The sequence below is a fragment of the Mauremys mutica genome, chromosome 15, assembly GCF_020497125.1.
Source record: "Mauremys mutica isolate MM-2020 ecotype Southern chromosome 15, ASM2049712v1, whole genome shotgun sequence".
NCBI classification, from domain to species: Eukaryota; Metazoa; Chordata; order Testudines; family Geoemydidae; genus Mauremys; species Mauremys mutica.
The window spans coordinates 7,168,583-7,240,141 of NC_059086.1; the positions used below are offsets into that span (position 1 = coordinate 7,168,583).

At 49.3% G+C, this 71,559-nt stretch overlaps 2 protein-coding genes across 2 annotated transcripts; one reads left to right on the plus strand and one right to left on the minus strand.

Annotated features, from left to right (window-relative positions):
- The first annotated feature begins 3,723 nt into the window (after positions 1 to 3,723).
- NKPD1 (NTPase KAP family P-loop domain containing 1) lies at positions 3,724 to 41,618 on the plus strand. Its single transcript, XM_044989220.1, has 4 exons — positions 3,724 to 3,809; positions 11,576 to 11,744; positions 30,110 to 30,241; positions 39,380 to 41,618. Exons 1-4 carry the CDS (start codon positions 3,768 to 3,770, stop codon positions 41,083 to 41,085), a joined length of 2,049 nt encoding a protein of 682 aa, XP_044845155.1. The 5' UTR covers positions 3,724 to 3,767; the 3' UTR covers positions 41,086 to 41,618.
- An 11,232-nt stretch (positions 41,619 to 52,850) lies between these two features.
- On the minus strand, positions 52,851 to 53,363 carry LOC123350511 (olfactory receptor 9K2-like). The gene has a single exon (XM_044989126.1). The coding sequence runs from the start codon at positions 53,361 to 53,363 to the stop codon at positions 52,851 to 52,853; it is 513 nt and encodes a 170-aa protein (XP_044845061.1).
- Positions 53,364 to 71,559: the final 18,196 nt, after the last annotated feature.

Here is a 71,559-nt window from a genome sequence, read left to right on the forward strand (position 1 = left end):
TTCAAAATGCTCAGTGCTTCTGTCCTTGAAGCTTCGACGTTATTAGTAGATAGTACAGCATGTTAATTCAGCAGACCTCGATGTTACTCATAAGGAAAGACCACAGGCACAGGTCAGTGGCAAGGGTGCTCGACCAAGTTTATTGTAAACAGAGCATTGTCCTAGTGCCCTGGCTCCGTGCTTACAGATACAGTAACACAAATATGACCATTATAGTGGACTCAGCTCAGGGTACGTCTAGACTACCTGCCGTATCGGCGGGTAGCAATCGATTTCTCGGGGATCGATATATCGCGTCTCATCTAGACGCGATATATCGATCCCTGAAAGCACTCTCGTCGACTCCAGAATGCCACCAGCACGAACGGCAGTAGCGGAGTCGACAGGGGGAGCCACGGATGTCGATCCCGTGCCGTGAGGATGAGAGGTAAATCGATCTAAGATACTTCGACTTCAGCTACGCTATTCACAGCTGAAGTTGCGTATCTTAGATCAATCTCCCCCCACCCCCCGTCCCCCAGTGTAGACCAGCCCTCAGTCAGCAGCAGGACTTTTCGCTGCCCCCTTGGCTGGACAAAGGATTAAGGCAAAGTACCCTGCCATTTATAGCCTGAGGCAAACAACTGGAATACACAACACACACACACAACCTTACATATTTCATGACCTCTGTTTGTTACCTCCTCTTGTTCCTGATATCTTGGACAAAGCATCCCTAGTCCTTTTTTTGTCAAACCATCTCATCTTGTACTAGTTTGGGATGTAGCTGTACTAGCTGGAATATATTTACGTAAATAGCAAGTGCTTAGTACACTAACATCCAGCTTTGCCAAGTTCATGTACTGGACAGTGAACTTGTAACCATCTGCTTTCCTACATGGTCTGACGTTGGTTCATGGCCTCTGATCCTGCACTAGGCCCAGTGCTCCAGGCTCTCGCTCTCTACTACAGCTGGCAGTGAACGTAATGGTCTTGTACGCTCACAACCCATAGGACCAGTGCCAAACAGCATAGTTGTCATAAATGTCCAGCAGGTATATGATGGTGCGCACACACTCCTCGTGAGCGCCTCCTGTCAGTCGGTGCAACCTGCACTCTGCTCACAGTGCCCCCTGCTGACTGTTGCCCTGGTCAGGCGATGCCTCAGCCCTCCAGCTGAGTCACACACAGTCTAAACACATTAAGGAATCCCTTCTGGGGTAATAGGTCCAATAGGGCCTCTCTCTGTGCCCTTGTTACTCTCTTTAGCCCTGTCTCTGGGCTCCGTCCTCAGCCCCTTCTGGGCTAGCTTTAAGTTTGTGTCTGCCCTGGTGTAGAGCAGTGCCCCCAGGGCCTCCTTACTGGAGACTCTTTAAGTCCCATCCTTCACTTGGGCTTCTAAACAAGCCTTCTCCCTTTCTTGGGTCCAGTGGCCAGGGGGAGGGGGGAACTTGGGCCCACCCACTAATCCAGGGACCCTACAAATAGCAGCCAAGTGCTGCTTCCTGTAATAGCTGCTGCTGCTGCTATTCCCTGGGCCACTTCCTATGTAGCCCCTTCCTCTTCACCCTTACTCAGGGATGAAGATCTCAACTCCTCTTCTTCCTCACCCTTCTGGTCCCAGCCAGCAACTGACCTGCTCAGGCCCAGCAGCTCCTTTTAACAAAGACTGCTGTGCTCTGGCTGCTTCCCTGAAGCCTTTCTAGGCAAGTCTGGAAAACCCACCTTCACTGCTTCTTTCCTGGAGTGGGGTGTGGTAGGAACATGAGGACTCCAGCGGGGGGGGTGGCTCAAAGGGCCTAGTACACCCCATCACATAGTACCCCAGTATTATTAGCTGTACTATCATAATATATGCACAGAAGTGCAGGAAGCACAACACTGTTTCTAACAGGTTCCCAAATTGCAGCACCAGGTTGAGCACAGTAGCCACAGCACATTACTGTGGCTTGCTGTTAAAGTGCTCTTTCAAAGCCTCCCCAAGCCATATACTGTACCTCCTCGTTCAGCTCCGTCCAATAGCCCTTGTGCCCATCTGTTCAAACTCAGCAGACCGCCGCTCCACGTCCACCCCTGTGGCAAGTTCTCCCCCTTTGCCTCACAAATATTATGCAGGACACAGCAGGCAATTATAACCATTGGGATGTTTTGACATTCTTTGGTGAACCAGAATGTACATACCAGAATCAGGAGATTCCTGTAATTCCTCTGTACCCCCTTGTCAGTCGGTATTATGAGGTTCTTGGGTCCACCATCTAGTAATGGATTAATACCATTGTTAGGATGCTTTTTGTTCAAAATATACTTAAAAAAACCCTCTTTCATATGGTCCTTAAGGACTCTGCTTACCATAGATTTCTCCTTGTGTCCCTTTGCTTCCCTTATCACATTTCTACAATTCGTAGCTTCTGATTTTTATTCATTACTATCAACTTCCCCATTATTGCATTTGTTATATATTATTTTGAATTTTTTATAGCTGGTTTCACTTCCCCTCTAAACCAGGTCAAATTTTTAACCAATATGGCCTTCTCCCTCAATTGTGGCTTTTAGGGTCTCTACTTAAGTGTTCTTAAACAATTACCAATTATCATTCACATTTTTCTGGTTAAATTGTTCCTCCCAGTTGATTGGCTCATAACTGTTTTCAGCTTTGTGAAATTGGCCCTTTTAAAGCACCAAATATCTATATCACTGTTCTGGTCTTTATTCTGTTTGCACGTTCTAAATGTGATTAAGTCATGATCACTTATAAATAAATTACCATGCATTTTTAGCTTTGTAATCAGTTCTTCTTTATCTGTCAAGAGAAGATCTAACAGAATTCCCCCATGCTGGAAGCAATACTTCTTGTGTTAGGAAATAGTCATCTATAATATTTAGAAATTCCAAAGATGTCTTAGTACTGGCAGCATGAGACATCCAGCATGTGTCACTCAAATTGAAGTCCCCCATTATCACTCATCTTTTTCCCCCTACACATTACTGATAGGCATGCAAGGAGCTTGTCATCCTGTTGCCTAGTGTGATTTGGTGCTCTGTAGAAGACAGCAACTAATACCCCATCTTGCGCTTTATCTGTTAGGACATGGATCCATAAGCATTCAAGATCATTTTCTTCGGAGTTATCAGTGACTTGGAAACAAATAATGCCATTTTTGATATACAGTGCCCCCTCACTTTCCCCCCCCCCCGCCACCCATTTTATCCTTTCTAAATAGGTTGATTTTAGCATTCCAATCATGGGATTCATCTCAGAAGGTTTCAGTAATACTAGCCAGATCCAATCTATGCTAATAAACAAGCAATTCCAATTCTTCTTGTTTCTTACCCAAATTTGTTTGTGACAAATGGTCACTGTTCCCAAGTCTCACAACTCCACTTAATTCCAGACATCCCCCCTCTGGACAGAGATTGCACATAACCAGGTACCCAAATTTAGTGGTGTAGTCTCGACTGCAGTTCCCCTAATGAAGACATTTCTATCTCCTGACTCAAGTTCAGGGGAGGGCAGTTCTTTGTGTGCTCAGCACTCTATGCTGCCACTTGTACAGCCGGAATTTCTACCTAATCCCCAGCTAATTATTTCCTTTGAGAGGATTCTTTTCTTAGTGTTGTCAGGTGTTTGTCATACCATTCCCCAGAGGGAAAATAAAGAAGGTGTGACAGTAATTAAAGGAAAGAAGCCAGCTTGTGACTATGTATAAATTCAGAAGCGCAGCAGGAACATGAAAGGAACCATAAGTGTGGCCAGAAGAGAAAGACTGAAGAGAAGCAAAGATCACTGGATGTATTCAGAGGCAGAGAGACACCTGACATCAAAGTCTAAGGTAGGCGCACACAGCAGCAACTCCATCAAGGAGTCCCTGCTAATTTTATAATACATCATTTGGAGAATGGGAGAGGATTCAGTGAGAGAGACAAAACTCCACTCAATGGGTGGAAAGATTCCTTGATGTTTCCCATCCCAGAGCTTCTCCTGGGGACCTTCTGGCCACCCATAAGGATCTACTTGAGGAACCAGGCATAGGTAGTTTCTAAATTATCCCACAATTACTTTTAGTTTGTTGTAATATCTCCCTGCTGAACAGGAGAATCATGAGACTCTGTTCATTCATATTTGTGAAATGTTTTTAGAGCCTGGGATGGAAGAAGCTAAAGATATGGAGGCCTTGATACCTTAGGGTTGTGAAAATCAGGCCCTATCTCCCGGAGGCTACTGCAGACACACTGGGAGATTTGGGGTGCTAACAGCCTGCCCTCTCTCTGCATTGCTCCCGGAAGCAGCCAGCACCGTCCCTGTGGCCCCGGAGAGGGGGGTAAGGGGTCTCTGCGCACTGCCCGTGCCCTGAGTGCTAACTCCACAATTCCCATTGGTCTGCATCCAAACTCCACCTCAGAGCCCACACCCCACACTCCCTCCTGCCCCAGGCTCAGCCTGGAGCCCTCTCCCACACCCAAACTCCCTCCCAGAGTCCACATACCCTTCCGCACCCCATCCTGAACCCCAACCCCCTGTCTCAGGTTCAATCCAGAGCCACCTCCTACACTCTGAACTCCTCGGCCCTAGCCCAGAGCCCGCACCCGCTCCCACACCTCAACCCCATGCCCCAGCCCTGTGAAAGTGAGTGAAGGTGGGGGAGAGTGAGCAATGGAGGGAGGGGGGCTGGAGTGAATGGGATGGGGCCTTGGAGAAGGGGCGGGGGCTTGGGGAAGGGGTGAAGCAACGGTGTTTAGGTTTGTGCCATTAGACAATCGGCAACCCTAGATACCATTGTGAATGGTAGCCTATAAATACCAGAGAGAGACAAGAACAAATGTTATTTTAAGGAGCCAGAATCCAAACCTCAGTCAGCTGCTGGGTGGCAGCAGCACTTTGGAGAATCACAATGGAAGCATTTTCTATTCAGCTTCCTTCGTTGGCAATTTTGTGGAAGTTATTTGCTTATTTGCACTTGGAAATTTGATGTTTAATGTTTTTCTGTCATTTTACTATTGTTTTTCTGGCATTTTCTTTTCTGAAGATGCTGCTTTGTGTCTGACCTTGATAACAAGCAGGTAATGCTTTCCTGGAATGTATGCCATGGCAAACTCACCTCTGATTAGAGGAATACTGAAATACACAAGTGCTTAACAACCAGGGGAGTGGCAGGAGAAAGGGGGCTTCTTGGTAGCAGGTCAATCACAGAATTAGTTTAGCATCTCTGGTTTTCCCTATTTCAGCCCAGTGTGTGTGAACCTACTCCCAGTTCAGACTTAGACAACAGGAAACTGCTCAGAGGTTTCAGGGTGCTGATGCAATTCACACACAGCACATGGGTGGAGGCTACAAGAAGGAATGTGTCACAGCAATCTGATCAGCAAAGCACCACAGGCTATTTGGCTGGTTTTAAGATGGACAGTCTTGTTTTAGAATGGCTAGTCCCCTGACCAGTACTTATAAAACCAGATGTGGTTATTACACAGAAGGCCATTTTGTGGAGGGCACCACACGCTCCCAACAGGATGAACTTGCACACAGGGCCGGCTCCAGGCACCAGCATTCCAAGCAGGTGCTTGGGGTGGCAATCTGCAAGGGGCGGCAGTCCGTGTGTTTTTGCCCCCAAGCAGCGCACCGAATTGTCACTGCGGACGGCGGGGGCAGTCTTCTGCGGGGGCAGAAGCTGCGCCGCTGCGGACAGCTGAACATAGAAGCTGCCGCCAAATTGCCACCGCCGCGGAAACGCGTGTGCCACCCTAACAGCACACGGATTGCCCCCGCCGCCCGCGGTGGCAATTTGGCATGCTGCTCGGGGCGGCAAAAATAGTAGAGCCGGCCCTGCTTGCACACATGAACAGAGGTGGTGGGGTCATGCAGGAGGAAGAGGCAGTATAAAGGGGATGTCCTGGGGATGCATAAGTGGACACCCTAAATCCATCAGTGTGTCCCACAGCTCAGCCCCTCCACCCAGCACCACCAGCCCTGTCAGTGTGTCCCACAGGTCAGCTCCCCACCAGCATCACCAGCCCTGTCAGTGTGTCTCACAGCTCAGCCCCTCCCCCCAGCACCACCGGCCCTGTCAGTGTCCCCCACAGGTCAGCTCCCCACCAGCACCACCAGCCCTGTCAGTGTGTCTCACAGCTCAGCCCCCTCCCCCCAGCACCACCGGCCCTGTCAGTGTCCCCCACAGGTCAGCTCTCCACCAGCACCACCGGCCCTGTCAGTGTGTCTCACAGCTCAGCCCCTCCCCCCAGCACCACCGGCCCTGTCAGTGTGTCCCACAGGTCAGCTCCCCACCAGCACCACCAGCCCTGTCAGTGTGTCTCACAGCTCAGCCCCTCCCCCCAGCACCACCAGCCCTGTCAGTGTGTCTCACAGCTCAGCCCTTCCCCCCAGCACCACCGGCCCTGTCAGTGTCCCCCACAGGTCAGCTCTCCACCAGCACCACCGGCCCTGTCAGTGTGTCTCACAGCTCAGCCCTTCCCCCCAGCACCACCGGCCCTGTCAGTGTCCCCCACAGGTCAGCTCTCCACCAGCACCACCAGCCCTGTCAGTGTGTCTCACAGCTCAGCCCTTCCCCCCAGCACCACCGGCCCTGTCAGTGTGTCCCACAGGTCAGCTCCCCACCAGCACCACCAGCCCTGTCAGTGTGTCTCACAGCTCAGCCCCTCCCTCCAGCACCACCGGCCCTGTCAGTGTGTCTCACAGCTCAGCCCCTCCCCCCAGCACCACCAGCCCTGTCAGTGTGTCTCACAGCTCAGCCCTTCCCCCCAGCACCACCGGCCCTGTCAGTGTCCCCCACAGGTCAGCTCTCCACCAGCACCGCCGGCCCTGTCAGTGTGTCTCACAGCTCAGCCCTTCCCCCCAGCACCACCGGCCCTGTCAGTGTGTCCCACAGCTCAGCTTCCCTCCAGCACTGCCGGTCCTGTGAGACTGTCCCACAGCTCAACCTCCCAAAGCACTCTTGACCTGTCCATATTTCACCCCCAGAGTGCAGCACCCCCACGATCTGCCCAGTATATTCAGTGATATTCCTCCTACAGCTCCGAGCCACCGATTATCCTCCTGTTTCTATATCCCTCACACAATCACACAGGAGAAACGCCAATGTGTGGCTGGCTGTCGCCTCTATGAAACATTCAGTGTGGGGGGTTGATGAGTGGGTGTTTGTGGTGGGTATCCAGTAGATCTAGGATCTGAAGGGTGCTGAGATCCAGAGGTCAGGATTGGCAATCATCTATAGTTAAAGTTAAAGCTCAGTTTGAATATGCGGGTATTTAGAGTCAGCTCTGATTCTGGGCCCAAACTCTGTGGCTTTATGCAAAGAGCAAATGGAAACAGAAAGGCCAAAGTGCAGCACATTACAGGGCTCCTAGCTGGTGTTGCCGGCTCAAAGAGCCCGAGGCGGAGCAACAGCAGGTTCGTTGCCCGGTGTGCGTCGCACTAATAAACACACCAAGGTGGAGAAGCAAAAAAAAAGTTTATTTGAGCCCAAATAAGGTGGTGCAAGGGAGACATATCAATCTCAAATCCTGCACACCCATACAAGCGGTTTTCCTCTCTTTATACATAACTTCAGCTAAGCATTCCCATCACCCCCACACTCCTCCTCTCCCCCCACCTTTCATTCCCATGCAGCAAATACACTTTGCAATAGCAATTACCTTAAGCAATTAAGTCATACTTGGCAAAAACCACTTTAGTTCGTTAGCAACTCTTCTGTGATCAGTTATCTGTACTTTCCCACCGTGGGGGCTACGTTCTCATGCATATAACTTTAATTACAGCACCTGCTTTCCGCCTATCTTATTTAGTATTGGCTACATCTAGTATCAAGCAACCTTGCCACTGCCAGTAATTAGCACATAACACAAAAGGTTACAAAAGTTTAGTAAGGCTAACAAAAGCACTTTACATAAAGGTACTTTGGGTCACATAGGCCCAAAGCCATCCTCCCGAGTTACCTAGATTTATGCCTAGTGACACCAACACTGGGGAGTATAGGAAAAGCAGACATATGGTGCAGAAATTGAGAATGCCTAAGTGTGAAGGTAGCATTATAAGGAGGTGCAGGCCTGTGTTAATTGCCATGCAATGTATGCAATGCAGAAAGTTTGTTTAACAATATTTTTAGACCTAGTGAAGAATAATTCTAATTCCAAAACATGAGAGAACCAACATGGGGTGAGATTGACCTGATTTTTACACCACCGTGGATGTGAAGGACTTTGGGGCTGTCAGTCATGAACTCATCACATTTATGCTTCAAAGAACAGTTCCAGAATCAGTGGGCTGGGCTAGACATAGATTCATACGTTCAGTTATTATAAGGCCAGAAGGGACCATTGTGATAATCTAGTCTGACCAATGTTCCCTCTCATTTTTTACATCCATGTGCAGAATGAATTTTGTTATGCGCACTAATATGGAGGTGATGTATGGTGGGGGTGGGGTCAAGGGGTTCCGAGTGTGGGAGGGGGCTCAGGACTGTGGCAGAGGGTTGGAGTGCGCATCTGGCTGGGGGTGCAGACTCTGGGGTGGGGCTGGGGATGATGGATTCGGAATGAGTCTGCCCGGCGCTGTGGCGGGGAGAGAGCACTCCCCTCAGCCCTCTCCCCGGCCACAGCAGCTCCAGGGCTGGGGGGAAGAGGCTCCTCTCCGCTGTGCTCCTGTGCTGCCCTTGATAGCCTGCTGTGCGGTCGCGCAGCTTAGAGGGAACTTAGGCCTGACCACCTGTATAACAGAGTCCATAGGATTTCCGTGAATCAAGTTCTGTTTGAACTAGAACATATTTTGGGTCCAAGCTGTGGATTTCACAGCTAGATACCGATTTGATCTTGAATCTGTACAGATTTCCAAGATTGTTCAGGTCAAGGGTTATGAGTCAAACCCATGACAGACATGGGCCTCAGTTGTGAGGTTTGGTTCTGAATCCCAATCAGAATATAATCTTTCCCAAATTGGAAGGAGTAGCTGTGTACTGCATCCTGCCCATCTCTAATTAGAAGACTACCGCTTAAGTCGATGTAACTTATGTCACTCAGGGGTATGAAAACAACACCCCTCATAGTGATATAAATTACATCTACTTACAGCCGGGTGTCCACACCACACTATGTTCGCAGGAGATGCTCTCCCACCAACATAACTTCTGCCTCTTGCAGAGGTGGAGTAATTATGCTGACAGGAGAGCACTCTCCCATTGGCACAACACGTCCTCACCAGACGCACTCTAGCTGCACCAATGTATCATGATAGTGTAGACTTGCCCCACACCTGAACCCATACATGCACGCCATCCCCAGAGGGCAGCCAGAGGGGCTTCTCCAGAGTTGTTTACAATTCGAGGCATAATCAACTCCACTGCTTGTCATTCTTGTAGCAGCTGTAGTAACCCTCCCCCAGGGTGCAGAACACAATCATACTGAAACTATTCATAAATGTCACACAATGGTCCCCACAGACAGTGTATGGCATTGCACTGTCACTGTATTATTATTATTATTACTATATATTATTAATTCTTACAGTAGCACATAGAAGCCCCAGACATCAACCAGACCCCACAGCCCAAGGCATTGTACAAAACACCGAACCAAAAGATGATTCCTGCTCTATGAGCATCTAAGAATAAGACAAGAGACAACAGCTGGAGATAGACAGAGAGATGGGGGAGCACAAGGAAAAATGAAACAAGTCAGGAAGAGAAGCAGCAATAGCAGCTGCCTGTTAGCTGCCTCCCTGGCTTACACTGCTGTTTGCAGCTGCACTCAGTATGTGTCATTTGGAAATGTAATTCCTATGACTCTCCCAATCTATGGGCACGGCTACACTTCAAGCTAAGGGTGTAATTCCTGGCTCTAGGAGACATACCCATGGTAACTCTGATTGCATTAATGCACTAAAAATACCATGTAGCCACAGCGGTGCAAGTGCCAGGAGGGGCTAGCGACCCAAGTACATACCCATCCAAGACTCTAGCCACATACTCAGGCGCCTAGCCCCTCCTTTTTGCTCATTCTGCCACTGCTACACTCTAGTTTCAGCATGCTAGCTTGATCAGAGCAGGTATGTCTCCTCAAGCCAGAACTTACACCCACATCTCGAAGTGAAGATGTACCCGAAATACATGTTACCGGGCCCAACACTGACACTTACTAGGCCCCTCCCACCCAACTCAACACACTATTCTCAATCCCTCCAGAGATGGTTCTTTAGCCAGTTTGCAGAGTATGTGGCAGTACACATCTCTGACCCAGTCTGAATTCACATTGCTAGTAGGATTTCATGAGGAGAGGTATCAAATACTTTGTTAAAACCTAGGTACTGCCTACCTTCATGCCGTCATACTGTAGTTCAGTCACAATCTAGTTTATATGTAGGGCTCTACCAATTTCACGGCATGAAAAACATGTCACGGACCATGAGATCTGATCTCCCCTAGGGCTCCTAGTTGCTAGTCTGGACATGCTGGGGAGGGACAGGAGTTGTTTTTCCCCTGCATGGCTGCTCATGGTGAGGAAATCAGACCCACCTCCAGAGGCAGCACAGAAATGAGGGTGAAACAACCTCACTTGTGCGCTGCAGCAGGGATCTGGGCTTCCGTTCCCTCCCTCGCCCTGTGGCTCCCGCCACAGCTCCCAGCACCAAGGTCAGGGCTTCCTCCTCCAGTGGCTCCTGCCAGGCTGGGGGCTTTTGCTCCCGGTGGCTGCAGCTGGGACAGCCCAGTCTCTGGCCTTCTGCCCCCCTGCCCCACACCTTGCAACTCCTGCCATGGCTCCAGGCACGGAGCTCAGGGCTTCCTTCCCCGGAGGCTCCTGGGACTGGAGGCTTCCACTCCTGCCAGCTACAGCCAGAGCAGTCTTGGCTCAGGGCCTCCCCCCATTCAAGCCAGAGCTTGGGGCAGGCCGGGCTGGAGGCTTTCACCCCCCCAACAAAGGCAGCCCAGGCTCTGAGCTTCCGCTCCCTGTCATTCCGGCTGGGGCAGCCAGGGCTTAGGGCACCCCCGCCAGTCTAGCTGGGTCAGCCCAAGATTGGGACTTCTGCCCTCCCCCCACCCCACAGCTTCTGCCACTGCTCCGGGCTTCCTCCACCAGCATCTCCAGACGGGGCAGATTGGCTGGGGACCCCTGCCTTAATCTGTCACTGGCCTGGACTAGCACCTAGGAGCCCCCAGCTGGGGCACTCCAAGCAGTATGTGGGAGATCCTGCCCACCTCCACCTCCGGGAACCTCCTCTAACTGCAGGAAGCTCAGAGGCTGCTGCCTAGGCAGCACAGAAGTGAGAGTGGCAATCTTGGGATTCTTCCCCCCACAACAACTTTGCAAACCCCCCCCCCCCACACACACACACGATCCCATTTTGGGACCCCCATGATTACAACACCATGAAATTTCAGATGGAAACATCTGAACCTGTGAAATTGACCAATTAAAAAACCTTCTGGCTGTGAATTTGGTGAGGCCCTATTTATATGTTAACCCTGTAATGCTACTTATTGCTCCGTCAGCCCCTCCCAGCTCACAAGCTTTTCTTTTATATATGTGTTCGTTCCATTACTGATTAGGAACTAAAGGCAGCTATTAAACTAATCGCCATGATTGTTCTTTTCCCCAGTCCTCTGCCTACCTGGGAAATCTTGGGGACAGATCTCCTGATCTAACACCGATGAGTTCGAGTGACGAAGAAAGCGCCTGCTTAGAACATGTTGAGGAACCTCCTGGAGTCGGAGGTAAAGGCTCAAAGGGGCAGATCTACTTCATGGATCAGGAAACCAACAACAAAGGTACAGCCAGATACAGACATGCTGTAATGCCCTGTCTCTGTTGTGTTTGGGAAATGGGAGTCCGGGAGAAAGCTGAGTGACTTTACATGCTTTGGAAGTCACATGCAAGAGCCCATCCATTAGCATCAATTTTTCAGACTCTGTGTTACTTCTCATTACTATTTATACGTCTTACCCTCAGTGCCAGAACTGTACATACCCTTTCGTAAAACAAGCAACAGCAAAGATTGCAATTAGGAGAAGATCACAATGCAGGCAGGGGCTTGGGGACAGGACGAGGGCAAAGATGATACGAATGGGTCCTTGCCTGGGAGAATAATAGGTGTATCTAGGGAATTTTCCTTTCTTCCTTTTGTAAATGGCTCCAGTTCTGGAGGAGTGATAGCAACTTCAAAGTGCAGGTTCCACCAAGGTTTCTGTTTAAAGCTGATTTTTCAAATTGCTCTAAAATCCACATGCTTAGGTAGATTGCCTTGAAAATAGCTATGCCACCCTAGGGCCCCTGGTAGAATTTGTGGTACAGATTTGGGGTCATCTGACCAGGGAGTTCCCAAGATACAGGGCCTCCAAACTCATCATCTTCTAACCGGTTTTGCAGAGGGATTTAGAGACAACAGATGGGAAGATCCAAACGTATATCCCCGGACTGTCCTTATGGTGATCTAGTGCTGGCACCAGGCTCACTCCAAACAGTCATTATTAAAGGTTACTAGTTGTTTGGGTCACTTCTGCTGAACAAACCACTTCTGGCTTGGGCTGTGAGCTGGCTCCACGCTGAACTCCAGCTTAGCAAGCAACCTACAGAATATCCTCTTGCCTTGGGGAAAGTCCACTGGCCTTGGGGACTGAGAGTTTGAGTGTTCTTCTCCTGACATCTGTTCGCTGTGAAGTGAACAGAAAGGTTCTTTTTATCCAGTAAGATCTCGTACTCCCAAAGGAAGGCAAGCACCAGTCCCAAATTTTGCAGAGAAGAGATTTTGCAAGTTCAGTTGAGGTAGGGTTAGGATGACAGTCCCTAGACTTAGCCCACTTAGCCACACCGCCTTTTGCAATGCATGGGCCAGATCAGCGAGTCACCTGTGACGGAATATCATCAAAGTAACGCTTAAGCAGCAAAGAGTCCTGTGGCACCTTATAGACTAACAGACGTTTTGGAGCATGAGCTTTCGTGGGTGAATACCCACTTCGTCGGATGCATGTAGTGGAAATTTCCAGGGGCAGGTATATATATAAGTAAGCAAGAAGCAGGCTAGAGATAACGAGGTTAGTTCAATCAGGGAGGATGAGGCCCTCTTCTAGCAGTTGAGGTGTGAAAACCAAGGGAGGAGAAACTGCTTTTGTAGTTGGCAAGCCATTTGCAGTCTTTGTTTGATCCTGAGCTGATGGTGTCAAATTTGTACAGTGAAGAAGAGAAGGGCCGCAAATATGATTCTGTGGTGAAGGGACTGGATTGGGACACACAACACTGGAGTACTGCTGCAGATTATTTATGTGATGTTGGGCAAGTCACTCAAACCCCAATCTTTTGAGGTGGCTGACTTTCTGAGGTCTGTTTAAAGACACACCTGCACCCCCACACTGTGGAGCACACTTCAGTTCTGTGCCTGATTCCCCATTTGACCTTATCCACGCTGTTTCAACTTTCTGCGCTCAGTTTCCCAGCTGCAGTCTGTTTTGGCTGACTGTTTAGGAGACAATTTTGGCTGATTTGGTGCTAAGAAGGCCGCTGAAGCTTTGTAGAATCCATGTTCACGGTCGGTCACTCTCTACTCTGGTGGGAGGGGAGTTTGGGGAGCAGCAGGCCTGGGGGATAATGTATTTTTTAGGTTGTAGAAGGCTCCCAAGCCAGGGTAAGAAGCAACAGGAGTTCTGCTATCTCATCCCGTCCTTGGGAACCTTGCAGGCTGTAGCTGGGCATGTGGGTGTGAACACCTGAGGTTTGTGGGCATTGACAAAACAGGGAAGGCAGAGTTACAGCCCCAGAGCTGCCAAGTTCTGTGCAGCTCCATGTGTAACATGGTATGTTAATCAGTCAAGGAACTAATCTGCACATAAACTCTGGCTTTATGAAAACTGTGTGGATTTAGTGCTCATGCAGTCCTGGTGAGTGAAGCCCTCCGTTTTTCTACAGGGGAGGAGAAAGGCAAACTTCCTACACAAATGGCCCTGCCAGCGTGCCCTATCCCTGATCTGGGGGTACTTCCTGGAGGGATCACAAGGTCACTCACTCCCCATGGCCCCAGCAGTTCTTGGCCTCTCTGCTGAGTCTGCAAATTAGTATAGAGCCCAGTGGTGAGTTTGGAGGTGGAGCTGAAACCCACCAAACGCATCTCATGTAGAGGCCACTAAACATCCATTAAAGGAGAACAACTTTTTATCTGCTATGGTGTCCCCCTCTGGATTCCTGATTCTTAACCTCTGACCTCGCCTCACTCCCGTTTTTTCATTTATTGTCTCCCCTGGATTCAATTGATGCCTGGGTCCAGTGGTTCCTCCCCCTTAATTGAAGGGGAGAGCCTTTAATTTTGGGCAGGCCGACACTCACCCATCCCCAATACTTCAAATAATACAAACCCTGTAATAGAGACTCCCTGGCCTCTTCTTAAAGGGACAGCGCCCATTAACCAAAACACAAACACTACAAATGCAACAATAAAATGAACATGAACACAACATCCGAATTCCCAGCTTAATATAACACTTTGCAACATGAAGTCATTTTAAGAATTATTCCAGGGCCTTCACACTAGCTTACAGAGACTTTCATGAGTTATCATCAAGGTTCAAACCCACAAGTGCACAGCACAGAGCACCTACACTTCAGTGCTAGGGGCCCCAGCGGGTGGTACAGTCCTGTCTGCTGCAAGGAGCAGTCCAGAGAAAGTGACACCACTATCAGAGAACTAGATGTTGGGTACCAGGGTTCTTGGGCTCTGCTTGTGGCAGCAGAATATGATCTAGTGGTTAGAGACAACATAACACCACCTCTCTTTGGGCCATTTGCAAGAACGGAAACTAGGATGTCTAGATCTAAAAGCTTTTACCACAAGCTCTTCTACTGACTGCTTTTAATACTTCTATGCACTGTGCAATCCTTATTGAAAGGGCCTCATTTCCTGGCCATAAGGAATAAACTTCTTTCTCCATCTTACAGATAATTAACAGGTTGGATAGGCAGAACTGAGATTAGAACCCCATGTCTCTAAAATGAGAACCCACAATCTTTACCGTCCTGCCTTTCAGATGAAATAGGCCAAGTTATCGCCTTATGCAACCCATGCTAAAATGACATGTATCTTTGTCCCTCCCAGGTGGCTAGGGGACATATAAGGGTTTTTGAGTCTGTTTCTGCCATTCCCAATAGCAAAGAGGCAGTGAGAGACTTGTAGTTCCTGCTGTTTGTTCGTAAATTGTAGTGACACCTGATGCTGCAGAGTCTGGTCATGATGCTGTTTCTGCTGTTCCATCATCCTTTCTGGATGTCACCCATTCTCCGCCCCCTCCCCCCCCTTTGTGCAGAGACATTTTGAACACAAGCCCCACCACTGACACCTCATGTGAGCAAGAGTCTTTCTCAACTTCAGCCACCCTGGGCTTGGTTTTATTAATGAAGACATTAATAGCAAGATATCTGTCGTTCAGCTCTAACCTCCCCCGGCTCACACTCTAGATCCCCTCACTCCAGAGACCCACTTCTATCTCCCTCCAAACGGGGTAATCAGTCACCTGTTGACTCATTGAGACAGCACTCAGAATCACTCCCTGCTAACAGGATGGGAAACGTGGCCAGCCAGGACTGGGGAGCAGAGTCACCATATATTTTGCTTGACGGTGATATTGGTATGACATTCATCTAGTAGCTGCTCCTAGTCCAGTGGGTAAGGACAAAGGGATTAGCTATTCTTCGGTCCCCTGGTTCTGCAAGCAGCATTTCCGATGCTATTGCTGATTTTCCAGGGATACAGGACAGCGGCACAGTTGGTACCATGCAGGAACATGACCCTGATTGTGTTTCACTGGAGTGTGTGACACATGACCCGGGAAGAAGACATTTCTGTATTTTGCAGATTAGGTCAAAGACTCCCAAACTTAAGAATTTAGACATTAAGTTCCCAAAGAAGGAGAAAGATCTGGGATCGGGCTCATTGAGTGTCTGACGATGAGGCAGGTTTTCTAATCCTTGAATCAGTCTTATGGCTCTTCTCTGAGCTCACTCCAATTTACCAACACCCTTCTTGAAGGGATGAACCTAATTGTCCCTTCAGCCCTTAAACTTTATGAATCTAGGAACATGCAGTGATGGATTTAGAGATAGTGGGGCCCTGTGCTCAGCTTCATTTTTGGGGACCCCCTGGGGACCCAGCCAAGAAAAAGAACATTCTCTCTCATCTCTCCATCCTTGTTTTTCATTCTTTGTTTCTTCATCCTCCTCCTATATTATAAGTAATGGGAAGTAAATGAAACTAAAGTGAGATACCTTGATTGGTTTTGTAGTCTAACTTTTTTTTCACAGACCACTTGAAAATTGCTAAGGGTCTTGGCGGACCACTTAATGATCTTTCCAAACATTGTTTGTACCGTTAGCTAACTATTGTAAAGTGCTTTGGATAAGAGTGCTTTACTAAAAAAAAAAACCATAAAAGAACATTGGGGTGCAGGGTCTGGCCAGGAGTTAGGATGCGGGAGGAGGCTCAGGGTTGGGGCAGAGGGTTGGGGTGTGGAGCTCTTACCTGGGGCAGCTTCTGTTTGGTGTGAGGGGTGCAAGTGGGGATGGTGGGGGTGCAGGAACTCCCATTTGGTGCTCAGGGAGGGGATGGGGTTGGGGGCGTGCAGGAGTCAGGACAAGGGTTGTGGGTGGGGCTGGGTGTGTGTGGGGAGGGGTGCAGGAGTGAGGGCAGGGGGCTGATGGGGGTGTGGGAACGGCTCAGGGCAGGAGGCTGGGGGGGCAGGTAGGGGGCAATGCGTGGGAGGGGGCGTGGTTTGGGGCTGGGGCAGTCCCAGTCGCGGCCACTGGGTTACCTTACCTGGCTGGCTGGTCGATACATCCCTGCCCCACTGCTGCTCCTGTTCGCTGCCAAAGGGAGCTGTGGTGGCAGCAGCACTGAGAGCTGAGACCCCCCCCTTGCCTGCCGCTCCCTTCTCCGTGCCTTTTTCCAGGGGCCGCCAGCAGCAGTGCACGCCAGGGACTGCACCTGTGCTGCCCGGCCTCCAGAGAAGCCAGGCAGCAGGACAGACACGGGCAGACACCCCACCAGGGAAGCATGCTCACCTCCCCTACAGCGCGCCCCCACCCGGCCCCTCACCTGCCTGCCTCACCTGGCCGCCAGCGCCAGCCAGCAGCAGGAGCCCCGGGAGGCAGCAGGAGCCTGCTCACCGGCTGGGAGAACACACCACACGCTGCACCTCCAGCATGGCTCTTAAATGGCTCCCTCCCTGCTCTCCCCCACAGCTTCTGCCCCCCACAGTGGGTGCTGGACGGTGCAGGGCTGCCTGGCCCTGGGGCCCCCTGTAATTGTGAGGCCGCGTGTCAGGGCACTGTGTGTTTCATTGTAAATCCACTTCTGGGAACATGAATCTAAATTAGCACCTTTCTCTGGCTCTCCCACTGTATCCTGTCTATCAATGTCTTTAGACCTAAGGGTTAGATTCACAAAAAGGATTGGGACTGTGTTAAGCACCTAAATCCCAGAATGAGGTTATATTGGAAATCACAAAATCCCCGCTCAGCTGGCACTGGACTATAATGGCACCTAAACTCACTCAGCGCCTTTGGTTTTTGCAGTACTAGTTCCATAGGTACCCAAGTTTCTGCCTCTAGGTACGCGCACTGCTGCCTCCCGCTAAATGTCTGGACACCTCAGCCCCTGTGTGATGCACGAACCAGGGGAAGACAGTTATTCCTCCACCTAACTGGCCTATGAGGTCTGATCTGGTAGATGTGCTAAGAGGCCACTAACTTTCACTCATCCGCCACTGTACTGAGCCCAGTAAGTTGTGTTCAGATAAAGCCTGTCTTCCAGAAAGACATGGAGACTCCATTAATTCCCTTGGTAGTTTGTTCCAATGGTTCATCACACTCACTGTTAAAAAATTGTGCCTCGTCTAATTTGAATTTGTCTGGCTTCAGCTTTCAGCCATTGGTTCCTATTCTGTCTTTCTTTGCTAGATGAGAGTCCTTTAGTACCTGGTATTTTCTCCCCATGAAGGTACTTATACATTATAACCAAGTCACCATACAGAAGTATAAATGTATTACATCTCTGCAGTTACCTTAACAACCAAACTTGTAATCTCATTTAAGAATGAAATCATTATTGTTTGGCAAGATCTATTTTCCATAAAACCATGTTGACTTGTATTAATTACAGTCTCATCCTTTCATTCTTTATTAGTTGAATCCTGTATCAGTCTGTTATTATTTTGCCCAGAATTGATGTCAGGCCAACCAGCCTAGAGTTACCTGGGTCCTCCCACTTTTGTCCTTTTTGATCATTGGCACAGCGTTAGCTCCAGTATTACAAGATTTATTACAAATTAGCGTAAGTGGGTCAGAGATCTCCTTAACCAACTCATTTAGGATTCTTGGGTCCAAGTGGTCTGGGCCAGCTGATTTTTAAAACATTTACCTCTAGTAAATGTTGTTTAACATTCTCCTTATTTGCTAATGGACTGGAAAGTTCTTCCTCAACCTCATCAGATATGAGGACATCAGTGTGCTGTTTTCCCAATATAGAGCAGAAATATTTATTGAACACTTCCGCCTTCTCTGTGGCATTATTAACAACGTTACCATCTCCATCTAGTGAAAGGCCTGTATAACTGCAAGGGTTTCTTTTGTACCTAATATACTTAAAGAATTCCTGATTTCCTTAGCCCTACCAGCCGTGGATTTTTCCCTGATGTCTTTTGGATTGTACCTAGCTGCCTCTAGCATTGATCCAGCCTCCGTTACGGGGCCTCACAGTTCTTTAAAGCATCTAGCCTCCCTCTTCAGGCAGGGCAGTACTATCATCGGCCATCTTCAGCTGGGAAACTGAGGCACAGAGAGATTGAGGTTTGCTCAAGATCTCACAGGAAGTCTGCAGCAGAGCAGGGAGTGGAAGACAAGTCTCTGGCTAGCATCCTATCCACTGGACTACACCCCTCTCTAATAAAGTGTGTTGAAGGCAGCGGAGGATTGAGCTATATGTTAGTACTGGGCTCTTGCCAAAGAAATGTGTGTTTAAGAGGGAAGCGCATGGCTGGTGCTCTGAGCCTGGGAGGCTAGCAGCTGCCTTTTGTATGCACTGGAGAGGAGGGAGTATGGTTCAAGGTTATACAGTGACTTCTTTTTTTAAATGGAAGCGGAATGACATGAATCCAGGAGCTGGAGCTTTAAAAACCTCCAGTATTGCAAAACTCATGATAAAACCATGTGTGTTACCAACACTGAGCAATTTTCCATTCCGTTCATAGATTCTAAAACCAGACGGGACCATTATGATAATGTAATCTGACCTCCTGTATCACCCAGGCCAGAGAACTGGCCCCCGATAATCCCTAGAACAACTCCTAACACAGCTGATCACTACTCTTCTGACTGTAGCTGCATGTCAAGCAAGGGTTTTCACTGAGCTGCCCAGGTCCAACATCCAGGAGTCCACAATTGGTACCTCCCCTGATGGCTCTCTGCCCTCCAGTTCCTGAGCTCCCCCCCTCCACGCTCTAACACAGGGGTTCTCAAACTTTTGTACTGGTGACCCCTTTCAGATAGCAAGCCCCTTATAAATTAAACATTTTTTAATACATTTAACACCATTATAAATGCTGGATGCAAAGCGGGCTTTGGGATGGAGGCTGACAGCTCGCAATCCCCCGTGTAATAACCCTGTGACCCCCTGAGGGATCCTGACCCCCAATTTGAGAACCCCTGCTCTAATAGCAATATGGCTCCCCCCTCCTCCCTTTCTAAAAGCTGCAGAGAAGAGGCACTTGTAGGCTGAGTCATTAACCTCTTAGGGTATGTCTATCCTGCAATTAAAAACCTGTGGCTGGCTCATGTCAGCTGACGCAGACTCACAGGGCTTGAGCTAAGGGGGTGATTAAATGTTGTGTAGATGTTTGGGCCCGGGCTGGAGCCTGGGCTCTAGGATCCTGCGAAGTGGGAGGGTCCCAAAGCTTGCTCAACCGGGAAACTCTACACCACAATTAATCAATCAGCCTCTTAGCCAGAGTCCCCTAAACTGAGTCACCTGGTATGGGCCGGCTGCAGGTGACTAATTGCAGGGCAGACCTCAGAGGTGAAAGTAAGCGGGTACGGTCCGGTACGGCATACCGGCAAGAGCCAGTACGCCGTGCTGGACCGCACTGGCTTCTGTGGACAGGATTAAAAGGGCTCTGGGCTCCCCGCAGCAGCAGGGAGCTCCGAGCCCTTTAAATCCCACCTGCAGCTCCGGCGGCCAGGCTGGGGCCAGGATTTAAAGGGCTCGGAGTTCCCCGCAGCCACGGGTGCTCCAGCCCCTTTAAATCCCGGCCTCAGCCCGGCAAGGCTCAGGGCTCCCTGCAGCCGCGGGAGCCCAAAGCCCTTTAAATCCGAGCTGGAGCTGCGGTGGGGATTTAAAGGGCCCGGAGCTCCGTGGTGGCCAGAGCCCCAGGCCCTTTAATTTGCCCGTGAGCGCCAGGGGCTCCCAGCCACCTCTGCAGCTGGGAGTCCCGGGGTGATTTAAAGGCCCTGGGGCTCCTGGCCACAGCCGGCAGCCTACCCGTAGGGTCACACTGGCTCTCAAGCTTTGGCTGACTACAGGCCCTGCTGAGCACACAGTCTGATCTCAAACAGAGCTGGTAAGAAGCACAGCTCAGGGTGCTCCCTGCCATGACCTGCCTGCACTGACAGCATTTGAAAGGCAAGGCCCCTCTGTGCAAAAATAAATCCTTCTGGGTTAGACATTTAACACTCTGGCCAACCATGGCTCTGGCATGCCATTGTGGAAAAGAAGAGGGAGGAGAGCGAGAGGTTGGTGGCACTGGGGGCAGGGGCGGCTCTTTGTATTTTGCCGCCTCAAGCACGGCAGGCAGGTGGCTTTTGGCGGCACGCCTGCGGGAGGTCCGCCGGTCCCGCGCCTTCGGCGTACCCGCCGCCAAATTACCGCCGAAGCCGCAGGACCGGCGGACCTCCCTCAGGCATGCCGCCGAAGGCAGCCTGACTGCCGCCCTCAGGGTGACTGGCAGGCTGCCCCACCGTGGCTTGCTGCCCCAGGCACACGCTTGGCACGCTGGTGCCTGGAGCTGCCCCTGACGGGGAGAAGAGAGACTAAGAGAATGTGGAAATAATAAATATAGGAAGAAAGAGCAGAAGAAGAAGATTTAAAAGGACAAATGTCACAGTCTAGAGTGTTTTGCTTCTGTGCATAATCTGCATGCAATGTGAATGCGCCATTCACAGGAACTCTGTGTTAATATGTCCACTTAGTCCCACTGTCTAATAACTGGTCATTTGCACATGCAATTCCCTGACCATGCACACAATTGCTGTAACTGCTTGTGTAAATTAAAAGCATGCATTTTTGTGTGTGGACAGTTTACAGGTCCATACATTTTTACAAAACTAAACTTTCTTCTCTGCATCACTAATAAACCCTCCATTAAAATTGAGAAAACCTCAGACAAGTCCCTCTTCTAGTGTAAATAATCAGCTGGAGTAATATTAAAAAACGAGAGTAGTAGAAATGGGATAAAATTTAATAGTGCAAACTGCAAGGTCATGCATTTAGAGGCTAAGCTGGGGATTTATCAGTTGAAAGTTATAAAGGTGGACAAAGACCTGAGTGCATTGGTTCATCACAGGATGATTATGAGTAAGGCTACATTTTAGTCATGGGTATTTTTAGTAAAAGTCATGGACAGGTCACAGGCAGTAAACAAAAATTCACGGCCCATGACCTGTCCATGACTTCTGCTATATACCCAGGACTAAATCTTGGGGGTGGTGGGGTAGCCCGGCGGTGCCGCGGGTGCTGGGGGGAGGCTAGTGGACGGTGGTGCATAGCCAGTCGGGACCCCCGCTAGTGCTGGGGGGAGGGGTTGGTGGGGCCGGCAGGCTCCCTACCTGTCTCCGCCCCTCCCCAGAAGCAGGGACATCCCCCTTGCTCAACTCCTAGGTGGAGGCATGGCCAGGCAGCTGTGCATGCTGCCTGCGCCCAGAGTGCTGGTTTCGCAGCTCCCATTGGCCAGGAACCATGGCCAATGGGAGTTGAGGGGTGGTGCCTGCAGGCAGAGGCAGCGTGCAGAGCTGCCTGGCCACGCCTCCACCTAGGAGCTGAGTGAGGGGGATGTTGATGCTTCTGGGGAACCCCCACGGTAAGCACCGCCCAGACCCCATCTCACCCCATCCTGTGCCCCAATTCTCTGCCCCCTCTCACACCCAAACTCCTGCTGCTACTGGGGGAGGGGGGCATGGTGGCCTGAGACTGTCCCAGCAGCGGCTGGTGTGATTGCAATTCCAGTCTCTCATGTCTAAGATTCAAACTGGAACAGGTGCAGAGAAGGGCTACTAGGATGATCAGAGTGGAGAGGAGAGGAGACTCAAGGAGCTTGACTTGTTTAGCCTAACCAAATAAAGCTGAAGGGAGATAAGATTGTTTTCTATAAATACATTAGAGGGATAAACATCAGGGAGTGAGAGGAGTTAAGTTAAGCACCAGTGTTGACACAAGACAAATGGATATAAACTGGCCATCAACAAGTTAAAGCTTGAAATTAGAGCAAAGTTTCTTACCATCAGAGGGTGAAGTTCTGGAACAGCCTTCCAAGGGGAGCAGTGGGGGCAAAAAAACCTAACTAGTTTCAAGACTGAACTTGGTAAGATTATGGAGGGGATGGTATGGTGAGACGGCCTACAATGCTATGTGGCCCATCGGTGACTGCTAGTAGCAAATATCCCCCAATGGCCGGAGATGGGGCATGTGATGGGGAAGGCTCTGAGTTACTACAGAGAATTCTTTCCAAGGTGGCTGTCTCATGGGTCTTGCCAACATGCTCAGGATCCAACTGATCGCTGTATTTGGGGTTGGGAAGGAATTTTCCTCCAGGTCAGATTGGCAGAGACCCTGGAGGGTTTTCACCTTCTTCTTCAGCATGGGGCATAGGTCATTTGCAGGTTTAAACTGATGTAAATGGTGGATTCTCTGTAGCTTAAAGACTTTAAATCATGATTTGAGGACTTTAGTAACTAGAGATTATGGGTCTATTACAGGAGAGGATGGGTGAGGTTCTGTGGCCTGTGATGTGCAGGAGGTCAGACTAGATGATCGCAATGGTCCCTTCTGGCCTTAAAGTCTTTGAGCTCCTGGAGTTACGTTGGCATTTATGTTGGAATTATGTTGGTTTACATCAGAGGAAGATCTGGCCCTTTGACTCACTATTTGTCTTTATTGTTTACTTTTTTGTAGGGCTGTCAATTAATCACACTTAACTCAGGCGATTAACTCAAAAAAATTAATTGGAATTAAAAACATTAATTGCAATTAATCACAGTTTTAATTGCACTTGTTAAACAATAGAATACCAATTGAAATGCATTAAATATTTTTGGATGTTTTTCTACATTTTCAAATATATTGATTTAAATTACAACACAGAATACAAAGTATACAGTGCTCACTTTACATTATTATTTTTATTACAAATATTTGTACTGTAAAAATGATAAACAAAAGAAATAGTATTTTTCAGTTCACCTCATACAAGAACGGTGCAATCTCTTTATCGTGAAAGTGCAACTTACAAATGAAGATTTTTTTTTGTTACATAACTGCACCCAAAACAACGTAAAACTTTAGAGCCTACAAGTCCACTCAATCCTACTTCTTATCAGCCAGTTGCTAAAATAAACAAGTCTGTTTACATTTACAGGAGATAATGCTGCTGGTTTCTTATTTTCAGTGTCACCTGAAAATGAGAACAGGCATTAGCATGGCACTTTTGTAGCCGCATTGCAAGGTATTTACATGCCAGATATGCTAAACCTTCTACTACTCCCAAACAGGGAAGAATTGGTAGGGGAAGTAGATATGGGTGGCAACCTGGGCAGCAGTGACCATGAGATGGTCGAGTTCAAGATCCTGACAAAAGGAAGAAAGGAGAGCAGCAGAATACAGACCCTGGACTTCAGAAAGGCAGATTTTGACTCCCTCAAGGATCAGATGTTCAGGATCCCCTTGGAGGCTAATATGAGGGAGAAAGGAGTCCAGGAGAGCTGGCTGTATTTTAAAGAAGCCTTATTGAGGGCGCAGAAACAAACCATCCTGATGTGCAGAAAGAATAGCAAATATGGCAGGCAACCAGTTTGGCTTAACAGAGAAATCTTTCCTGAGCTTAAACACAAAAAGGAAGCTTACAAGACGTCTAAACTTGGACAGATGACTGGGGAGGAGTATAAAAATATTGCTCGAGTATGCAGGGGTGTAATCAGGAAGGCCAAAGTACAATTGGAGTTGCAGCTAGCAAGGGTCATGAAGGGTAACAAGTAGGGTTTCTACAGGTATGTTAGCAACAAGAAGGTGGTCAGGGAAAGTGTGGGACCCTTACTGAATGGGAGAGGTAACCTAGTGACAGATGATGTGGAAAAAGCTGAAGTACTCAATGCTTTTTTTTGCCTCAGTCTTCACAGACAAGGTCAGCTCCCAGAGCTGCACTGGGCAGCACAGTATGGGAGGAGGTGACCAGCCCTCAGTGGTGAAAGAACAAGTTAAAGACTATTTAGAAAAGCTGGACATACACAAGTCCATGGGTCCGGATCTAATCCATCTAAGAGTGCTGAGGGTGTTGGCTGATGTGATTGCAGAGCCATTGGCCATTATCTTTGAAAATTCATGGCAATTGTGGGAGGTTGGAAAAAGGCAATTATAGATTGAAAAAGAGAAGAAAGAGAACCCGGGGAACTACAGACCTCAGTCCCCAGAAAAATTATGGAGCGGGTCCTCAAGGAATCCATTTTGAAGCATTTGGAGAAGAGGAAAGTGATCAGGAACAGTCAACATGGATTCACCAAGTACAAGTCATGCCTAACCAACCTGATTGCCATCTATGGTGAGATAATTGGCTCTGTGATATGGGGAAAGCGGTGGATGTGATATACCTTGACTTTGGCTCCCACAGTATTCTTGCCAGCAAGTTTTAAAAAGTATGGGTTGGATGAATGGACTATAAGGTGGATAGAAAGCTAGCTAGATCATCGGGCTCAACGGGTAGTGATCAATGGCTCGATGTCCAGTTAGCAGTCGGTATCAAGCGAAGTGCCCCAGGGGTCGTTCTGGGGCCGGTTTTGTTCAACATCTTCATTAATGATCTAGATGATGGGATGGATTGCACCCTCAGCAAGTCGCGGATGACACTAAGCTGGGGGGAGAGGTAGATATGCTGGAGGGTAGGGATAGAGTCCAGAGTGACCTAGACAAATTGGAGGATTGGGCCAAAAGAAATCTGATAAGATTCAACAAGGACAAATTCAGAGTCCTGCCCTTAGGATGAAAGAATTCCATGCACCACTACAGGCTGGGGACCAATTAGCTAAGCAGCAGTTCTGCAGAAAAGGACCTGGGGATTACAGTGGACGAGAAGCTGGATATGTGGTGTGACGAAGTTCTTCCTCTACCTTGGTGGGTCTTGCGCTTATTGGAGGATTTGCTTGCCTCACAGATTCACCCTCTGGGTCGGAAAACAGCCCAGAGACCTTCCCCTCTGGTAGAAGCCACAGTCCAAGTCAATTCCTCCTGTGTTTGATCAGGAGTTGGGAGGTTTGGGGAGAACCTGGGCCCGCTCTCTACTCCTGGTTCCAGCCCAGGGCCCTGTGGACTGCAGCTGTCTAGAGCGCCTCCTGGTACAGTTGCGCGACAGCTACAAATCCCTGGGCTACTTCGCCATGGCCTCCTCCCAACACCTTCTTTTTCCTCACCACCAGACCTTCCTCCTGATGTCTGATAACGCTTATACTTCTCAGTCCTCCAGCAGTATGCCTACTCACTCTCAGCTTCTTGCACGCCTCTTGCTCCCAGTTCCTCACACACACTTCCTCTCCTCTGGTTCCCTGGCTCCCTTTGGCCTGACTGGAGTGAGCCCTTTTATAGCATCAGAAGGGCCTTAATTACAGTCAGGTGCTTAACAGCCTCATCTGACTCTTAGCAGGTTAATTGGAGTCAGGTGTTCTCATTAGCCCAGAGCAGCCTCTGCTCTGGTCACTCAGGGAACAGAAAACTGCTTATCCAGTGGCCAGTATATCTCCCTTCTACTACTCTGCTGTTCCCAACTGGCCTGGATCTATCACAGTGGATATATGGCTAATGGCATATTGGGTTGCATTAGTAGGAGCATTGGGCTGCATTAGTAGGAGCATTGCCAGCAGGTCGAGGGAAGTGATTATTCCCCTCTATTCAGCACTGGTGAGGCCAAATCTGGAGTATTGCATCCACTTTTAGGCCTCCCACTACAGAAAGGACATGGACAAATTGGAGAGAGTCCAGCGGAGGGCAACAAAAATGAGTAGGGGTCTGCGGCTTATTACTTATGAGGAGATGCTGAGGGAACTGGGCTTATTTAGTCTGGAGAAGAGAAGAGTGAGGTGAGATTTGATAGCAGCCTTCAACTACCTGAAGGGGGGTTCCAAAGAGGATGGAGCTCAGCTGTTCTCAGTGGTGGCAGATGACAGAGCAAGGAGTAATGGTCTCAAGTTGCAGTGGGGGAGGTCTAAGTTGGATATTAGGAAACACTATTTCACTAGGAGGGTGGTGAAGCACTGGAATGGGCTCCCTAGGGAGGTGGTGGAATCTCCATCCTTAGCGGTTTTTAAGGCCTGGTTTGACAACGCCCTGGCTGGGATGATTTAGTTGGTGTTGGCCCTGCTTTGAGCAGAGGGTTGGACTAGATGACCTCCTGAGGTCTCTTCCATCCCTAACCTTCTATGATTCATATGCTACTTCGTGCTTAGGCCACCATTCCAGAGGACATGCTTCTGTGCTCATGACACTCATTGAAACAATAATGTGTTAATTACATTTTGACTGAATTCCTTGGGGGAGTATCGTACGTCTCCTGCTCTGTTTTACACACATTCTGCCATGTATTTCATATTATTGAAGTCTCAGATGATGACCCAGCACATGTTGTTTTAAGAACATTTTCACTGCAGATTTGACAAAATACAAAGAAGGCACCAATGTGAGAGTTCTAAACATAGCTACAGCACTTGACCCAAAGTTTAAGAATCTGAAGTGCCTTCCAAAATCTGAGAGGGACGAGGTGTGGAGCAGGCTTTCAGAAGTCTTAGAAGAGCAACACTGTGATGCGGAAACTCCAGAACCCGAACCTCCAAAAAAGAAAATCAACCTTCTGCTGGATGATGAAAATGAGCATGTGTTGGACTGTATTGCTTTGGATTGTTATCAAGCAGAACCTGTCATCAGCATGGACGCATGTCCTCTGGAATGGTGGCTGAAGCATGAAGGGACACATGAATCTTTAGTGCATCTGGCACATAATTATCTTGTGACGCCGGCTACAACAGTACCATGTGAACACTTGTTCTAACTTTCAGGTGACATTGTAAACAAGAAGCGGGGAGCATTATCTCCTGCAAATGTAAACAAACTTCATTGTCTGAGTGACTGGCTGAACAAGAAATAGGACTAAGTGGACTTGTAAACTCTAAATTTTACATTGTTTTATTTTTGAATACAGTTATTTTTTGTACATAATTCTACATTTGTAAGTTCAACTTTCATGATAAAGAGATTGTATGAGGTGAATTGAAATATACTATTTATTTTGCATCCGAAGAAGTGGGTATTCACCCACGAAAGCTCATGCTGCAAAACGTCTGTTAGTCTATAAGGTGCCACAGGATTCTTTGCTGCTTTTACAGAACCAGACTAACACAGCTACCCCTCTGATACCATACTATTTATTTTGTTTTTACAGCATAAATATTTGTAATAAAAAATAACTATAACAGTGTGATTAATCGTGATTAATTTTTTTAATCACTTGACAGCCCTACTTTTTTGCTTTTCGCTCATGCTGAACAATCTCATTGTAGCTTTTAGTCAGTTTCACATTCTCATTTGCATGCATTTGCAAAAGGCTCTTGACTTTGGATTACAACCCTGCTAGGGAAAGTTTAATTCCACGGTAAAACCCTGTTTGCACAGGAAGTAAAGAAAGACAGTATGGAAATCATTCTACTCACTTTAAAATGTTTAAAACGTTGTTTTTATAAACCCTAATTGTGGGGCCCATAGTGACCTGTCTGAGAAGGAATTGAATTTGGCAAAGAAAAGCAGAAGGAAGGAACACAATGCATATTTAAAATAAAAACAACGTTGGAAGGGTGTAACCTGCCTTAGCAGAGGAAGCAAGTAGGGACTGGGTTTGGAACGAAAGATTTTCAGTTGACATTAATTTGCATCGTTTTAGTTATAAAATAGCCAGCTGTTAAAGTGTGGCTCTGCTTTGAATAGAGACTGTAATGATAGAGGCATTGGGCTTCACTTTTATTGTCTAAGGGCTTCTCTATATACAAAGTGATAAAGGGTATGTCTACACTACCCGCCGCATCGGCGGATAGTAATTGATCTATCAGGGATCGATGTATCGCGTCTCGTCTAGTCACGGCATATTACAACAAAACAGATCTCTTCTCCCCCATTCATGGGAGAATTCCAGCAGATACACAACAGGTACATAACTCATATATCAGAGGGGTAGCCATGTTAGTCTGGATCTGTAAAAAGCGACAGAGTCCTGTGGCACCTTATAGACCAGGGGTAGGCAACCTCTGGAATGGGTGCCGAAGGCAGCACGCGAGCTGATTTTCAGTGGCACTCACACTGCCCAGGTCCTGGCCACTGATCCGGGGGGCTCTGCATTTTAACTTAATTTTAAATTAAGCTTCTTAAACATTTTAAAAACCTTATTTACTTTACATACAACAATAGTTTAGTTATATATTATAGACTTATAAAAGGAGACCTTCTAAAAACGTTAAAATGTATGACTGGCACGCGAAACCTTAAATTAGAGTGAATAAATGAAGACTCGGCACAGCACTTCTGAAAAGGTTGCCGACTCCTGTTATAGACTAACAGACGTATTAGAGCATAAGCTTTCGTAGGTGAATACCCACTTCGTTGGATGCATGTAGTGGAAATTTCCAGAGGCAGGTATTTATATTTATACCTGCCTCTGGAAATTTCCACTACATGCAGCCAACGAAGTGGGTATTCACCCACGAAAGCTTATGCTCTAATACGTCTGTTAGTCTATAAGCAGCCACAGGACTCTGTCGCTTTTTATACCTCATAGAGTTTCTGTAGGTTGTATAAAAGAATCAAAGATCTGTTCAAAGTCCTTTCCCTGTCTGTGGTGATCAAGGGAACAGTAGTTGTTCATTACAACAGATGTTCATTTTTAGATTTAAATAACCTCAGTAAATGCTTTGCAAACAAAGATCTCTGTACCCAGGCTGTCTGCCTAGGCAGGGCCCAGGGATCAGCTCCAAAGTTCACTCTATCCCAGAAAGCAAACAAGGCTCCCAAAGAACAACACACCTGCTAAATTCATAGCTCTGAGGCCCAGGGCGTCTGGGTTTAAGCAAACTCTGCAGAGCTGCTGCACAGCCATCGCCTATGCATGGCCAGGTGTGGAGGATTCCTCCCACAGGGCCAGATTCTCTTCTGCATCCAGCTTAAGTTGGGCACAGCAGCAGTGGGAGCTGTCCAGGAGCCAGCTCCCCGATCCTCGGCCCAGGCCCATTTTAGTGCAGCCCACTGGTTGTGGCTCCCTAGAGACTATCCACCATCTGGGGATTTGTGCTCTTGCCACTCTCCCTGCCTGCCCCTCCTTGCTACTGACATGCCTTCTGCACAGGGGGCTACAGGGAGGGAGGTAGAGGAGACAGCTGTACCAGCTCTGCCTGCTGGCAACTCCTCCAGCTGGGGAGTCACTGGCGGTTTCTGCTCCCATCGCACTGCTTGGGCACTGAAAAAGAGTTCCGCAGGCCAGAGACTTTGGCCTGAAACATGTATCCTCTCAGCAATGGGCTACTTGGCTGATTAGCAGGTGCTGAGCTGAGGATCCTGAAGGATGAGCTAAAAACATTTGTTGTTCTGAAGAAAGAGTAAAATGTGTCCCTGGAAAAAGATTTGCTGCGTGGAGCTTATGCTAATAAAGAGACTGAGAACAGGGTCACAGCCACTGGCCCTGTGCAATCCCAAGAGCTCTCACACATCCTGTCCAGCCCAACCACTCCTGGCAAACAGCCAAACAGATTGGGGGGAGGGCGGGGGCAGCAAGTATGTTTATTTGCTCTGTGTTTATGGATGCCTCCTCTTCCCCAGATTTTCTGACTGAAGATGATATTTATTGCTGCTGCCTCTCCAAGACACTGCTGCACACCTCTACGCCCGTGACCATCGGCTTCTACTGTCCCGTTGGGAGCCGTTTTAATTCGCTGCTTGATAAAATAACAGGTGGGCTCAGGGATGCTTTGGGGTTTCCCCAGGCAGGAGAACTGGCACTTTCAGACAGGCTAGAATACCTAGGAGGCGCTGGGTGGAACGCGGCAGGCCGGCACGAGACAGGCTGCTGGGGGTAGCGTGACCAGACAGAAAGTGTGAAAAATCGAGACAGCAGGTGGGGGGTAATAGGAGCCTATATAAGAAAAAGACCCAAAAATCGGGACTGTCCCTATAAAATCGGGACATCTGGTCACCCTAGCTGGTGGGGGAGAGAGAGAGAGAACACCAATATTCTCCCGCCTAGCCTGGCAGTGAACAGGTCATTGCATGGTGCAGCCTGGGTCCTGTACCTGATCCACGGCAGGGGGCTGCGAGTGCTATGGGATGCCAGCTCCGAGGTGGCTGGTAGCACGCTCAGAGGCAAGCGCAGTGGGTGATCCAAGCAAGGGGTTCTACAGGCCCTAGTCGTTAGGGGGTTCCCCAGAACATGTGCATGCTGCAAGTCAGAGCGAGGACGCTGCACTGGGACTCTGGGCACAAAGGTGCTATTGCCCTAGGCACGATGGCTTTACCGTACAAATGAAACACGATAAACTTAGCACATGTCAGGCCCCAGCACAGTCCCTTGTGGCTTCCACCACAGTCATTTTCCCTGATGCCCTCCTCCTGCTCAGAGCTGGTCTCTGCATCATGCTGCAGCTACTGCTGGGCGCTGGCCCCTCTCAGCAGCAGCATGTCTCAGCCTAGCCTCCATGTCCTCCAGTCCCATCTCCCATGCTGTAGGTTACCCAGCCATTTCCTTCATGACCAGCCCCCTGTTCAGCCCAGCTCCCCCCGCCACCCCGACCCTTCCCATCCTTTGGAGATTATGGAGTCCTCTGATGGGCAAATGGTAAACAACAGGTTAACACAGTAGTGTCCAGTCATGGGTGGTGGGTGAACCAGTTGTTGGGGCAGGCTAGCTCCTGGCCCCTCCCACTCTGCCTGAGGCCCCTCCCCCTCCTCTCCTGCCCTCCCTCCCCCACTGGAGCCCAGAGCACTCCATTGTGGATGCACCTCCGCACCACCCCAGCCCTGGGCCATCTGAGCACCTGCAGCCCCAGAGTGCCAGGGGCATCCCCAGTGCCCACAGCCCCAGAGTGCTGGGTGGGCGGCACATAGGCGGGGCCACACCGGGCTGTTTGGGGAGGCTCAGCCTCCCCAAGCCTATGATAGCCGCCAGCCATGTGCCCAGTGATGTGTTGGCAGACTTATTACCATACTAAAGGTGTCCCAGCTCAAACAACTTCTGGTCTGGTGTAACACGTTGTTCTCAGGCTGGCCAATACGAAGTCTCTGTACTGATTTAACTACAGTAGAACCTCAGAGTTATGAACACCTCGGGGATGGAGGTTGTTTGTAACTCTGAACAAAATGTTCCTTCAAAAGTCCATTGATTTAATACAGCTTTGAAACTTTAATATGCAAAATAAAAATGCTGCTTTTCCTTTATTTTTTAGTAGTTTACATTTAACACAGTACTGTGCAGTATTAGCCTTTGTTGTTGTTTGTTGTTTGCGGCTGCTGCCTGACTGCATACTTCTGCTTCCAAATGAGGTATGTGGTTGACTGCTCAGTTCGTAACTCTGGTGTTCGTAACTCTGAAGTTCTACTGTATATTGGTTTTGAAAGTGTCCATAATAGTAAAACTTATTTCAGTAAACAGAAGTTATATATTTATATCAGTGTAACTGAGGCCATGCTGGGGGGGGAAGTATCAATATACTTACATCCATTTCTAAAGGAAGTATTGCTGCTTTTTCTGTATCAGTTTCTTTATTGGTTATAGCTTATTTTTACAAAGTCACCTTTCAAAATGGGACTTAGGCTCCTCAGTCACTTAGGACCAGATTTCCAAAGCTATTTAGGCACCTAAAGATGCAGATAGGCTGCTAGCCCCAAATTTTTAAAGATATTTAGTAGGACTGTCAATTAATTGCAGTTAACGCAAGCAGTTAATGCAAAGCAAATTAACTAGATTAAAAAATAGTTGCAATTGATTGTAGTTTTAATCACACTGTTAATAATAGAATATCCACTTGAATTTATTATAAATATTTTGGATGTTTTTCTATATTTTCAAATATGTTGATTTCAATTACAACGCAGAATGCAAAGTGCACAGTGCTCGCTTTATATTATATTTGTTATTACAAATATTTGCACTGTAAAAAAGAGAAACAAAAGAAGTTGTTCTCAATTCACTCCATGCAAGTACTCTAGTGTAATCTCTTTATTGTGAAAGTGCAACTTATAAACGTAGAATTTTTTATACATAACCGCACTCAAAAACAAAACAGTGTGAAACTTTAGAGATAATGCTGCCCACTTCCACCATTTTGAAGCACTTGGAGGAGAGGAAGGTGATCCGGAACAGTTAACATGGATTCACCAAGGGCAAGTCATGCCTGACCAACCTGATTGCCTTCTACGACGAGATAACTGACTCTGTGGATATGGTGAAAGCAGTGGATGTGATATATCTTGACTTCAGCAAACCTTTTGATACGGTCTCCCAGAGTATTCTTGCCAGCAAATTAAAAAAGTATGGATTGGATGAATGGACTGTAATGTGGATAGAAAGCTGGCTAGATTGTCAGGCTCAACGAGTGTGATCAATGGCTCGATGTCCAGTTGGCAGCCAGTATCAAGTGGAGTACCCCAGAGGTCAGTCCTGGCCAGGGCCACCCAGGGTGGGGAGGCAAGTGGGGCAATTTGCTCCAGGCCCCACAGGGGCCCTGCGAGCCCTGGCCGAGAATCCCTTCGCTGGGTAGAGGCGCCTTTTACTCACCCGGCGGCGCTTCGGGTCTTCGGCGGCACTTTGGCGGCGGGCCCTTCACTCGCTCCAGGTCTTTGGCGGCGGGTCCTTCAGTGCCACCGAAGACCCAGAACAAATGAAGGACTCGCTGCCAAACTGCCACCGAAGACCCGGAGCGCCACCCGGTGAGTACAACCGCCATAGCGGGTGGCATCTTTTTTTATGTCCACTCCACCAAAATTATTTTGCCCCAGGCCCCCTGAATCCTCTGGTCGGCCCTGGTTCTGGCACCAGTTTTGCTCAACATCTTTATTAACGATCTGGATGATGGGATGGACTGCACCTTCAGCAAGTTCACAGACGACACTAAGGTTGGGGGAGCGTAGGGATAGGGTCCAATTGGAGGATTGGGCAAAAAGAAATCTGATGAGGTTCAACAAGGACAAGTGCATAGTCCTGCACTTAGGATGGAAGAATCCCATGTACTGCTACAGGCTGGTACTGACTGGCTAAGCAGCAGTTCTGCAGAAAAGGACCTAGGGATTACAGTGAATGAGAAGCTGGAGATGAGTCAGCAGTGTGCCCTTGTTGCCAGGAAGGCTAATGGCATATTGGGCTGCATTAGTAGGAGCACTGCCAGCAGATCGAAGGAAGTGATTATTTCCCTCTATTTGGTACTGGTGAGGCAACATCTGGAGTATTGCGTCCAGTTTTGGGAGCCTCCCACCCATTACAGAAAGGATGTGGACAAATTGGAGATAGTCCAGCAGAGGGCAACAAAAAATGATCAGGGAGCTGGGGCACATGACTTGTGAGGGGAGACTGAGGGAACTGGGCTTGTTTAGTCTGCAGAAGAGAAGAGTGTGTGTGTGGGGGGGGGGATTTGATAACAGCCTTCAACTACCTGAAGGGGGGTTCCAAAGAGGATGGAGCTCGGCTGTTCTCAGTGATGGCAGATGACAGAACAAGGAGCAATGGTCTCAAGTTGAAGTGGGAGAGGTTTAGGTTGGATATTAGGAAACACAATTTCACTAGGAGGGTGGTGAAGCACTGGAATGGGTTACCTAGGGAGGTGGTGGAATCTCCATTCTTTGAGGGTTTTAAGGCCTGGCTTGACAACGCCCTGGCTGGGATGATTTAGTTGGTGTTGGTCCTGCTTTGAGCAGGGGGTTGGACTAGATGACCTCCTGAGGTCCCTTCCAACCCTAATCTTCTATGGCCTTATCTACACTTGCAGATGTAGAGTGCCGGGAGTTAAACCAGCCCTCGGAGACAGCAGCAGGGAAAGTGCTGCCGTGTGTTCACACTGACAGCTGCAAGCACGGTGACATGGCCACATTTGCGGCACTTGCAGTGGCATTCGGAGTGGTCCATTATGGGCAGCTAACTCACAGAGCACCTCTTCCCATTCTGTTGCTGAGGCTTGTGGGAAGGGTGTGGGGGGGTGCGGGGCATCCTGGGTCCTGTCCCAATGTCCCATGATGTATCGCTTCGCATCCCAGCAATCCCTGTGCTTCCATACATATTTGGCGCCATCTTTCAATGTTTTTTGTACTGCACACTCTGTCTGTCTTCCCTTTCGGTCTGCGGGAATGGATCCCGAACTGCTGAGGAATATGCTGATGGGTCTCGCCAACACGTCATGTTTGGCAGCCGAGTTACTCCTTAAGCTACAAAGTGACAGTGAGGAGTCCGATGATGATGTCTACATGCATAATGCATATGACACGAGATTGCTTGTGGCATTCATGGACACGCTCACCATCATGGAACACCACTTTTGGGCTCAGGAAACAAGCACTGAGTGGTGGGACCACATCAACATGCAAGTCTGGGATGACGAGCAGCGGCTGCAGAACTTTCTTATAAGGAAAGCCACTTTCATGGGACTGTGTGCTGAGCTCGCCCCCACCCTGCGGCGCAAGAACACGAGATTGAGAGCTGCCCTGCCAGTGGAGAAGCGGGTGGCTATTGCAATCTGGAAGCTGGCAACTTCAGACAGCTACTGATCGGTTGCTAACCAGTTTGGAGGGGGCAAGTTTACCATTGGAATCATGTTGATGCAAGTGTGCAGGGCCATTAATTGCATCCCGCTCAGAAGAACCGTGACTCCGAGCAATTGTGGATGGCTTTGCACAAATGGGTTTCCCTAATTGCGGAGGAGCGATAGATGGCATGCATATTCCAATTCTGGCATGAGACCACCTAGCCTCTGAGTACATAAATCGGAAGGGGTATTTCTCGATGGTTCTCCAGGTGCTTGTGGATCACCATGGGTGTTTCACGGACATTAACGCAGGCTGGTCTGGAAAGGTGCATGACGCATGCATCTTTCGGAACACTGGCCTGTTCAGGAAGCTGCAAGCTGGGACTTTCTTCTTGGACCAGAAGGTCACCGTAGGGGAAGTTGAAATGCCCATTGTGATCCTTGGAGACCCAGTCTACCCTTTAATGCCATGGCTCATGAAAACATACACAGGGAGCCTTGACAACAGCAAGGAGCGATTCAACAACAGGCTGAGTCAGTGCAGAATGACTGTTGAGTGCTTTTGGCCATTTAAAAGCCTGCTGGCGCTATCTGTATGGGAAGCTGGATCTGGCCGATGACAACATCCCTACGGTTATAGCTGTGTGCTGTACCCGCCATAATATTTGTGAAGGGAAGGGTGAAAGCTTCATTCAGGCATGGACCTCAGAGGTTCAACACCTGGAGGCTGAATTTGAACAGCCAGAGACCAGGGCTATTAGACGGGCCCAGCACGGGGCCGTAAGGATTAGGGATGCCTTGAGGGAGCAATTCGATGCTGAAAGCCACCAGTAATGTTTGGTGCCCTGCACGGGAGTAAAGTGCAGTGGTTCCAATGTTAGTAGGCATCTGTGTTTGCTATGTATGATGCACTGACTAGCAGTGCCTGTTGCTTTCCTGGGCTATGCTATCTTTTAGTTAATGAAATAAAGAATGTTTCCAAAACCAAAAAATTAATTTATTGAAAAGAAACACAACTGTTGGAGAAACACACACGGCATGACACATCTGTGCTGTGTGGGAGAAGAGAAGAGGGAAGGGTGGGGAACGGAACAATCACAGACTTGCAAATGTCCTGTTATCATATTCAGCCTTCCTGTCCGGAGTGTCATGCAATGAGTGCCAGCTTCAAGCTGGCTAAAATGCATGGTGATGGGGGTTGAGTGCAGTGGGTAAGGGTCATAGTTTGCAGGGCTGGGCGGTGAAGCTACATGTGTTGGAAGCAGCTGGTGGCGATAAGAACCTGGATGTTGGGGAAAGTGGGTTGGCAGTGACATAGGAAAGAGTTTTGGGATAAGGGCTGCAGAGTGAGGGGGCGTCTGGATCTCAAGGTTGCATTTGTAAAGCCAAAATGCAACATTTAACAGAGGCAGCATTGTTATCACTAGACAGAGCAATGATTCGGCCGAACTTAAAGACAAGCACAGTGCACACAATAACACAAACTGCCTGTCCCAAGGCGAGCGCACATTACCCACAAGAGCCCCAAAATGGTGAGTAACCACAGGGGCAAGAGAGACTGATTGTTCCAGGACTGTACTGTTCTCTGGGGTCCTGTGCCTTGGGGAGAGCCAACAGCTGCAGGGGGCCCATATACTGAACACTGCCCCACATTTTCCACAGCATGGGTTTGTCCTGGAAGATATCTCACTGCTGAGGGTGACCTGGGAAGCAAAGGAGGGTCTTCTACTACAATGCGGCTTCTGCCCTGGCCCATATTCAGCTTGCCTGTGTGCAGCAATGGTCCCCCCGCCAGTCACGGCGCGGACATGTTAGCCTCACTGGAACAAGGAGCACGGTAGCTCTGCCAAGGAACCTGCGCAAGTGGATTGCCCAGCTTCTGCATGAAACCTTCGATGAGATCACTGAGGCCAATTACTGCGATGTGAGAGATGACACCAACGCCCTCTTACGCATCTAGGCATGCATGCAGCCCTAAGCCTCCTCGCCCCATCAGCCTGCACCCAACAACTCCCTTCTCAAAATAAAAGCCGTTTACCAGGCACCTCTTCTGCTGTTTGTTCTTCCCCAAGCACCGTCCGCTGCGGCTGGCTACCTTCCTCCTGGCTTGAAAACAGCTCCTGGCCGCAGGCATCTAGGGATGCCGGGCCGTCCTCTGGCTCTGGGCCCCCGTCCTCCTCAGCACCCTCGCTCCCGCTTTCCACCTCCTGCCTTGTTGCACTCCGGGCTGCCACGGCCTCTGAAGTGTCCATGGTGCTCTTCGGAGTGGAGGTGGGGTTGCCCCCAAGTATCTCGTCCAGCCCTTTGTAGAACCGGCAGACCGTGGGGGCAGCACCGGAATGGCAGTTTGCCTCCTGCGCTTTGTGGTAGGCACTCCGCAGCTCCTTCACTTTAACCCCGCACCGCACTGCGTCCTGGTCATGCCCCCTTTCTATCATGGCACTTGATATCTGCCCGTAGGTATCGTAATTCCTACAGGTGGAGTGCAGCTGGGACTGGACAGCTTCCTCCCCCGAAACACTGATGAGGTCCAGCACCTCGCCATTGCTCCATACTGGGGATCGCCTGGCACGTGGAGGGATGGTCACCTGGAAAGATGCGCTGAGAGCACTCCACACTTGGCTGAGCAAACAGGAAGGGGACTTTCAGAATTCCCAGATAATTTAAAGGGCAGGTCTGACGGTTGGTCATCTGAGGGCAGGGCAGTAGACTTCAAAGTGATGACCAGAGTGGCTAGAACAGGCATTGTGGGACACTTCCTGGAGGCCGATCAGAGAGCATTAATAGACCAGGGCGTCCACACTGGGGCGCAGAAAGCTCTATGCTTCTCATGGAGATGGATTACCAAGGGCGCTCCAGCCGCAGAGTCCGGGCGCTCTACGTGCCAGTGTGGACACCTCAGGAGTTAAGGCGCCTGGGGATGATTTAATGTGCTCCAACTTGCAAGTGTAGACAAGGCCTATGAGTCTATGATTCTTATTTACAATGTCACGTGAAAGTGAGAACAGGCGTTCATACGGGCATTGTTGTAGCTGGCTTGCATGGTATTTACGTTCCAGATATGCTAAACATTTGTATGCCTCTTCGTGCTCCCACACACAGACAGCTAGTGAGCTGGCTTGGTTAGGTTAGTGCTGTCACAGCGTATGTTATTCCTCCCAGTTAGAAAAGTTCAGGGATGTTGCAGTCTCTGACAAGGGGGCTGAACAGAGAGAGAGGAGGTTACTCGGACACTTCACATGAGGATTGTAATACATAACTAAAAGTCCCCCAAACACCCTGTTATAAGAGTCAGGTGACAATCACAGCCCCCAGTCTCTCTGGGTTTTTCAGTGATTTTTGTTTCAATCTACTATACTCTGCAAATTCTCTGTTTTCATTTATATAAACGAACTGTGTTCTGCCTTCTTCACTGCCAGGATCCCCATGGAAACTACTGGGCAGCTGCCTTCCAGCAATCTGTCCCCAAACATATCACATTTCAGCAGCAAAGACAGGAGCTCATCCCACCATTTTCACCTGAATAAAATGCACATTTCAGAGCTATATGGGGCCATGGAAATGCTATGCTGGGACCCAGATCCTGGAGACTTCCAAGTCTTTCAATTTTCACCCAGGCACTGCAGTCCAAGGCCCCAGGATCTCACATATTACATGCAATTTCCTCAAAAGCAAAACAAGGAAGTTAAATATTAAATAAGCCTCCATTAAAACTCCAGAAAGTCAGGAAACAGCATAGATAAGATTCCAGCAGCAAAGTTAATTCAGCTACTTTGCACACCTGTGAACTGAACACAATGTCCCAGGGATAGTTGCATCAAAGCCATGTCCCCCTGCTCTGTAGTGTGATTCTTTGCGTATGCTGCCCACCACAGGTGCAATGGTCTCTTCTGCTGCCTCATAACATTTCAAGCTCCTGTCTAATTTGCTGCCCACTGTCACACACCAACCCTTTTTGTCACCCTTGGAGCATATGTGTTTGGGATAATTTTCCTGGGATGCACTGGCTGCATCTTGCAAGCTGAATCCATTTTATTTTTTCTGACTCTTCTCCAAATCTCTCTAGGTCCCTTCATGTTATTTCTCTGGCCTCTGAGTTTGCAGAACCTCCCAGGTTAAAATCATCTGCCATTTTTTCTAATATGCAATTTATCCCCTTTCTCGGGATCTTTAATGAAGATGTTAAATGAAGTAAGCCCGAAGCTAGCACAGATCCCTATGGCCCCCTATTAAACAGTTTATTTCAGAGACCCAGTAAGACAACAAATCAGGGCCACATGACCTGTTTGGAAGGGCCTCCCCCCTCCCCTTAATGCGACACAGTGCCATACAGCAGAGTAACCAGTTGTTTTTTCTGCTTCTCCAGCCTGCATGCTCAAAGAATCCATTCAGAGAGAAGAAGAGGAGCTGAGAAAATCACACCAAAAGCCAAGAAGACCTGAAGGTTGGGGCTATTTTCTTCTCCTGTGGTATCTGCTCTTCTACCAGCCGGTGATCACTGAAGTCCACCTTAGGAGGGAGAACATTCAGTTCCTCTTCATCAGGTTTAGTGCTTGGCAATATGCTGGCAGCGATAAGCTGTGGGCAGGGCTGGTCACCACGCTCTGTCAAAGCATCCGCAAGCATTTCGGTGCCCTGCCTTTGAGCTTTTACCACGTGATGGGGAAAAGGCCCAGATTTGCCTGTGGCTTTAGCCAAGACGAATGGCTTCTCAACAAACGGACCTGCCTTTCATTAGGAGGCCTCGTGTTTGTCCTACTGGCCGGCGTAAGCCTGCTCTCAGTGGCGATCTTTGTTCCAGGAATAAAAGACAGCAGTGCGTTAAAGGTCATTGGCAGCGCTACCACCGGCCTGTCTGGATCAGGAATATTAGTGACGGTTTTCTCTGTGGTTAAGAACATGGTTATCAGCCAGAAGCAGAAAATTGAGAAGATGACGGACAGCGAGAAGTTTAGCAGCCACCTAGGCTTCATGAGCGAAGTGAAGAAGGAAATCGAGATGCTGACCAGCTTTGTGTATTACATGGAGATCTATGAGAGACGGCGGCTGCGCATAGTGCTGGAGATCACCAGTTTGGATATGTGCTACCCAGAGAGGGTCGTCGGGGTTTTGAATGCAATAAACACTTTGCTGTCGGACACTAACGCCCCATTCATTTTCATCCTGGTGATAGATCCCAGCATCATTGCGTCGTGTTTGGAACAAACCAGCTGCATGAAAGGAATGGCCGACAATGGGTACCTGTTCCTGAACCGCACGGTGACTTTGCCTTTCTCAATACCAGAGATGGGCACAAAGTCCAAACTGCAGCATTTGCAGGATGCTGTCCAGAGCCGGGAGGACCTGATGTACAAAATCATCACAAAAAACATGGAAAGGGGAGTCAGGAGCGTAAAGGGGAAAATGATAAAGCTGGTAGATATGGAGACGTCCAGTGAAATGGACCAAAGCCAAATCGATGCTCAAGCTGTGAGGTATATTCATGAAGCATTTCATGCTCTGCACAATGACACTGATTGTCTCTATAAATACATCCCGGAGAGCATTATTCAAATGAAAAGGATCGTCAACACAATTCCCATCACCATCAGACTCATGCTGCAGCAAAACATTACGAGACATACAATGTCTCCAAGGTCCGTGGCAGCATGGGTGGTCATGGCTAATCAATGGCCATGCCGCTTGAGTTGGGTGTTGCAGTGCCTTGAGGACAGGCAGCAGATTCGACCAACGGAGGAGTTCAGGAACCAGTCCCTATGGGGAATCTTCGTGGAAAACTGTAAAGAGCTGTACTCCATGCACAAAGTCCTCCAGAATATTCTGGCTTTGGATGGGGACCCAGAACTTTTTGGGAATTTTTTGTCTAATGATTTTCCTTTCACAGTACAGGAGGCCAACACCTTTCTAAAGTCCACAATCAATCTGGACCATTCAATAAGGCATAAGCTGGGATTATTACGAGGAGTTAATTCACTGAATAAGGCAAATGATACAAGCGTAACTAACTCTTCAGTTAAGACTGTCCAGGTGTCTACGGGTGTGCAGTGTTCTGGTATAGAGGAGTGCAGTTAAACAATTGAAAAGACTTCAGTTATTTGCCTTAGAAAGGAAAAAAGGAAGAAGTTACCATCTATAAACTATTGAATGATTCAGTGAAAACCTGTCTGGTGCTTCTACTGACAAAATTTGCAGCTACCCTCACTTAGGTAGTTAAGTCAAAACTACTTAAATGCTGCCAGCTCTCCTGTTTGAGGGTACACAGTGCTTATCTGAGCCAAAGTAGCAGACTAAATCTTCATTTTTAAGAGTCTCAGCCTGGCCTCTGACATTGCAAGCCCAGATAATTGTGGCCTCGTCTCAGCACAGCGATTCGAACTACCTCCTTGCTTGCTGCAGCCACATAGCTAAAGCCAACATTTTTGGGGGGGCTCAACTTTAGGTGATTTAAGCTGGTCACCCAAACCTTGAGGCAGCAAAAGTCAGGGCACATTTTTGAAAATTTTTCCCTAAATATTTAAGTGCAATAAAATTTCACTCACAATTCTTGTCACCCACAAAATTGCAGATGTAAATTTGGAAGCAACTTTTCAAAATCAGGCTCTAGACAAACGACAATTATTTCCTCTAGTTCAGTGGTTCCCAGACTTGTTCTGCCACTTGTGCAGGGAAAGCCCCTGGCGGGCTGGGACGGTTTGTTTACCTGCCGCATTCGCAGGTTCGGCCAATCGGGGCTCCCAGTGGCTGCAGTTCGCTGCTCCAGGCCAATGGGAGCTGCTGGAAGCGGCATGGGCCGAGGGACGTACTGGCTGCCGCTTCCAGCAGCTCCCATTGGCCGGAAGCAGCGAACCACAGCCACTGGGAGCCGCGATTGGCCGAACCTGCGGACGCGGCAGGTAAACAAACCAGCCCGGCCCGCCAGGGGCTTTCCCTGCACAAGCGGCAGAACGAGTTTGGGAACCACTGGTCTAGTATTGTAAATACGGAGCTAAAGCCTTCCCTTAGCCTCTCCCATACAGCTTGGCTCTCTTGGATCTAGTATTGAGCAGAACTTGCCCTGGACCAGATGTGAGGTGTGTACGTGAGCGGCAACTGATCCTAATTCTCAGGCCACTTTACAGAGCTCTGGCAATGTAACGGGGCCTAACGTGGGAGAAACTGATAAGGACCCCCAGAGCACTATGTCAATGGGAATCAATTTCCTGGGTACAGTGCACGGAGATGTATCTCTGCAGCGGGGCAGGGAGGCAGTGATCCATGTGTGCAGTAGCAAAGGTGCTCAGTGAGTAAGTCTGTGACTAGGAAGGTTGGTACATTTGAAGGGATGCTGGTAGGCAGGTACAGTGTGAAGGTGTAACGTGTTGTAATTATGGTGTGAGTGTGCTGGTCGAATGATGATCAGCTGTGAAGGTATGAGCTGTGTGTGCGCGCATGCCACAATGAGTTACAGAAGCAGGCATCAATGCAACCCGTAGGCATGAGGTGTTGTAGTATGACATTAGGTGCATGGAAGTCTAGCACTCTACTGGTTTTAACATTATAATCACCTATTAGCTCCATCTCTGCATCTCTCTCCCTTTGAATTTAGATGATAAGAGTGAAACAAGTCTCAGTCAGGCTTCTGTATAGAATGCCTACCAGAGTGTCTCATTTCTTGCCTTACAATGCCATCATGTGGCCGGTTATTTTGCTGATTTAAAGCTACACAAAGCTCTGTCTTCACGTTTTATTAATCTTTTACTACTTTATTATACTCTTGTTTTCTCTGTTGTTCTAACAATCGGTTTCCCAGCCTTTGGATGTTTGACTATTTATCTTCCACTGGCACAGATCCGAGAAGCACCAGCAGCCTGTCCCCTCTGTGGAATGGTGCTGCCCAGGGGCAGCTCTACAAATTTGGCCGCCCCAAGCAGTCATGCCCGGGAGGCGCCCCCGAGCCGTGGGAGCAGCGGACCTCCCGCGGGCATGACTGTGGAGGGTCCGCTGGTCGCGCGGCTCGGCTGGACCTCCCGCAGCTGTGAGCGGTTCGCTGGTCCGGCGGCTCCGGTTGAGCTGCCGCAGGCATGCCTGCGGGAGGTCCACTGGAGCCGTCGGCCGAGCGTCCCCTCCGCAGTCATGCCTGCGGCAGGTCCGGTCGTCCCGGGGCTCCAGTGGACCTCCCGCAGGCATGACTGCGGCAGGTCCGCCGGCCCAGCCTGCCGCCCCCCCGGGAAAGGGCCGCCCCAGGCAGGTGCTTGCCCCGCTGGGCTCTGGAGCCGGCCCTGGTGCTGCCCCTATGGGGATGTTACCCAGGAGGAGCAGAGAACTGTGATTCTTTCTATCTAACTTTTATTTTTGTAACTACTTGCAATCCACAGACAGGACAGGTTTGTTTGCGGGGTTTTTTTTGCTCTCCTCTATAATCCTAAAATGACAGTGTCATGATTAGGGAGCTAGCTGACCCTCTGTCCCCTTTCTGGTCTCTGGCACCCAGCTTGTGTCCTGAGCCACTTGCCCTTCTCTGCTTTGGGGTGGAATTTGGCAACTCTCCCGCTCTTAGCCCTGCAGACTTGACTGGGTTTGAGCACCTGCGTTTTTTCCCTTGGGGAACCTGAGACGGGTGATAGTGACCAACGGGCTCCTTAAAACAAAGTGTATTTATCTAGCTAGCAGTTGGAACAAAGCTTTAGAGAAAAATCGATTTTAAAGCAATAGCCTTCATGCATATTTAGTCGCATCTAGTCTCACACCTCACTATGAGCTAAGCTATACAGGCTTTCCTCTTGATTTACAGGAAGAGAACTGACCCAAATATTATTCTCCTAGCCCACCCAGATTCCCTTGTGTCTATGGGTCTCTCCCGCCTTGGCTTCACGACTAGAAGAGTGTATTATTTTTTACCTTGGGGTAATTAGTGTGGGGGAGCTATCCCAATGTAAAAACATAGTGAAGAGAAGGCATTTTCTTTTTACCGCAAGGTCAACTAAGTGATGACAGCACTAGACTGGGGCTGCTCCTGTGGTCACATATGGTCAGCGAGAGGAATTAGAGGCAGGAAAAACCATCTTGGTCCTGACTCTCCATGGCCCTGTACCTTGTCCTTTAAGCAGCACAAAGTGGGTGTACAGTGCCACCATCCTGGTTCGGGAGCAGTTTGCATGGATGTAAATGGCTGAACAAGGTGGATTTTTTTCTTGCTATGTAGCCTAAAGTTCATCTCTTGCATCTTCTTAACCAAGGGATGCGGTTCCCCTGCTGTTTAGCTGTTCTAATGCTTGCACACACGTATCCTGTGCCCCATAGTCGTCATCTGGTCAAGTTCTTTCCTAATGTAGAGATCACCCAGGCTGGAGGGAGGGGTGCTGTCCTGACCTCGCCCACCAAACCTCAGCTCCTTAAAAGAGCAGCGTCCCAAATGTGCAGAGGCTCCTGCCGATTTGGAGAGGACAGGATGCCACGTTGCCTCAACCCACCCCTCTCCTGACAGGCTTTGAGCCCAAGGAGCAGGTTTCCTGCTCCATTCATCACCCGCATGAGAAAAGGCGGCAGTGATCTGGTCCTACATGTGCTTCCTGCGCAACAACCTGTCTGAGTCATATTACTGCTGTTGATACTCTTTGCCCGCACGGGAAAGGTCCCTGGGCCCAGAGAAAGGCATGATGGCAGCTCTGTTAAAGACCTTTGTTTGCAGGCTTCTCATCATGGCAGGGCGCTGCTGGGGAATCCTCAATCAGCCCCTGCCACTCCAGCCCCAAGCAGAGGAAATGGATTGGGGCTGGGTAAATAGCCTAGGTTTGCCAAATCACTGACTGCACCTGCCAGGTTCATTAGGCAGGAGCTATGAGGCTGGGAGGAAGTGAGTGAAGCGGGGCGGAGCTCGGCGACAGGTAGGAGCCTGCTACGCTGTTGCCCGTGTTAGGCGAAGCCACTGTAAATAGCAGGAAACTGGTGGTGGGAAACAGACACAAATAAAGAGTACAGGTGTTGCACCAGCTTGGAGTGTCCCTGAGTCCATGGGAAGCAGGGCCAATGGTCTGACTACACAGGGGCGGGCCGTGCACCCATTACATCCATGCAGGGAGTCGGGAGAGCTTTACTCTCTAAAGATAGGGAAAACCTCCGTTTTTCGGTGGTGTCCGTTGTTGGGTTTTTGTTTGTTTGACTTAGTTTGAGCCGATCAGTCCCAATGTTTGCGATAAGAAGATGACCGTTGCCTATCAAGCTGCCCTCCTAATGTAGCGAATACAAGGAGACGAAAGTCTCCTTCCAGTGTAAATGGTGCAACTCCATTGCAGCCAGTGGAGTCAAACCCATTCACACCAGCACTGCGCTTGGTTCTGCCATACGTATATTTGTGCATGTCCACAGAGGCTCACACTAGTCAATGTATGTCTCTATATGCCATCACTGTACCATCTGAGTGCTGAATGGTACTTGCCCGATCAGGGCCCACATTCACCCACAGCGCCTCGTCCTCGGCCGCCATGTTCTCTTCATGTTTCCCCATGCTGAGAGCCTTGTGACATGTGAGTTGTGATCCGCCAGTTATTTATAATCTCCTTGTGCCTGGCTGCAACTAAATTGCTGACCAGTCTTTTGTCTCATGACTGAACATGTAACCTGCAGGGAATTACTAGTCTAGATGAGAGCATGCTGGGGAAGGGCTAGCGACATCGCAGAGCATCAAATGGCTCCACTCAGAGCCAAAAGTCTTTAATAGCGACACTCTCAAAGGTAATGTGCAGCATGGTCCTCTTGGCAGGACTCAGAGACAAGATAAGCACCCGCAGCTCCCATAGAAATCAGTGGAGCTGCACACACCCGCTCCTCTGAGCAGAGCTCAGTACAGGAGTCACTGGCTGAAATTCTCCGGTCTGTTATACAGGACATTAGACTAGATGATCTAATGGTTCCTTCTGGCCTTAAAATCTACCAATCTATGGAAACCTCTTAGGGTGAAACACCATGTCACCAAAAGGCAGCTTCTCCGCTTACACCTGCTCTCTGTAGTTCACCTGGATTCTGTAAGAATTGGCTGAAGACCAACGCTAAGCTAAGAATCATAGAATCATAGAATATTAGGATTGGAAGAGATCTCAGGAGGTCATCTAGTCCAATCCCCTGCTCAAAGAATGCACCAGCTGTGAATCCCGTGAAGAAAACTAACCACAAGAGTAAATGTAATATTAAATGTAAACTGTGAAGCACACTACAACCAGGAAATACAATGTTAAGGTTAAACGATCAGTCTCAACTCTGCCTCACTGAGTGCAATGCTTTCAAAGAAGGCTCTCTTGATTTCATTGCATAGAACTTGTCAGGTATTCGAATATAATATCACAGCATGGAAATGGAAAATTTAGCTTACAGATGCACAGATTTGTGTACATGAGCTCCTAGTGCAATCCTGTGGCGAAAAGAGATCACACAACGCATGGATGTATTAGTAGGGGAATCTGAAGTAGGAAGAGGGAGGTGGTAGAAAGCAATGAGGAGAGCAGTTCTAGAATACTTGGTCTAGTTCTCATGCCCACACTTTAAGAAGGATGGTGAAAAATTAAACAGGGTTCAGAAAAGAGCTATAAGAATCTCAGTGAGACTAAAGGAACTCAATCTGCTTAGCCTATTGAAAAGAAGGTCATATTATGACTTGACTGTGGCCTCTACATGAGGAGAAGATATTTAATCTAGCAGACAATTGGTAAAACTTTGCTAAGTGCCTATGTGACTTAGGAGCCTAAATCCAATTTTCAATATGTGCGGAGTGGGCTCCTAAATTGCTTGGGTACTTTTGAAAATTTTACCCATTTTACTCATTGAAAATGGGATTTAGGTTACTAAGTCACTTAGGCACTTTTGAAAATGTTACCCCCATATGTGAATTTAAAGGACACAAGTCATGCAGAATTTCTCACGTCCCTTTGCAAACTGTCGCAATGGCTAATTATGCTCACAGTGCAAAATGTGTGTCTTACATCCTGTTTGAGCATTGCTGACTTCATCTTTCAGCCATCGGATCTTCTTATGATTTTGTCTGCTAGATTAAAAGGCCCTCTCCTATCAAATATCTTCTCCATATGTGGGTACATATAGACTGCAATCAAGTCTTTCTAAATGATCTGTCCTAGCTCATCTACAAGTTGCTGGACTGTGCAGGAATTACTGAATGAAATTCTCTGGCATGTATTAGTCAGGTCAGACTAGATGGTCACAGTGGTGCCTTCTGGCCTTAAGATCTATGTAAGGGGGTGCATTGCTGTAATATGATGATTATGTCTCAGCTGAAACATAGCAATTTTGTTTTTAGAGACCAAAACTAAGTAAGCGAATAAAGCAAAGCCTTGTGATTTTTGTAAATACATGTAAAGTATCCAATCCATAGTGAAACACACTTTTAAACTACATAATTTATACAGGAAAATATTTATTTTGTAAGCTGTATGTGCGCTGGTAGTGTACAGTAAAACAGGGTGTACATCGAACCCAGGAAAAGGCTGTCTCCTTTGTTTGCTAGTCATTTGTCAGTCTGAATAAAGAATGTTTGAGAATAATTGGTCACAATGCTTCATGCTTTACTCCTGTATGTGTGGGATGAGTCAAGTCCCTTGCCAGCCATATTCAGTGAGTGGGGAATGGGATCTGCAAACCAGGCCTAGTCAATTGCCTCTTCTTTAACAGGCCTTACAGCTGGAGCATACCACAGATCATCTCCACAGGCCAACTCCAAGCTCTCTACCGTCAGCCGGGCCTTGTCGAAAATCTTTAGGGGTGAAGTTCTGACCCTATTGAAAGTCTATGGCAGTTTTCCCTTTGATTTTAATAGGGCTAGAATTTCCTCCCATTTGTTTTCCTCTTCACCACATCATCGATCCAGCCCCGCTATGCCCTGCACTTTCTGTTAGTTTCAGCGAGATGATTTCTCTGACGCTGGTCTATTCCCAGCTCTCAGAGCTGGGATGGGGAGGTTCAATTTATTTACACTTTTGAAAGCATTAAAGCCATACAATGGGTCTGGAGGCAGACGCTGCCCTGGAGATTTGCTAACCTGAGAATGCTTCACTGTATAACCTGTCCATGGTGTTTAAAAACCTTGACTTTGTATTTCCTAATGATTTTATTGATGAAAGCAAACGTGAGCAACATTAAATGAAGGGTTTTTGTTTGTTAATTTCCTTTGTTTTTTTTTAATAGAAAGAAAATCTTTTATCTCTGTGCTGTGTAAGGGGGTGACCCCCGCTCCAGCCTGCAAGGGGTTGGAAAAACCCTGCAGAAGGCTGGGGCTGGGCAAGGTAAAACCCTGGCTGACTGGGGAAAGTGGGAAGAGGCTGCAGCTGGGGCCATGCCCCAAACTGAGCGACAGGGCCTTATAAGAAGGCCAGGGAAGCCGGAAGGATCAGTCTCTCTCTGTCTGTAGAGGGAGAAGGGCCTGGCTGCAGGGAGCTAGAGACAGGGTACCTGAGTGGAGCAGGGCTGGGGAAAGGCAGAGGAGCTGGGGAGCTCCAGCCTGGAAAGCCCCAGGCTGTGGCCTAGCACAAGGCCAACAGGTCCTGGGGGTTGCAGAGGGCAGCCCAGGGGTAGGCCAGGGCAACAGGTCCAGACCCTCCTTGCCGGTGCTGAGTGACTGAACCTGCAGCCTGCTCCAGGGCACAGGGCTAGACGATGACTGGCAGTAGCCATATACTGATGCGAGGTGGGAATAGTGGGTTGGAGGTTCCCCAAGGAGGGAAGATCCTGAGACTGAGGGGTTACTGCCAGGGGGCAGCACCCCAGCTAAAGGGGCACCGGGTCCAGGGAGGGGCACAGGGGCCAGAGGACAGGTGGATCACCGGCTTGCAGAGGGCGCTCCGGAGCTGGAATGAGCTGATTCCCCGAAGTCACCAGCAGGAGGTGCCGTGGAGGTGAGTCCGCACCTCTACAAGCTGTTTAAACAACGAAGCTCTTACTCATGCGTTGGTTCAGTCTATATTTTATTGCCATTGTTATCTTGGTGAAAATCCTCGTTTCACCACTCAGTGCTGTGCTGATCAGAGTATTGAAAGTCATTAAATTAAACTGCATGAAAACAAAACTCATTTCATGCAACTTCAGGGTCAGTGAAAGTTCTCAGCTGTAACCCTGAATGTGCAAGAAGCAGAGAAACAATATCCAAGAAAAAGAGCTGGAATTTTGCATCTTGGTTTCATCTTGGCCTTACTGAGGACAGTAGCAAACACCTGCCCTTTACGAAGGAACACAGCACCGTACCGCAGCACAAACCCCACTGAGCACAGCAGGGGCTGTCCCGGTTCTCCAGCTCTGGCCCTGTTTCATTACAAACTTCCTGTCTGTGATGATGTGCTGGTAACAAGGGGGCAACCAGCTGTCAAGGGTAGCTGTTGCCATGGCAGCCAGGGTGCTAGTCATTCTCCCCAAGTATGAAAATGAAGCGGAGGGAGGGAGAGCTGAGTGGTGGGTTCTCTCTGATGTCACAAGGCTACTGCTCAGGCAGTACCAGTGGGCAGCAACTATGTGGTGTGTATGTGTGGTTGGGGGGGGGCAGGCTTTCCCAGTGCTCCCGTTTCCCCAAATTTCCTACAGAAGCCAACAACATAACTACCCAGAATACACATTAATGATGATTCCACCCACATGATAATTAGTTGCTGAAATTTGATTCAAATCCCGCATGGCATGTTTAGAAACAAGGGTTCCAAAATAGAAGAGACCTCGTTAAACCGAAAATGTTGATGCTCTGGTGCATTTGTGGTTGTGTTAAAATTGAATACTGTGACTTTAAATGTTGGGCAGGGTTCCTGGGCGTGCTTGCATGCTGCGGAGCTCGGTAGGGCAGCCCACAATCGGGGCGTAGCAGCAGCCAGTCAGCAGGTCCCCAGTGAGTTGTGCCTCTCTGTTATAGGCAGTAGCCTGCGTTCTCTCCCTCTGATTTTTGGGTTCTTACATGTTGTTGTTCTGGCTCCTAAGAAACAAATTAGCGAGACGTTGGGAACGTCCAGCAAGAGTATTTTATATTTTCTCTAACTTGTCTGCTTGTGTGGCACAAACCATGAAAGGCACAATCTCATCCAAAATAAAATAAACTTCTCAAGCCAAATGTCCTTTTGAAACAAAAAATGGAACCATTTCATTCTGGTCAGGTTGATCCTACTGAAGCACTTCACTTTTCCTTTCCCCTTCACGGGGAGGAGCATAAATTAGGTTTCCCTACAGCCATGATTGGAATAGCGACGCAAAGCCTCACTAGAAGCCAAGCAGCTCAGAAAGAATGGGATGATCCCAATACGGTAGAACCATGTTTATCTGACCCTCCATTATCCGGTTCTCCGTATTAACCGAAGAACCAGCGCACACAGGTCCAGAAGTGGGCAATCTCTCCTATGGTCCCTAGATGGCGCTGCAGCCTGGCACGTTCCCATTCATCCGATTATCCGACGTTTTGGTTAACCAGTCTGGCCCTGGTCCCAACTCGATGGGATAAAGGGGGTTCTGCTCTCCTTGTGAGCAACCATTTGATGCAGGGGATCTGCTGCTGGTGTTATTCCTTGTGGAAAAGTACAAATTGCAAAACTGATGGGAGGGGCCTTCTGAGGTGGTAGGGAGGGGTCACGCTGTTACCTGCAATGTACACAGGCCCTGCAGCAGGGACTCACCTCGGACTGTGCATATAAACAGCTTAAAAGTGCATCACAACAGTGAAGCCATTGTCAAGATGCTATTCTGTGCAGAGGATTGTAAGACAGCCCCTGTACCTGATCTGAGGCCTGAATGCCATAGGGATATCCCACTCGGGAGCATTGAGGTGTGTGAAGAGGTCACCCTAAGTGAAAAGACAGAGGTCATGGCTGTGGTGCAGCTTCACTGGCAGGTATTATCAAGCAGGCCAGACCTGACTCACAAAAGTTGCCGAAGATGATGTCAAGGTTAGACTCAAGACTCTCAGTTTGTCAGAGCACTCTGTTTTATTAGCACAGCTCTCTGCTAATAACACCCAGATAATGTGAGCCCCCATACAAGACCCAAACAGTCTTATTTATACAGATAAAAAGGTGCAAACTAAACAAAGGGACAAAGAGAGCAAAATGCATCTCCTACTTCCTTACTAACTCCTATCGATCTAAGGCTAATACGTCACCAATATCCCTTAAGTGGAGCAATTGTTCTACCTATCACAGCATTCTTTTCATTTCTATTTAAAGGCACATCCAGCATTCTTCAATTCATTCTATTTCTTTAATATAATTCATTTCACTTGCACAATGAACACTGTGGGATCATAACCTGCACCCAGCAAAGCATCCCACAGAGCAGGTACATTGCGGCAGCAAGTTCATAAGGAGATGACAAGCCTGCTGGACAGGGAATAATTAAAGAGTCAAACAGTCCCTGGGATGAGGAGGTCGTTTTGCTGATGTTTACAGGGAGCTCCTCCCAAGTGTGGGGACAGAATGGGAGGAAGCACGAAGGGGCTTGTTTGAAGATTTAACAAGGGTGTGATGGGGGTTAGCATCATGGGCCATGTAACTACGAACAATGTGTGACCTTAGACCAGGGGTGGGCAAACCGCCCTGTCTGCAGGCACCGCCCCTGAAGCTCCCATTGGCTGTGGTTCCCAGCCAATGGAGTTGCAGGGGTGGTGCTTGGGGTATGGGCAGCGTGTGGCGCCTCCTGGCTTTCCCTGTGCACAGAAACTGGATTGGGGATGTGTTGCTGCTTCTGCGAGCCACACGGAGACATGGCACTCGTGTTTTTGTCGCTCTTATCTGGACTCTCTGCAATGGGTCACATCTTTCCTGAAAAGTGGTGCCCAGAACAGGACACGATACTCCAGTTGAGGCCTAATCAGCGCGGAGTAGAGCAGAAGAATCACTTCTTGTGTCTTGCTTACAACACTCCTTCTCTTGCCTCCATATTACAAGTGGCAAACAGAGACGAAGGGAGACTAAACCCAGGTGTTTTAAAGGTATTTAGGCCACATAAGTCCCATGGATTTCAATGGGATTTAGGAACTGAAATCCCTTTAAAAAATCGGGCCCAAAGTGCTTTGCTCAAGATCACAAAGGAAGTCTGCAGTGGAGGTGGAATTTAAACTCAGACCCCTCAAGTCTTAGGCGAGTGCGATAACCTCTGGCATCCTTCCTTTCTCCTGCGTGTGTCTAATGACGTGCTTCTGTCTATCTAACCCCATAGCAAAACGTCCGTCTGTCTAGTGTCTACCTGTCTGTACCCGAACAGAACCACCTGTCTGACTATCTAGCTATAAAAACACCTCTCTGTGTGCACCTCCCTTTATTTAATTGTACAGGGATTTCAGGTGGGGGCTGTGGGAACTGAGATAATAGTGGTGGCAAACGGAAATAATTACAGTCTGAGCATCTCCTCTTTATATCATCTGCTAAGTTAACCAACATAGTTCAGAAGGTAATGGAACAAGCAGGGGGAGGTGTCTATATTGCAGAAATCACATATCAGTGCATAAAGGAGAAGCTGTAATACAGTTACTGGACACTGTTTTTCAAGAAACATGGCGCCTTCCTTCATTATCAGGCTCAAGTTCCATTTCCATATTGTTTTCTCCTGTAAATCATATGATGATATGCAGAAATTTCTGCATAATGACTTAATGAGTGAGAACTAGCTCATATCTGCACTCCAGTATTGATCAGAAAAACCAATATTTGCATACAGCGAGGAATAATTTTCTGGTATATTGTCCTCCTCAGGGCGTCCTTCACCCCCTTGTTCCTCAGGTGGTAGATCAAGGGGTTTAGCAGGGGGATCACAAGGGTACCGGACGCGGCCACTATTTTCTCCCAGTCCACTGAGCTGCCTGATGAGGGTCGTAAATATGTAAAGATCAGGGTCCCCTATAAGAAGGAAATGACAGTCAGGTGGGAGGCGCAGGTGGAGAAGGCTTTGTGCCTTCCTGCCCTGGAGTGGATCCTCAGGATGGCAAAGATGATGTAAGTGTAGGAGATGAGGATGGTGAAAACAGTGCCTATTATTTCTATGGCTGCAAAGATGAAATGCATGAGCTTATTGATGCGAAAGTAAGAGCAGGAGGTTTCTCGGAGTGGGCGAATATCGCAGAAGAAATGATTGAGGACAGTGAGGTGGCTGAAGGACAGACTGAATTCAGTACACGTATGCACAGTGGCATTGACACAGGCGCATAGGGAAGATCCAGCCACCAGCTGGAAGCAGACTCTCTTGGACAGGATGACATAATAAAGCAGTGGGTTGCAGATGGCCACAAAGCGATCGTAGGCTGTCACAGCCAGGAGGCAAAGCTCATTGCTGGCACAGAAGGAGAAGAGGAAAAACTGAACCACACACCCAGGGAAAGAAATGTCTTTACTCGTCGCTAGGGAACTGAGCATCGCCTTGGGGGCAATCACAGAGGAGGAGACAACATCTCAGAGGGACAAGTTACTGAGGAAAAAGTACATGGAGCTGTGGAGTTGGGAGTCAACGGTAATCAGCACAATCACCCAGACATTCCCCACCAGCGTGCAGAAATAAATGGCAAAGAAGAACACAAAGAGGATGCTTTGCAGCTTTGGACTGTCAGTGATTCCCCGGAAAAGGAAGCCAGTCACTCTGGTGCAGTTTCCGGGAGCCATTTCTCCTGTCACTGTGCTCTGTGCCAAAGAAGAAGCAGAGGAGGGGATAGAAGCAATAAATCTGACGTACAGTGGAGACTCGTGTTATCTCTTAAGAGATGCCGAAACAACAGAAATTCAGTTTAGTCATAGATTCCAAAGCCCAAAGGAACCATTTTGATTATCTAGACCAGTGGGGTTTTTTCTCATTTCCGGATGAATCAAACATTTTGAATGGAGGTGGAAATTGTAGACATAATCTGTGGACCCCTAGGAATCCACGGCCCACAGGTTGAAAAGCAGTGTTCTATGGTAACAACCACCTTTGGAGGGCCCCTTAGATATAGTCTGTGGATCCCAAGGTGTTCGCAGATGATGAATTTAACCCCCCCCAATCTAGTCTAATTGCTTGTATAACACAGGTCATAATTTTTTTCCAATAGTTTTCATTGTAAATCAGAGCATGTCTTTTAAAAAATCATCCAATCTTGAATTAAAAATTGCCCGTAAACTGAGTATCCACCACGACCCTTGGTAAATCATCCCAAGAGTTAATTACCCTCCCTGTTAACAGAGGCTTTTTATAAAGAGCTGGTCAAAATTCCCACCTATCCCCTCGGAAATTTTTGAGCTTTTATGAATAAAACCCCAAATCCAAACTATTTTGGCGCTGTTCTATTTTGGCTGAAATCTGAAGTATTTTGGTTTTGAAATGGAGCAACTGAGAGATGTAGTCGAACCAACAAGACTGGCCTATAAAGGACAATGGAAGCCTGAGGAGCTTCAGCTGGACAGATCAGCATGTGGACTGCTCAGTGTTGAAGGTGTTTGAGAACAGGCCAGAGAAACACCCATTGGGATGTTTACGTGGTGTTACTTGGTCTTGCCCCAGCATGGGGAGCCTGACTTGACTCCATGAGGTCCCTTCCACCCTACATTGCTAGGACTCCCGAATAACAATATTTGTATTGATTATTATTATTTTATTTTATTTGTTGTAAAAATGCTGACATTTCCATGGAAAAGTTCAATGCAAAAGAGACTTGTTTGTTTTTGTGGGAGGAGGGGAATTTTCATCTATCTCCTAGGAATGTAGTGTTCCCACTCACTGTAGGGGGTCTGATCCAAAACAGATTGATGCCAAAGGGAGTTTTTCCATTGATTTCAGTGCGCTCTGGGTCAGGCTGTTTGTTAATCTCAGATTGAATCATCTTTCCAGCTAGCAGAGGGAGTAGCAAGGCAAGGTAACACTCAGTGTATTTGAACCTTCTGCACTCCCTAAAGGAGGAGATCACATCCCTCGATCTGCTGGCAATGCCCCTACTTATACAGCCCAAAATGCTATTAGCCTTCTTGGCAACAAGGGCACACTGCTGACTCATATCCAGCGTCTCGTCCACTGTAATCCCTAGGTCCTTTTCTGCAGAACTGCTTCCTAGCCAGTCGGTCCCTAGTCTGTAGCAGTGCATGGGATTCTTCTGTCCTAAGTGCAGGACTCTGCACTTGTCCTTGTTGAACCTCATCAGGTTTCTTTTGGCCCAATCCTCTAATTTGTCTAGGTCCCTCTGTATCCTATCCCTACCCTCCAGTGTATCTACCGCTCCTCCCAGTTTAGTGTCATCTGCAAACTTGCTGAGAGTGCAGTCCATGCCATCCTCCAGATCATTAATGAAACAACATCTATAACAAAATGGCATGACCGGTCCACTGGCCAACTCAGCCAATGCAAAATACAGTGAGAGCCACCCAACCATCTCTCTACGTGGGCTCCTACCTGAAATCTCTTTAAAGGTAAAGTTATGGAGCCAGATCCTGAGCTGTTATAAAGTGGAATAGCTGATGGACTTTTCATTCAAGCACTTTAATACTTTGAGATCATTTGGGGTTAAAGTCTTGCAAATAAAAACACGGTGAACACTATAGTTGCATGAATATTCAGTCATTTCCCTGAGATATGCATCTTTTGCACAAACTGGTCTTCTTTGGCTGCTTTTTATTACAGCTCCTAGGTTTTTTTTCTTTTCAGATTTGCCCATCTATGATTATGAACAAGATCACCAGTAACAAAGTTCTTGCATTTCTTCATGACACAAAGAAACACCAAAGATAGGAATCAAAATGTCCATATGGAAATGGAAGCATAAAGTCACACTCATCTGGAAGCCCTCTTTCCTAGTAAGGTGGCTATTTTGGTACTAGATTTCTAAAATTCTTTACCTTGTCAATGTGAAAAATTAAAACACATGTGCACACACACACACACACACGCACACAGAGACACGTTTCAATTGTCCTGTTGGGACTAATCACGTTTCACCATAATAGGAACCCATCAGAAAACATCAAGAGAAAAAAACATTATATTAAACAGACAATTGAAAAATAAAGGATTTTTTCCACCAAATGGAATATTAATATATTATTATATCCGTTATCATTTCCAAGTTTCAGAACTGCTCCTAAAACATCATGAACTCTTACCTTGTTGTAACAATGCAATATCCAGAATACTTTCAAATGCCGTGTTCCCTCCTAATTGTGATGTAATGTGGGATCAAAAAGAAATTAATTCAAGAATAATTTTCAGATAGAAAGAGCCAAAATTGCTAGTAAAGTGAAAACATCTCATCTCTAAGTGAATCCCACTAATACTGTAGCTATTTAGAGAAACTGAACTAAAAGACAATGGCAGAGAAAAAGAATTACTTTCAAAAGAAGGAGGTGAGCATTGTGGAATTTCCAAAGGCTGCTTGCTTCAAAGCAATTGACAATTGCACATGTTTTTTTTCCAAGTCAGCATTTTAGAAATGCCAACCACAAACAATGCAAAGTCGGCAATTGCAAATATAACTTTCTTCTAATGAAACTAAAAGGCCAGGTGTCACCACAGCCACCTGATCTATGGCAGGGAGGTGATTGGAGTGGTAGATTTAAGCCTCATATTAGCACTCTAGCACCTTTCCATAACTAAACCCGGAGCTAGGCTATTTATAAGAAGTCAGTTAAAACCACAAACTAGGAATAAACTCTGATAAGTTCAATAACCAGCATTCTTGTTGAAATCAATAAGATTATGTTCACACTGGTTCACTGTATATTAACTGAGGAGATATGAATGAAGAGCAAAGTTAAGCAGCGAGAGCTGAATTAAAACTATGGGTGAGACCCTCATGACTGCTTTGGTTTCTTGCACAGCCGAAAACTGGAGTTCTGCAGTGGGGAAGCAGAGGCAGCAAGTGAGTTTGGAAAAGCTTCCACCTCCAAAGGAAAGGACCCCAATGAATACTAAGTAAAACATCTCCCTCTCTCCCATGCTCATATGCAGTATCTTATCATCCTGTACAACCTACGGCTAGAAATCTCTATAATTTACCGTGAGTGAGTGGAGACAGTGGGAGGACCAGCCTGTCCTTCTCAGAAGATAGTTCTTTAGCAGAGTCATAAAGCAGCTTCCTCGAGAATACCCACTGATCTCCACCTAAAGAGCCACAGTGAATTGCAAGTCAAACAGCATCAAGAAAGATGGTTCCCTTGGAAGCTAGGTGGGTCCAGATGTTCCTGTTCCTTCTCCTGCTTCAAACTAAGAAGAAAACTCAACTATGCAAGAGAGATTTCATTCCATTATCGGAGTGTATCCACCCCGAACCCATGAGACCTTCCATGGGGACAGAAAATGGTATACTGGGGAAGCCCATTCCATACTGTAACGTCTTTTTTCACAATCTTCTCTCTCCAGGGCTGTCGACTGGGAATATTTCACCAGCACAAAACCCACTCTGGGAAATTTTAAATGAAGATGTTTGATATTCGAATAAATGAAGCACATTTTTAGGGAAAAAAAGAAAAAACCCTCCATTAAACAAGATTCTTTGAAACCAAGGGGTAATTTTAAACAGACTATTTTCATCTGGATTTGCACAGCGTATGAAATCTTTTAACTCAGTACAGTACAATGGACCAGACACTCGGTTGGTATAAATCACCGTAGCTCTGCTGATGCTGATGGATCCGTAACAACTGATGCCAGGTGACCAGGGGCGGCTCTAGGCACCGGCAAAACAAGCTGCTGCCTAGGGCGGCAAAATATAGGGGGCGGCAAAAGGCTGGGGCTGGGGCCCCAGCTCATCCTGCCGCTGCGAGCCGAGGAGCGGCCCGTCCCCTGCAGCCAGGCGGGGCCGCGCTACCGGCTCCGCTTGGGGGGGCCCCTTACCGGTAGCGCGGCCCCGCTTGTTCCCCGGGTCCTAAACAGCCCGGCAGCAGCTTGGCTGGGGGGGGGGCGGGGCTGAGCTCCGCCCCGCTCAGAGCTGCGTGGTCAGGGGGCGGGGCCGCAAGCTCCGGGCCGAGCGGAGGCAGCTGAGCTCAGCCTGGAGCTTGCGGCCCCGCCCCCTCCCCACGCGGCTCTGAGCCGGGAAGAGCTCAGCCCCCTCCGGAGCCATGCGGCTGCCGCGCGGTGAGCCGGGGGTAAGCAGCCTGGGGTAAGCAGCCGGGGCGGGGGTGGCTAAGGGGCAGGGAGTCCCGGGGGCAGGGAGGGGGCACAGGTTCTGTGGGGGGGGGCGATCAGGGGCCAGGGAAGGGGGGTTGGATTGGGGGGGGTCTCAGGGAGGTGTTTGTCAGGCACCCCCTGACCCCATTACCCCCCAGGCCCAGCCCTGACCCCCAGCTCCAAGCCCAGCCCCTAGGACCTGGGCACCCCCCCGGCCCCATCCCCCTCACAGCCCTGACCCCCAGCTCCAAGCCCAGCCCCTAGGACCTGGGCACCCCCACAGCCCCATCCCCCTCACAGCCCTGACCCCCAGCTCTGAGCCCAGCCCCTCTGATCCAGACACCCCCCTGACCCCATTCCCCCCACAGCCCTGACTCCCAGCTCCGAGCCCAGCCCCTCTGATCTGGTCACCCCCCTGACCCCATTCCCCCCACAGCCCTGACCCCCAGCTCTGAGCCCAGCCCCTCTGAGCTGGGCACCCCCTGTCCCCATTCCCCCCACAGCCCTGACCCCCAGCTCCGAGCCCAGCCCCTCTGATCCAGACACCCCCCTCACCCCATTCCCCCCACAGCCCTGACCCCCAGCTCCGAGCCCAGCCCCTCTGATCCAGACACCCCTCTGACCCCATTCCCCCCACAGCCCTGACCCCCAGCTCTGAGCCCAGCCCCTCTGAGCTGGGCACCCCCGACCCCATCCCCCACGGCCCTGACCCCATCCCCCACTGCCCTGACCCCCAGCTCTGAGCCCAGCCCCTCTGAGCTGGGCACCCCCGACCCCATCCCCCCCTGCCCTGATCCCCAGCTCTGAGCCCAGCCCCTCTGATCCAGACACCCCCCTCACCCCATTCCCCTCATAGCCCTGACCCACAGCTCCGAGCCCAGCCCCTCTGATCCAGACACCTCCCTGACCCCATTCCCCCCACAGCCCTGACCCCTAGCTCTGAGCCTAGCCCCTCTGATCCGGACACCCCCGACCCCATCCCCCACTGCCCTGACCCCCAGCTCTGAGCCCAGCTGCTCTGAGGTGGGCACCCTCCGGCTCCATCCCCCCACCCCAGACCCCCCGCTCTGAGGCGAGCCCCTCTGAGCCAGACAACCTCCGACCCCATCTCCTCACAGTCCTGAGCCCAGCCCCTGTGAGCCGGGCACCCCCCAGAGCCCAGCTCCCCACCCAGCCCTGGGCAACAGCAGCACCACCTCCAGGCAGTGACAGCCCATTGGCACCAACCATCACCATCACCCAGCAACAGCCCATTTTGTAATTGCAAATGTATACAGACCAGTAAAGCATTTAATGTTTTTAAATAATGTATTTGGTGTATTTTCAAATTATTACAAATTAATTTTCACTAGTTATTTTTTACATTTCCAAATACATGTTACTATAGTATTGCAACTTTTTTTTATGGAAGGGGCCCCCAAAATTGCTTTGCCCTGAATCCTCTGGGCGGCCCTACCCAGTGTGTGTGAGGAGCTGGGGAGGGAGGGAAACGGGGTCCCCTGGAGCCGAGCCCGGGCTGCAATGGTGGCGAGGGGCTCCTGGAGTGTGTGAGGAGGTGAGCGGCCGACTGGGTTCGTCAGTGCTGAGCAGGTAGCCCCGCAGCCGGAGATCCTCGCCTTCCCTCCTGCCAGGGCTGGGCCAGGGCACCGTGAGGCTGAAGAGCAGCAGGTCCAGGGGGCTCTCCAGGTCTTTGGCCGCCAGCATGTCGAGGGTGAGGGCGGTGAGCATGAACTGATCCACCTTGGCCACCAGCAGTGCTGCAAAGCCCAGGGAGGGGGCCATGTTCTTTGCGCCACCCCGTAGCCGTGCTGCCACCTGGAAGTACTCCCGCTCCGTGCTGCCCAGCAGCTCCACCCGCATGGGGACAGAGTCGCAGCTGGGCCAGGGCTCGGCTGCAGTGTGCTGGTAGCGGATCCCACATTTGGCGGGGAGGCCAGTGCTGGGGCAACAGGGGGTGTGAGTGGGAGGTACTGGTGGGCGGGGGGGGCTCATGCCTGGGGGCGGGGGGGGGCAGCCAAAAAAATTTTTGCTTGGGGCGGCAAAAAACCTAGAGCCGGCCCTGCAGGTGACGATCTATCTTGATAGTCCCAAACTCTGACATGCAGCATTCAGGATAGTTTAGGCAGTTGGTCCCATTTCACTGCAAGTTATTTTGTGAGAGACAATGAAGACAACATCTTGGGGTCAAAAGCATCAGCACTTCGAGAACAGAAAAACAATCTTTTCTCTTGGTAGACAGAATGGATTTTGGAGATCTCCTTCAGTATTAGAACTGAAAGAAAAATAGACCACTCACCTTAGTCTTTTCCCTGTAATGTTGAAACTTGTTGCAAGATAGAGATCTCTTTCTTGAACTCAAATGGATTGTGTAATGGGAGGTGGGGCTTATTTGTTCTGCCAACGTGAGAAAACAGAATTCATAGAATATTAGGGTTTGAAGGGACCTCAAGAGGTCATCTGGTCCAACCTGCTAGTCAAAGCAGGACCAATCCCCAGATAGAGTTTTGCCCCAAACAGTCCCCTCAAAGATTGAGCTTACAATGCAGCGCTTAACAGGCCAATGCTCAAACCACTAAGCTATCCCTCCTGAATCTTAGATCATGCACAGGCAGGGTGTGTGTGTCATTATAATACCAGTTGCGTCTCCTGGCAGCAGGAGGTAGTGAGACACCAATACATGGTCTTCAAATATTGTTCAAGTTCGTAGACATATTGATGCTTCTCTTTGTCTTTCCGTCTGTTTCATGCAGTTCATGTATCTGAAAATCCCCCCTAGCAAAAAGCACGTCCAATCACAAATACACTTAGAGGAGCACGGCAAGATTTTAATCAATATCTGCCAGGATTAGAGCTGTGAAGACGGTTTCTTTCAGAGCAGCAGGACTAGACGTCTGGATGTCGCACAGCCAAAGGGCAAGGCGCATTCTGCTGCTCAGCGCTGAGCACGAAGGAACACTGGAAGCAGCAGCATGAGAGGGTCCAGGACTCCAGTTAAAAAGTCAGGAAATGCACCTGCATGTGCCCGTCCCATTCAGATCTCAATTGGGCGCTGTCAAGGGCCTTCAGCAAAGAGCCTGTTATGCCACATGCCATTTAGCTGAGCCCTGGCGGGATCCTTATCAGGCAGGATAACTAGGGTGATGCTGCAGCTGGAAAGAGGGAAGATGCTGCCAATGTCCCTAAAGGCCAGGATATGACCTCACATTAGATCAGGAGGACCAGTTTGGAGAAGATAGTAGTGAAAACTTTGGAGAGGGGGATGTGCCTGGTCAGAGACTGGAAGTCCAGGTGGTTATTGCAACTCTCTAACCCCTCCCTCCCATTGTTTTCTAGAGAAATTGTCCTTTCAACACTGGACAATGATCCCACACTTTCACAGGCCTTGGGTGGCAGGCCAGTCCTCGCCCACAGACAACCTGCCAACCTGAAGCATATTCTCACCAGTAACTGCACACCGCACCATAGTAACTCTAACTCAGGATCCAATCCATGCAACAAACCTCGATGCCAACTCTGCCCACATATCTACACCAGCGACACCATCACAGGACCTAACCAGATCAGCCACACCATCACCGGTTCATTCACCTGCACGTCCACCAATGTAATATATGCCATCATATGCTAGCAATGCCCCTCTGCTATGTACATCGGCCAAACTGGACAGTCTCTAAGGAAAAGGATAAATGGATACAAATCAGATATTAGGAATGGCAATATACAAAAACCTGTAGGAGAACACTTCAACCTCCCTGGCCACACAATAGCAGATCTTAAGGTGGCCGTCCTGCAGCAAAAAAACTTCAGAACCAGACTTCAAAGAGAAACTGCTGAGCTCCAGTTCATCTGCAAATTTGACACCATCAGCTCAGGATTAAACAAAGACTGTGAATGGCTTGCCAACTACAGAACCAGTTTCTTCTCCCTTGGTTTTCACTCAACTGCTAGAACAGGGCCTCATCCTCCCTGATTGAACTAACCTCGTTATCTCTAGCTTGCTTCTTGCTTGCATATATAAACCTGCCCCTGGAAATTTCCACTACTTGCATCCGAAGAAGTGGGTATTCACCCACGAAAGCTCATGCTGCAAAACGTCTGTTAGTCTATAAGGCCTGGTCTACACTAGGACTTTAAATCGAATTTAGCAGTGTTAATTCGAACTAACCGCTCAACCGTCCACACCAGGAAGCCATTTAATTCGAACTAGAGGGCTCTTTAGTTCGAATTCGGTACTCCACCCCGACAGGTGGAGTAACGCTAAATTCGACATGGCTAGCTCGAATTAGGCTAGGTGTGGATGCAAATCGAACTTAGTAGCTCCGGGAGCTATCCCACAGTGCACCACTCTGTTGACGCTCTGGACAGCAGTCCGAGCTTGGATTCTCTGACCAGCCACACAGGAAATGACCCGGGAAAATTTGAATTCCTTTTCCTGTCTGGGCACTTTGAATCTGATGTCCTGGCTGGACATCGGGGCGAGCTCCGCAGCACCTGCAACGATGCAGAGCTCTCCAGCAGAGGAGTCCGGCCAATCCAAGAATAGAAAGAGGTCCCCAGCATGGACAGACCGGGAAGTCCTGGATCTGATCGGTGTGTGGGGCAAGGAGTCTGTGCTGTCGGAGCTGCGCTCCAACAAGCGGAATGCAAAGACCTTCGAGAAGGTCTCCAAAGCAATGATAGAGAAAGGATACAGCCGGGATGCAATGCAGTGCCGCGTGAAAATCAAGGACCTGAGACAAGGCTACCAAAAAGTCAGAGCGGCAAACGGACGCTCCGGAGCCCAGCCCCAGACATGCTGCTTCTACGAGGCACTGCATGCCATTGTAGGTGGGTCTGCCACCACTGCCCCACCAGTGACCGTGGTCTCAGTGGATGGCATAGTGAACCTGGACAGTTCCTCCTCGATGTTCGCCGATGGGGAAGATGAGGAAGGGTCTGTGGAGGACGGCGCAGGCGACAGCGAACACAATACCGCTTTCCCTGACAGCCAGGATCTCTTCTTCACCCTCACAGAGATCCCCTACCAACCCTCCCCGGCCGTTAACCCGGAGTCTGAATCAGGGGAAGGATCAGGCGGTAAGTGCTATAAACATGTAAACATTTATTTTTTATAAAACAGGTATAAAAAATAGAAATACTATATATAAAATTTTCAATGAAAAACTATATGAAAAGTAGGTCCACACATATAGGGATTGAACAATAATCCTCCAGGGACAATTCAACAAAGGTCTCATAGAGGTCCTCGAAAAGCCTCCGCAGGAGGTTCCTGGGGAGAGGTGCCTTGTTGGGTGCTCCGTGGAAGCACACTCTTCCGCGCCAGGACATCCTTATGTAGATGGGAATCATCGCCTCTACAAGCATGGCCGCATATGGTCCTGGTCTCTGCAGGGCTTCCCTTAGCATCCGCTCTTTGTGACTCCGAGGGACCCGCATCAGGGTGATCTCGTTCATGAAATGCTGCATCTAATTAGGGCAATTAGTGTATTGTTACTGTTGTGAATGGTTGACTTTTACTTTGCATAACAATGACCCTCGCTTAACAGCCACGTGTTGTAGGCCACATAGGAAAAGCATACATTGATCTTTCCCGTGCACTGGCGGGAGTGGCTGGAAAAGGGTCAGAGTATATGATTTCCAGATTGCCTTTAGCGGGAGGGCACAGCTATCCATTAACTGATAAGCAGAATGTACTGTAAGGCTTACCAGGACTGTCTGCTAGACGGATTCAGCTGTCTCTCCCCACTTGTCCGCTCTCCTGTGCAATGCCGCAGCCAATGAGAGCGTATTCCAAAATCTCGAACTTGTCCTGAGATCTCGTGAGACTTGTTGCCCTGTATGGTCTTGTTCAGAGAAACTGACTAGACTGTGTTCACTGTTCGCAAACATGTATCTGTTCAAGGAAATCACTTACTTTTCCCATCACACAGCTTCGGCTCTTTCCCGGACTGCCCCGGCATCCCCCTCGCAGAGGCTGGCGCAGATTAGGCGGCGAAAGAAAAAGACTAGGGACGAGATGTTCGCGGAACTGATGGCCTGCTCCAGAGCCGAGGCGGCAGAGCAGAGACAGTGGAGGGAGAGCCTATGTCAACAGCATCGCACACACATCGAACGGGAGGATAGGTGGCGGCAGGAAGACCAGCAGGCGACTCAAACGCTGCTTGGGCTAATGAGGGAGCAAACGGACACGCTCCGGCGCCTTGTTGATGTTCTGCAGGACCGCAGGCAGGAGGACAGAGCCCCCCTGCAGTGTATCTGCAACCGCCCTCCCCCGCCAAGAAGTCCTGCCCCCCCCCTCACCCAAAAGTACAAGACGGAGGGGCGGTAGGGGCCGTGAGAACTGTCATTGCACCACTGCATAGCGCTAATGTACCACACACCTCTCACGCTATAAATTTGTAGAAGTGCTTCCCTTACAGGCTCACCCAGTCCCAAATCCAAGTTTCATCCCCCCACTGTGTATTAGATTATTAAAAGCTGTTTGCTGTTATTCACTGTTTCGGTCACGTCTTTCATGTCAGAGGATTTTTTTGTGTATGCGGGGGGAGGGGATTTATAATTGCACGGTATAGCCTACATTACCAGGGTACAGACTTGGGGGCATGATCAACTGCAGGGCACACACACACTGCAGTCAGTAGGCACCAGGGTCACTCTGTGTGGTGTATGCTGTCCCGGGTCATTCTGTGATGTGTATGCTTGTCCAGGGTCCTAGCGCCTGCCACCCCCTTAATGTTAAGGCAGGCTGCCCTTACCATGCACTTCCACCGTAGCAACGAGCCTCTCCGCTGCCCTGAGCCCCAACAAGAGCCCTCATCCACGGACAGATACTCACCCTTCCCCCACACCCCTCACCCCTTCCTACGCCCAAACCCGCAGCCCACTGCCGTCATCCAAACCCCTATCCAAAGAAGGCACCACTCGCCCCTTCCTGCAAACCCGCCCCTTCCTGCAAACCCACCCCTTCATGCACAACCACTTGCAACCGTCCCCCACCCCAGAGACCTATGTAGGAGCAGGAGGATGTCATTCCTCTATGGAACAAGCGGTCTGTACATCAGTGCACACCGTGCCCAGCACAGTATGTGTCCATGTTTCAACACCTGAACAGAAATGCAAAGTAAAACAAAGATTTATTAATAATGAGTGTAACAATTAATTTGCTTTAAAACGTGCTTTGGAAGTGGGGGAAACTTGGAGAACGGGGTATGTAACCACAGATCGAAATCGACACATACAGACACAGGCCCAGGGTCAGTTTCTCTTGAAAGCAAGTGGAGAGTCATAGGTTACCCTGCTCTCCGAGGAAACTTGCTTTCAAAGCCTCCCGGATACACAGCGCTTCCCGCTGGGATATTCTCTCGGCACGGGTGTCTGGCTGAGCGTAAACTGCAGCCGGGGTGTATGGGGTGTTCAGGGAGGGGTAGCACCTCTGGTGTAGGGGCATGTCGTGTCCCTTCAGGGCAGCTCGTCCACCTTTGGTCCCCACCTGTCACTCAGCTCTCACCTGTGGCTCCTAGTAGCTGTAGCATGCGCAGCGGCCACACCCCGGGCAACAGCTTCGACAGGCTGGCTAAACCAGGCTGAGGGTAGCCGTTGGGCTTAGACCTCCGGTGAGATGGGGCCTTGTCTATCCCGAGCATGTGAAGACAGACTCCGGCGGATTGAGCGGATGAGACCTTTTGGAATAAGACCAACGGTCATGAAGGCGGTTTCTGCAAGTGACGTGGTACGCTAAGAGCACGGCAAGACGCGAAAGACGCCCTGGTCAACCACTGCGCCCAGCCCATCTCCAACCGTCTCGACTTTTGTCCTGCCATTGGAGCAAGATGGAATCTGGGAAGAGAGAGTGAGGCTGACTATGCGCACCTCTCCCTCACTTTAATCCAATTCACGCGCAAGTCTTGACATCCCTCCAATTCCCGTAAACTTTAAAGTCCTGTGGCGATGGGCGAGCGACGAAGCAGCAGGTGTGGATACACTGGAAGCTGTAGCCGTGGACCTGCACACAGGCGGCTCAGGTCTAATGGTCGTCTTCTTGCTGACCGAAGCAACAGCTGGATTCGGCGTCTACCTGAGTGACTGAGCAGCCCTCTTTAGGACTGCACTGCTCACCTCCATAGTAAGAGGAAGGGGCTAGAAAAGGTGCCCTAAACATTGTTTGCTTCATAGAACCCTGGCCAGCTTACCGCGGCTGGAGGGGATCCCATCTTATGCGGTCGAATAACAAAATGTCAAGCAATAAAACGCAAGGTGACACCACTTATTATTGGTACATGGAATGTACGCACGCTTTTAGACAACCCCTCAGCAGATCGACCAGAAAGAAGAACAGCCCTGGTCGCCAGGGAGCTCGCAAGATTTAACATCGATATTGCGGCCCTGTGTGAAACTCGTCTAGCCAACGAAGGTCAGCTCACAGAAACAGGAGGTGGTTACACATTCTTCTGGTGTGGACGTAGCAGTGACGAACGTCGTGAATCTGGAGTTGGCTTTGCGGTTAAGAATCATCTTGTCCGCAAACTTGCCAGTCTTCCCAAGGGCGTGAACGATCGACTCATGACACTGCAACTTCCACTACCGAGAGGAAAGCGAGTTATACTAATCAGCGCTTACGCACCCACAATGACAAATCCGGATGAAGTAAAGGACAAGTTTTATGAAGATCTCGATGCCCTACTTTCATCCGTGAAGCGCACCGACAGGCTGATTCTACTTGGCGATTTTAATGCGAGAGTAGGATCCGATCACTCTGCCTGGGATGGCGTCATTGGAAAAAATGGAATCGGCAAATGCAACAGCAATGGCCTACTACTATTGAAGACATGTGCGGCTCATGATCTGATCATCACCAATACCATCTTCCGCCTGCCCACTCGCAAAAAGACGTCCTGGATGCACCCACGTTCCAAGCACTGGCATCTCATTGATTATGTCATCGTGCGGAGGAAAGACAGACAGGATGTAAGGGTGACTAAGGCCATGCCGAGTGCTGACTGTTGGACTGATCATAGACTTATCATCTCTAAATTAAGCCTTCACATCAAGCCAAAGAGATGTCCGCAGGGAAATAAAGCTGTGATGAAAAAGATCAACGTCAGTAAACTGAGGAACACCAACACAGCAGCTTCACTAGTAGAAGATCTCGACAACCAACTCTCAGAGCTGCAATTAGAGGAAAACGTTGAGAGGAACTGGGAACGCTTCCGAAATATTGTGCACTTTTCTGCACTAAAGGTTCTTGGACCCTCACACAGGAAACAGCAGGACTGGTTTGATGAAAACGATGAAGAGATCAAGGCTTTACTTGCTGAAAAGCACCGCCTTCACCGTGCTCATCAGAATGACCCGTCGTCAACAGCTAAGAAAAATGCCTTCAACAACATTCGCAGGACCGTACAGAGCAAGCTTCGTAAGATGCAGGACTCCTGGTTGAGTGCCAAAGCAGATGAAATCCAGAAGTTTGCTGATAGAAACGATGCCAAACGGTTCTACGAAGCCCTTAGATCCTTGTACGGACCTCGGCCTTCAGGGAGTTCCCCTCTACTGGACTTAGATGGCGTAACTCTCATTACTGAGAAGACTCTGATCTTACAGCGTTGGGCTGAGCATTTCCAATCCGTACTGAACCGCCCATCTTCCATCAATAATGAGGCGATTGATAGAATGCCCCAGGCGGATATTAATTACAGCCTGGACGTTCCACCATCAGAGACTGAAATCCTACAGGCCATCAGTCAGCTGTCTAGTGGCAAGGCCTCAGGATCTGATGCGATTCCAGCGGAAATCTATAAGGATGGTGGTGCAATGCTTGTTGACAAACTCACTCAGCTGTTCCAGTCCTTCTGGAATCAAGGGTCCATTCCTCAGGAATTGAAAGACGCGTCCATCGTACACCTCTACAAGAGGAAAGGAAATCGAAAAGTCTGTGATAATCATAGAGGAATATCACTGCTTTCTAGCGCAGGCAAGATCCTTGCACGAGTGTTGCTGAATCGCCTGATTGACCACCTGGAACAGCGTTTACTATCCGAGACACAGTGCGGCTTCCGCAAAGAGCGTGGCACTGTGGACATGATCTTCGCAGTTCGTCAGCTCCAAGAGAAGTATCAAGAGCAGAATCGTGAACTGTATACCATCTTCGTGGATCTTACCAAGGCTTTTGACACTGTCAGTCGCGAAGGTCTGTGGCGCATCATGTCGAAGTTTGGGTGCCCTGACAGATTCATCCTGATGGTACGTCAGTTCCACGACGGCATGACGGCTCGTGTTCTGGACGACGGAGAAGCTTCAGAGGCCTTTCCTGTCACAAACAGCGTCAAGCAAGGGTGTGTGTTGGCACCGACCCTGTTCAGCATAATGTTTTCAGCTATGCTGTCAGACGCCTTTCAGAACAGTTCCTTGGGAATCAGCCTGAGATACAGGACTGATGGGAAACTGTTCAACCTGCGAAGACTCCAGGCTGTCACCAAAGTAAAGGAGACTGTGCTAAGAGATCTTCTTTTTGCTGACGACTGTGCCCTGAATGCTGGATCAGAGCAGGAAATGCAAGCTAGCATGGATAAATTCGCAGCAGCATGCGATAACTTCGGCCTCCTCATCAACATAAAGAAAACCAAAGTGATGCACCAGCCAGCTCCGAAAGCCCAACACCAAGAGCCCACCATCATAGTGAAGGGACAAAAGCTGCAAGCAGTGGACCAATTTACATACCTTGGCAGCACCCTTTCTCGCGCAGTGACAATTGACATCGAGGTCAACTGCAGAATCGCTAAGGCAAGTTCTGCATTTGGCAGACTGTTGACCAACGTGTGGGACCGCCGTGGAATAAGCCTTGCTACAAAGCTTAAAGTCTACCGAGCAGTAGTGCTAACTACCCTGATGTATGCCAGTGAGACTTGGACTGTATACAGGAGGCACGCTAGGCAACTGAACCACTTCCACATGACTTGCCTCCGCAGACTTCTGAGGATCTGGTGGCAAGATAAGGTGCCAGATACAGAAGTCCTCTCCAGAGCAGGCCTGCCATCAATTTATACTCTGCTTATGAAAGCCCAGACACGCTGGGCAGGCCATGTTGTAAGGATGCCAGACCACCGCATCCCCAAACAGCTCTTTTATGGTGAGCTGTCTCAAGGAAAGCGATCGCACGGGGGACAAAAGAAGCGATATAAAGACACGTTGAAAGCCTCTCTTAAGTCCCTGGATATTGACATCACCTCCTGGGAAACCCTGGCACAAGATCGATCGACATGGCGTACGCTGATCCATCAAGGCTGCCAGACATCTGAAGCCAGAAGGATAACTATTGCTCAAGAGAAGCGAGCACTCCGTAAAGCCAGAGCTGTAAATGTAGTAACAGTGGTGCCCACACATGTCTGCCCGACATGTGGCAGAACATTTCGTGCCCGTATTGGCCTTATCAGCCACCTGCGGACGCACTGTGGACAGCTCACAACCTGCTAGATGTCAAGGTCTTCTTCGAAAACGATGGACGAACATCATCATCATCATCATCAAACTGCAGCCAGGCGATTTGCCTCAACCTCCCATCCGGACAAAAAGGTCTCGCCCTTGCTCTCACAGAGATTGTGTAGCACACAGCAAGCAGCAATAACTACGGGGATATTCTTTTCGCTGATGTCCGAGCGAGTCAGTAAGCTCCGCCATCTCCCCTTGAGATGTCCGAAAGCACACTCCACCACCATTCTGCACTTGCTCAGCCGGTAGTTGAAGAGTTCCTTCTCTCTGTCCAAGGCGCCTGTATAGGGCTTCATGAGCCAGGGCATTAGCGGGTAGGCTGGGTCCCCGAGGATCACCGTAGGCATCTGCACATCCCTAACCGTTATTTTGTGGTCCGGGAAGAAAGTACCTGCCTGGAGGCGTTTAAACAGACCAGAGCTCCTGAACACACGCGCGTCATGAACCTTGCCCGCCCACCCGACGAAGATGTTGGTAAAACGTCCCCTATGGTCTACCAGTGCTTGCAGCACCATTGAAAAGTAGCCCTTTTGGTTAATGTACTCGCTGGCCTGGTGGGCTGGTGCCAGGATAGGGATGTGAGTCCCATCTATAGCCCCACCGGAGTTTGGGAATCCCATCGCGGTGAAGCCATCTATGATGTCCTGGACGTTTCCGAGAGTCACTACCTTTGAGAGAAGTTGCTCAACGATTGCGTGGGCTACTTCAATCACAGCAACCCCCACGGTAGATTTGCCCACGCCAAAGTGGTTCACTACTGACCGGTAGCTGTCTGGCGTTGCAAGTTTCCAGAGGGCTATGGCCACTCGCTTCTGCACAGTCAGGGCTGCTCGCATCCGGGTGTCCTGGCGCTTCAGGGCAGGGGACAGCAAGTCACAGAGTTCAAGGAAAGTGCCCTTACGCATCCTGAAGTTTCGCAGCCACTGTGATTCATCCCAGACCTGCAGCACTATGCGGTCCCACCAGTCCGTGCTTGTTTCCCGGGCCCAGAATCGCCGTTCCACACCATGAACTTGACCCATTGCCACCATGATCTCCACGGCGTGGCCAGGGGCGGCTCTAGAAATCAGGCTGCCCCAAGCAGCGCGGTGCGCTGCGCCGCCCTTCCCCGGTCCCGCGGCAGGTCCCCTCTTCCCGCGGCTCCGGTTGAGCTCCCGCAGGCATGCCTGCGGCAGGTCAACCAGAGCCCGGGACGAGCGGACCTGCCGCAGGCATGACTGCGGCGGGTGACGTGGTCCCGCGGCCCCGGTTGACCTGCCGCAGTCATGCCTGCGGGAGCTCAAGCGGAGCCGCGGGAAGAGGGGACCCGCCGCAGTCATGCCTGCGGCAGGTCCGCTCCTCCCGGGCTCCGGTGGACCTCCCGCAGGCATGCCTGCAGCAGGTCCACCGGAGCCAAATGCCGCCCCCCCGGGAAAGGGCCGCCCCACGCGCCTGCTTGGTGCGCTGGGGTCTAGAGCCGCCCCTGGGCGCGGCGTACCCTGCTTTGTGAGAGGTCTGCGCCACTCTGTGACTTCCTATCCTCACCGCGCTGCCGGAGCCTCCTCGCCTGATTTCTCAGCAGCTGACTGTGGAAGAGGTGGACGATAAGGTGCGAGGAGTTGACAACGGCCATAAGTGCAGCGATGATCGCAGCGGGCTCCATGCTCGCAGTGCTGTGGCGTACGCGCTGTAACTGACAAGAGAAGGGCGCGAACAGATTTCCCGCCGGAGCTTTCAGGGAGGGAGGGCGTGATTGACGGTTCAATGACAACAGTTACCCAAAAGCACCCTCGACACATTTTTCCCCCAGGAGGCATTGGGAGCTCTACCCAGCATTCCAATGGGCAGCGGGGACTGCGGGAATTGTGGGATAGCTTCCCACAGTGCACCGCTTCCAAAGTCGACGCCAGCCCCGTTACTGTGGACTCAGAAATTCGAATTAGTGTATTTACTGTGGATACACAAATTCGACTTCATAAGGTCGAATCCACAAATTCGACTTAAGTAGATTCGAAATAGTCTTGTAGTGTA

Coding starts and splice junctions, on each gene's coding strand:
- LOC123350511 (XM_044989126.1), bottom strand. CDS start 53,363: ATGCTCAGTTCCCTAGCGACGAGTAAAGACATTTCTTTCCCTGGGTGT.
- NKPD1 (XM_044989220.1), top strand. CDS start 3,768: ATGTATTCAGAGGCAGAGAGACACCTGACATCAAAGTCTAAG. Junction 11,745..30,109: donor TCAGGAAACCAACAACAAAG/GTACAGCCAGAT, acceptor CCTCTTCCCCAG/ATTTTCTGACTGAAGATGAT. Junction 30,242..39,379: donor GCTGCTTGATAAAATAACAG/GTGGGCTCAGGG, acceptor CTGCTTCTCCAG/CCTGCATGCTCAAAGAATCC.